This window comes from Malus sylvestris, chromosome 8 (assembly GCF_916048215.2).
Source record: "Malus sylvestris chromosome 8, drMalSylv7.2, whole genome shotgun sequence".
NCBI classification, from domain to species: Eukaryota; Viridiplantae; Streptophyta; class Magnoliopsida; order Rosales; family Rosaceae; genus Malus; species Malus sylvestris.
The window spans coordinates 10,274,126-10,335,073 of record NC_062267.1 but is presented as its reverse complement, the minus strand read 5'-3'; the positions used below and the strand labels follow the sequence as shown (position 1 = coordinate 10,335,073).

At 37.5% G+C, this 60,948-nt stretch overlaps 3 protein-coding genes and 3 pseudogenes across 3 annotated transcripts; all 6 read right to left on the bottom strand.

Annotated features, from left to right (window-relative positions):
• Positions 1-349: 349 nt before the first annotated feature.
• On the bottom strand, positions 350-12,852 carry LOC126631345 (BURP domain-containing protein 3-like; annotated as a pseudogene).
• Positions 12,853-14,686: 1,834 nt separating this feature from the next.
• On the bottom strand, positions 14,687-15,436 carry LOC126631344 (BURP domain protein RD22-like; annotated as a pseudogene).
• Positions 15,437-23,064: 7,628 nt separating this feature from the next.
• Positions 23,065-25,201, bottom strand: LOC126632822 (uncharacterized; annotated as a pseudogene).
• A 74-nt stretch (positions 25,202-25,275) lies between these two features.
• Positions 25,276-26,262, bottom strand: LOC126631343 (uncharacterized). Its single transcript, XM_050301504.1, has 4 exons — positions 26,216-26,262; positions 25,740-25,940; positions 25,499-25,589; positions 25,276-25,401 (listed from the first exon to the last, which is right to left on the bottom strand). The coding sequence occupies exons 1-4, from the start codon at positions 26,260-26,262 to the stop codon at positions 25,276-25,278; spliced, it is 465 nt and encodes a 154-aa protein (XP_050157461.1).
• Positions 26,263-26,642: 380 nt separating this feature from the next.
• On the bottom strand, positions 26,643-30,201 carry LOC126631342 (uncharacterized). Its single transcript, XM_050301503.1, has 3 exons — positions 27,977-30,201; positions 27,494-27,890; positions 26,643-27,389 (listed from the first exon to the last, which is right to left on the bottom strand). Exons 1-3 carry the CDS (start codon positions 30,199-30,201, stop codon positions 26,643-26,645), a joined length of 3,369 nt encoding a protein of 1,122 aa, XP_050157460.1.
• A 10,334-nt stretch (positions 30,202-40,535) lies between these two features.
• LOC126631598 (BURP domain protein RD22-like) lies at positions 40,536-42,875 on the bottom strand. The gene is made up of 3 exons (XM_050301720.1): positions 42,743-42,875; positions 42,501-42,609; positions 40,536-41,751 (listed from the first exon to the last, which is right to left on the bottom strand). Exons 2-3 carry the CDS (start codon positions 42,535-42,537, stop codon positions 40,679-40,681), a joined length of 1,110 nt encoding a protein of 369 aa, XP_050157677.1. The 5' UTR covers positions 42,538-42,609; positions 42,743-42,875; the 3' UTR covers positions 40,536-40,678.
• Between the last annotated feature and the right edge of the window lie 18,073 nt (positions 42,876-60,948).

Here is a 60,948-nt window from a genome sequence, read left to right as displayed (position 1 = left end):
ATTTACTAACTCCAATTTCCTCCCTTAAGTCCTAGTTGAAGGCCAGTATGGAGTATGGACTCAACTATGCAAGAATTTTGCAGTTGTCATAGAGATCATTTTATTTGTTTTTTACTCTATTGTTTTCTTCTGCGTACGTCTTAATTTGCTGCTAATGAGTACTTGGTTACTGAAGTTAATAGTCAAATTGCTAGTTGTTTTAATGAACATAACATCCCAATATTAACTATGGGATATTTTTTTTTTTTATATATTTTTTTATTTTTATTTTTTTATAAATAGCAGGAATCAACTAGAATGCTCTTATTGAATTCTTTTTACAGGGAAAGCTCTCTGGCAAGTAATCATGCTAGGTAGCTAACGTTTCTGTTTTAAAACCCTGGCAATATCGCCATCCGGAAGAAAATGGCAAACGGGAATGGTTAACTTTCAAATCTTGAAAGATCTTTGGGTTCCATTCAGATGTGTCTGTAGGGCAGATAGCTACTGCTTTCACGGTGATCCCGTCTGATCCTGGTAAATGCACCATATAAGCCCTAATACTTTGAAATGCATGGCAGTAGAAGACAGCATACGGGTAGTTTATGTTTGGGTTAATATTTGAATATTGGACTTAGATGAAGAAAAGTCCAAGTTTGTTGAATAAAAGGAGACTTAACCGAAGCCCAGCACCAAGCCTAAAGGCAAATTGAAGCCTTCTCAGCCAAATATAAGCCACTTGCTTTCCATTGAAGTGACAATTGATGGAGACTAATCTACTACCAGCCAAAGAACACTTTTCAGTGGCATTCTAAGTAAAAAGCTGATGACTCACTACCCTTCAGATGTTTTCGGGCAAGAGCAAAGCTACAACAGTCGGGCTAATTGGTTTATAAAAGGAAGAAGAGGCCTCAGAGACAATGACACTTAACCAATCAAACAAACAAACATACAAACTCTGCTCTCAAGCCAGATTTGTATAAAAAAACTATAATCAGCTCAGATCTCAGAATTTTTTAGCAACAAGCTATCTCTTGTTTAGATCTCCTTAGAAATGCTATAGTTCTCTAGTTTAAAAGCTCTGCTACCTCCCTCAGTGGAGTAGTATCGATCCCCTCATGTAAACCTGTTTACCATCCATCCCTTTTCCAGCATACAAACCTCTGTAAATTCAAAGAGAAGTGACTGCAAGAGGTTCAACCTTGATAGACAAGGTGAAATCTTGCCCAACTTAGTGGAGTAGTATCGATCCCCTCATGTAAACCTGTTTACCATCCATCCCTTTTGTAGCATACAAACCTCTGTAAACTTAAAGAGAAGTGACTGCAAGAGGTTCAACCTTGATAGACAAGGTGAAATCTTGCCCAACTTCCTTGTGTTTGTACTTACATTTGTAGATTTATTACTTAATGCATTCTCCAGTATGTATTCAAGTTATTTCCATCACTTTTCCTACTTCGAGAATGCCATTTGTAGTTAGATCTGGTTAATTTAATGGATATGTCGTCGTTAAAACCAATTAAGAACCAAGTAAATGGCTTAAAGCACTTTGGACTATCTTCATACGAATATACAAGACTATGAACTAAAAGTCCTTGGTCACAAGGCAAGAAAAAGAACTTAATGTGGACTTAACCCATTCACAACAATCCTTTGATAACAAGAAGTCCAAATAACTTGGGGCGCAAGTAATCAACTAAAACACACTTGTTCTACATCTGCTATACTAAGATAGCAGTGGCACACCTAACACTTAGTTTTGATTGCGAGTCTCAAGGCCTACACCTAAGGCCCTACAAAGGCACTTTTCAGAACTAACTCTGTCATTTTCTTGTAGCACATCGACAAGCAAGAACCTAACTATACATCCAAAGTGCCAATCCCTTGGAGAGCTGTGTTAAGGTGCCGATGACCCTTCTTCACCGGAAATCTTTGCAACCAACATAGTTTTGGCACGCTCGGTGAGACATTCAAAGTCTTGTATGCCAAGAAGAAGGAAGGAGAAAACCTTCAGGTGGAACACAAAATATGGGCCACCCTAGTGTTTACCAAAACCAAGCATGACAAATCACCCAGAGGATTTTTCTTCCTTCTAAGGACCATCTATTCTAGAAAGCTCGAGCTCATCCGAGAAGTCAGGAAGGAAGGTGACCAATGAAGACTTGCAAGCCACTATGATGCAAATACTGAAAACTATGGAGAGTATCACTCTAGAAACCAGAGGTGAAGTAAGCAGACTCTGTTATTTAACGGGGAGTTTGCAAAGAAGATTAGATCTGGAGTTCTCTAATCCAAAGAATGGTTATGCCAGGAAAGTGATGAGAGAGGTTAGTCATGAGAAAGAAGCAGTTATTTCCCTATTTCCTGTGCTTGAGGAAATGAGGGATAAAGGAAAAAACAAGGAAAGATCTGGAGCCAGTCAACTAGTGTTGGAGGAGATCCTAGAAGCGGAGTTGCCCGACCCCCTATTATTTTCACTAGATAGTAGGGGGCAGAGTGAGAAAGAAAGAACGAAGTATGAGATGCCCTAGTTAATCGGAGAATCCAGTAGAAAAGGCGAGCCCATCAAGGCAGACAAGCCTCATCTTTATAAGCCCTCACCATTGGCCAGTAAGGGAGGGGATGCCAAGTGGAGAAAGCATGAACCAATGAAGGAGACTTTCTCGGGCAATGATCGCATCCCAAAGTGGGAAGCCCCACATACCCCACATAACAATGCGGCTAACTAGCAGCTCAGAGATGAGCTAGCCGAGTTAAGAAGGATGGTGGCCTAGAATGCTCAACCCCAAACTCGTCTGCTGTTCAGGATCACCTACCAGAAGCCATACCCAGAGTATATTGATAAGCAGAATCATTTTCCACTCAACTTCAAGATGCCCGCGTTTCCCACTTTTAGTGGGGAATATAGCAGTGTATCCTCTAGAGATCATATCTTCAAGTTCTCAAACCATTGCGTGGCATTTGAGGACAATCCTAATTATAAATTAAGATTGTTTGGGAACTCATTGGTTGGCCTAGCATCTCAATGATATTCTTTATTGCCTCCCACTTTTATTGCTAACTGGGGGCAAATGGAGATGGCTTTCTATGAGCAATTTTATAGGATGAGGCCTAAGATGTTTATCAATGACCTGGTGAAGGTGAAGCAATATGAACACGAGTCTACAGAAGACTTCATGAAGAGGTTCAGCAGGACAAGAATGAGATGCCAATTCCCTATCAATCATGCCCAACTTATATCCATTGCTCAAAAGGTCTTGAAGCTGCATTTGAGAAGGAAGTTTTATGATGTACAATTCAATGAGTTACAAGAGTTTGTGATTGCTGCCACAAAGTATGAGAAGCTGTTGCTTGAGGAACTGCAAGTAAAACACTCATCTAAGGCTCATCTTTTTTACAAAAGTAAACCTGCAATTCATCAACTGGAGTTTGAAGGAGCTGAGCCAGAACCAAATGATAGCCATGGAAGAGAAGGGATGGACAAATGTGCGGTAGAGATGACTACCCCTTTCAAGCCTTTAATAGTGAATGGGTTAGTTCAACCAGTCAAGGATCAGAAGATGGTAATGAAGGACAATGTGTTTGTCCTTATGAAACCCCCTAAATACCAGAGTTATTCCTTTGATTTAACCAAAGCCTCAGAGATCTATGAAGAGTTGGTGCAGGCAAGAGTGATTGTGCCCGACAGCACTAAAAAATTGCCCAAGCCCGAGGAATTAAGAGGAAAGAAGTATTGCAAGCTGCACTACACTTTTAACCACTTTATAGCCAACTATGTCCAGTTCAGGGATTGGATACAAGACCTCATAGTCAAGGGAAAATTACTATTGGAGAAACCTCAGGCCAATATGATGATTGACACAGATCCTTTCCCAGAAGCCCCAATTAACATGATTAACTTGACTTGGGCAAAGAAAGGGAAAAGAAAAGCCATGTGGGAAGTAAATGCTGAAAGGTGACCAAATGACAGGCCTATTGAAGGAGTTATCAAGTTGCCCAAAAAGCCCAAAATAGCCATAGTTAAAGGATTGGTGTTGTGTAGCAAGTGCCAATGTGAATATGAGTTGGAAGTCCTAGCATCAGAAGCTATCATTGAGCAAGAGTTGATCATGAGAAAAGAGAAAGAAGAACAAGAAATCTGCAGAAGCATCATGTGGGTAGCTAAGAAAAAAACTTCCAGGAATGTTTTCCAACGGTTGGGGGGAGGCTCTCAACCAAAAGGTTTGTAAGAGGTATTCATAAATTATGAAGCTTCTGAAAAAGGGGAAGATAGAGAAGCCAAAATACCAAAATGGGTGGATGTGAAGCCACCTCAGCCAAGCTATGTAGGGGGAGATGTTAGAATAAAGGAGAGGATAACGAATCCAGTTATGAAGAAAAATCCTGCCCGACTTAGGCGGAAATGGTATGTGGTTGGAAATGATGAAAGACCTGTCAAAAAAATGGAAGCCTTTATGATCAGGAAAGTTCAGAGGCAGCACAAGGCCAACATGAACTCATTAAAAGTCCTTACTGCCTCAGAAACTTCTAAAAATGTAAAGTTTGAGAAAGTACCTCATGGGGAAAGAAATCAACTTTATTGGAGAACCAAAAAGGAGGTAGAAAAGGCTAATAGCAAAACAAAAGGGGAAAGAGATCATGTGCCATAAAACCCTCATCTTGGCAAGTACACAATCTTGAGGAGAGCTCAGAAGGACATGGTAATGATGCCAACACCAAAGTGGAGCCCAGAGCCAATTTTTTTTGGAACTATCTTGCCTAAGAAAATGTTGCCCACATCATTGTTGGTTGGTACTCTTTGTGAAGTCCCAGAACAAATGCCAAACTTTGGCATAACTCAAGAGGAAGCACTACCCGAACTAATGCTACCCAAAGAAACAGAGGCTTGATTAGATGAATTCATGGACCATATTGGGAGCAAGAAGAAGGACTTACCTGGATCTAGCAACTTTCACGTAAACAAGACATATGTTTTATCTGCCATATTTTGTCCCAAACATGATTAACCTGCCACAATGGAGGGTGATTACTTGGCAACAGAACCTATGCTGGCACATGTTAGTGTTGAAGAAGTGGGAAAAGAAGGGTTGGGCAGAACAAGTTTACACAAACTCACAAAGAAAGAGCCCGAGAGGGTATACACAGATATAATGGTCTTCAGCTACCCGAACTTGACCTTAACTAACCATCTCAAGCGTATTTATGTAACTGCTCATTTGGAGGGAGTACCCTTTAAAAGGGTTTTGATTGATAGAAGGGATGCGGTAAATGTGTTACCATATAAGCAGATGAAAATGATGTGTAAAAATGAGGATGATCTCATCTCCACGAATCTAACAGTTTCCAGTTTCTCTGAAGCCATCACTAGAACTCATGGGATACTGCCATCAGAGGTGGACTTGGGTTCCAAGCAAATCATGCTAGCCTTTTTCGTGGTGGACAACACTTCTATTTATGGAGCTTTACTAGGCCAAGATTGGATTAATCAGAGTTTCTCTGTGCCTTCCACCCTACATCAACAAGTAGTTTATCACGAGGAAGGAGCCATGTGACCAGGATTTTGGGAAGTGGTGGAGGCCAAATCATGGTCATTCCTCCCCACAGCTAATGTTGTAGAAGTCATCTTTTATAATCCTAGTATTGGGATTCTCTAGTGCTTAGGAGTTGATGAGAACGGCCACCCAACTAAGGTGACGGCCCAAAAGCTTTTGGAGTAAGGATTGTTCCTCATAAGGGAAGAATGGGATAAACCCCATATTGTCCTAACTCCTCAACACCAGTAATGTCAGAACAAAGAAGAAAGGACCAAGTAGTTGCAATCAGGTCCTTAATCAAAAGACTGTTGATGTATGGAAGAGAAAAGAAGCTGGAAATAGAGAACTGTTGCCTGAGCATACAACAAGAAGGTAAAGTCAGAGACCTTCAAGGAATGAGGGTTAGTATGGAAAGCAATTATGCCTTCAGGAAATGGAGGCCTACTTGGGAATAACCTTTTGTCATTTACCAAGCACTAGATAAGGGAGGATATTACTTGACATCCAGTTAATACTAAGTGTTTAAAGAAATATCATCCAACTCTTTATAAATTGTTATATTAAAAAGAGTTAGTGATTTCAAAGAGAAGTACAATGCAAAAAAGAACTTCAATATAATGCAAGAAGTGAAACAATAAAGGCTAAGAATAATTTTATTTCATAAAAAGAAAATTACAATGGCCCTAGCTTGTCAAATTTACATCTTCACCTAGAGTGATTATTCTGGAGTAGTAAGTCTGCATAATGGTAAAAATTCTGGTAGGTTTGGCCAAAACAATACTGCTATTAACAAGTTGAGACTCAGCATGTTCTGGTTCCAGATTTGTCTTTTTCACTTCTTCGATCTGTTGTTAGAGTGTGCTAAGGAGAGTCACCTGTTCAGCCTTTAGCACAGCAAGTTGCTCTTCTAATTTCTGAATTTCAAAAGTCACTACCTTAATCTTCTCATCTGTCACCGAACCTTCATCCACCAACTATTGAATATGAGTGGAAGTGCTGGATTGTTTCTCCTTAAAGTACCTCACTCGGTTAGCTTTCCTCTTAGCCCTATGATATTGATCCCTTAAAGCTCTCAAGTTCTCAAAATAAGAAAGAAAGGATTCATACTGAGCTTTGGATAGCTGATCAGCCTTGAATAGATCTATTATAGCCTTCTTTACATTAAGAAGATCCTTGAGGTTGAAAGATGCATAGAAGCCCTTCTTCACCCACTCTTGAAAGACTCAGTGTTGCTTTTGAAAGCCAGAAGATTTAGAATGATGCCTTGAGGATTTCAACTTTGTCTTGAGTTGCCCGAACTCTTTAAAAAGCTTGGGTAAAACTGCAGTTGTGGAAATAGGTGCAGGGGAATAAGGTCGTGCCTCGGTTATTTCAGAGGGTGCAGCAAGGGAGGAGGTCTCAACAAAGGGATGAGCCTAAGAGGAAAGAGCAATGATGGTCGTATGAGTAGTGGTGGTCTTGGTCTTTTTCTTAGGATTAGGGATAAGAGTCCTTATGACGCCAGAAGATGAAGAAGGTCGGAGAAGCAAGATAGATGAGGTGGAGATTTGCTTAAGCCTTCTCCAGAGCCTTGTGGGAAACCAAGAAAATAAATTAAGAAGAAAGATTACAAATCAGGGCATAGAACAAAGAGTGAAACAAGAAAGTGGTGTACCTGAGTCAAGCTTGAAACCTTGGAAAAAGAAGGAAGATGAGTGGTGACACTTGGGTATTGAGATGAATCATCTTTGCTAATTGGAGGATGGGAGATGGTGGTCGAGGCTTCACCAGAGGCCTATGAAATCGAAAAAGATAGTGTCAACAAACTAACTAGTGCAGAAAAAGAAAACAGAAGAAGAAAAGCCCCCATACCTTAGCAGGACCCTGAGAAGGGGCGGATGGGCTAGCCTGATCTGTAGCTTGAGAAGCTGGCGGGTTAGTGACCTCTGAAACCACAGGGATCTCAAGGACTACGGGCTCCCCAAATGCAGATGTTGCTGATCAATGAAAGGTTGGTGCATGGGAAGACTGAAAAGAGTGAAAATAAAATAAGTATAAAAGGAGGGAGGCTTTCAGCATAAAAATGCTAAAATAACAAATACCCACCAAGTTAGTATCCTCATCTACAAAATGTAGCATTTCCTTTGTCTTTGGATTAACTTGGGAGGTTGGAGTCATCGCCAATACAGGTTCCCCGACCTTAACCTATAAAAGTAAAAGACAAGTGTTAAAACTCTAAGATTGGTAGAAATACAAGTTAAAAGAATGAAAAAGAGATATACCTTTAAAGACTTAACTTGTGGAGGGGAAGTTTGTACCATTCGGGCTGAAGATGAAGAGGCCTCAGATGAAGATATCTTTTCTTTCCTTATGGCCTGTTTCAGAAATCGGGCAGATAGTAAAAAAGAGAATAGAAAAGAGAAAGGGAAGAACTCAAATAAGTAAAACTTAAGATGTGAGTTATACCTCTAGTACTTCCAGGGTGGAATCTTGCAGATTTTTGGCCTGTTGATACATCTGAGCTCGTAGTGGGTCTTCCCTTGAAGCAATAGTAGGCTTTTTGGTTGCTTGGGGCCATAGAGTCAAAGAAAATGGAGTTGTCAGCTCTCATAAAAAAGTTGTGAATAAGAATGAGGGAATAAGACGAGGATTACTTATTGGAGGCTTTATGTTTCTTCTAACCCACGCCTGCCTCAGTTACTGAAGTAGAAGACTTAAAGGCTTTGAAGGTTTGTGTCATTGTCATCATCTTTGATGGAACCGGCTGTTCTTCGGGCTCAGACTCTGAAGTCTCTACTATTGTTGCCCGAGTCTGACGTGCAGCCCGAGGCTCAACTACAGGTTCTGCCTCACCCTCAGAGTCTCTAAGCAACTAGGAGACATCTTTGTCTTCTCTAGCGCCTTGCCTTTTTTACTTCAGCTGCGGCTTCTTAGAGGATGAAGGCGTCAACAACATCTTCATCTTGCTTGACGACCACCTTTGCGGGGTTGCCTTGGGCTACAAGTACAAAGAAACCAAGGAAAGGATTAGAAATGACATATTCATGAAAATTTCAAGTTAAAAAAGTAAGAAATACCTATCAAAAGGAGTTGATTCTTCCGATGAATCATTTCCTTCCAATCTTCAAGCTTAATTGGCTTTGGATGAAACTTGATGGATAGTTGCTTAAAGAGGCAATCATGAACTTCGTGCAGGTCTCCTCCATAATTCTTAGTCCATTTTGCTTCCTACTAAGATGAGAAACTTGAAGTGTATTCGAAGTTCAGAGCCATGAACTTTCAGGCAACCTTGTTTATGACCTCTAGACTACGTCTAGCAGCTCGAAAAGTGACTTCGGGTGGAGAGTGAAGACGGTATGAGGTGCCATATTGGATAGAGTCAAAGAAGGGGATTGAAATGGCTTGCCTGAACCCCAACTGTCTAGCACAGAAGTTAGGGTGGTAAACCTCCAGCCAGCGCTCATAGTGGTCACTCCTTACTCCTCAAGCTAGGTCATTCGGTTGAATACAACTGATAAATCTCTTTCTACAAAAGGGGCTGGCATCTTCCCCAAAAGCATTTTGAAAAGCTTGATCGGAGAACCATGGGTATATCTTAAGGACAGAGGCTTCTATTCCAAATCTGCCCAATTCTTGTAGACTTTAAAGAAATAGAGATAAACAAATGTGGAGTGATTGGTGGGAGATACTTTAGCAAGGATTAGGGTAAGGGTTACTTCTTCTAGGAATTCTAGGTTAGGAGCTCGAATCTTGGGAAATACCATTGAAGCCAAAGCTGGATCATCCAAGTTGGACCATTAAGGTTGGTTTCAAATGGTTCACCCTTTGTAATCTCATACAGGAGATGATAGAGATGAGCAAAGAGGAAGGGGCATGTGGCTACATCATCAAAGTTGTGATGAACTTCTACTAAAGGAATCCATTCTACTTTCACTCATTTAGATTTATTGGGGAAGACGTGTTTGTTAAGCCAGTAGATGAGAAAAAACATGTGCTCTTAATCTCTATTGGCATTGGAGGAAGAAGAGCCAAATTCCTTCTTGACGAACAAGATAAAACCCGTGAAGGAAGTTCCATAACTATTGAAAGTTATAGAGTTATCTTTCAATTGAATCATGGGACCAGAACTGTCCGAGCTCTTAGTGGTCGGGTAAGAAGGAGGAGCCCAGTTGTGGGTAACGTCCACAATTATACCCGAAAGCCTTAGCCTAAAGACATGAGCCATGTCAAGGATGGTAAGAGACATGTGGCCTATCCTGAAGTCAAAGGTATTGGTGCCCGAGTTCCAAAAAAGAAGAGCCGTAGAGAGCAGCTCGAGCATAGCAATCACAGTCGACTTGGACAACATTATCATCTCATAAATTTCGTTGTTCATCCACTTCTGCTTGAAGATGGGCTCGAGCTCTTTGACCTATTGTCTCAATGCCTTATCCTTCATGAGTGGGAAACCACAATGGTGGTTTGACCATTTAAAGGAAGAAATGCCCGATTTAGCCTGAAATGGGTTTGAGGTAAACCATTTCTCCTTAGGCATGTTGTTTTCCATTACAATAGGGACTATAGAAGTCCATGCAGGTCCTAAAGAGTGTACTCTTGCTCGAAGATGATGAAGGTCATTGAGTAAGATGTGCATGATGGAAATCCTTTCACCAATCTTGCAGTGAGATGGAGTTTGAACAACTTTGGGTGCCATTGGGTGATTTTAAGGAGAAGATGGGAAGAAAATCAGAATAGGGTATGGTAAGAACTGAAGAGTGAAAGAAGTTTTTGAATGCTTGAAGAATTTTGGGAAGTTCTGGGAATTTGAAGATTAAAAATGGCTAAGGTACTTTGCCAAGGAGTTTGTGTGAGGGTTGTATAGTAAGTGATTGGTTAACGATGAAGTTCGTGGGTTAGTGCAAAGGTTTTGTTAACAACGGCTACTTTAAATGGTGCAAGTCTCGATTAAGTGCATGCGACGACTATTTAATCATTATTAACGTCCTGGGTTGCAGACTCAGCAATGATTAAAGGGGGCACTGTTTGGGTTAATATTTGAACATTGGACTTAGATAAAGAAAAACCCAAGGGTGCCAAATTAAAAGAGACTTGCTCGAAGCCTAGCACCAAAACCAAAGGCAAATTGAAGCCTTCTCAGCCAAATATAAGCTAATTTTTTTCCATTGAAGTGACAACTGATGGAGACTAACCTACTACCAGCCAAAGAACACTTTTCAGTGGCATTCTAAGTAAAAAGCCGATGACTCACTACCTTTCAAATGCTTTTGGGCAAGAGCAAAGCTACAACAGTCAGGCTAATTGGTATATGAAAGGAAGAAGAGGCCCCAGAGACAAGGACACTCAACCAATCAAACAAACAAACATATAAACTCTGCTCTCAAGTCAGATTTGCATCCAAAAGCTGTAATCAGCCCATATCTCAGATCTTTTTAGCAACAAGCTATCTCTTGTTTAGATCTCCTTAGAAAGCTTATCTTTCTCTAGTTTAAAAGCTCTACTACCTCCCTTCGTGGCGTAGTATTGATCCCCTCGTGTAAACCTGTTTACCATCCATCCCTTTCCAACATACAAACCTCTGTAAACTCAAAGAGAAGTGGCTGCAAGAGGTTTAACCTTGACAGAAAAGGTGAAATCTTGCCCGACTTCCTTATGTTTGTATTTACATTTGTAGATCTATTACTTAATGCATTCTTTAGTATGTATTCAAGTTATTTCTATCAGTTTTCCTACTTCGAGAATGCCATTTGTAGTTGGATCTGGTTAGTTTAATGGATATGTCATCGTTAAAACCAATCAAGAACCAAGTAAATGGCTTAAAGCGCTTTGAACTACCTTCATACAAACATAGAAGACTATGAACTAAAAGTCCTTGGTCACAAGGCAAGAAAAAGAACTTAATGTGGACTTAACATCCTTTGATAACAAGAAGTCCGAATAACTTGGGTCACAAGTAATCGACTAAAACACAATTGTTCTACATCTGCTATACTGAGATAGCAGTGGCACGCCTAGCACTTAGTTAGTTTTGATTGCGAGCCTCAAGGCCTACACCTAAGGCCTCACAAAGGCACCTTTCAGAACTAACTCTGTCATCTTCTTGTAGCACATCGACAAGCAAGAGCCCGACTATACATTCAAAGTGCCAATCCCTTGGGGAGCTGTGCTGAGGTGTTGATGACCCTTCCTCTCCAGAAATCTTCACAACCAATAGTTTAACTTGTGACACACAATGACTTTGTTCTTGTAGGCTGTAGAAAGGTTCTTCATTCCTAGGGATATTGTGTAATTTTGCACAATGGCAGCTGTTTTTTCTACCTCCGTGGAGACTGCTTCAATATTTCGTTCGAGCTTGAAAACGGCATAGTCAATCATCGACTCTAAAGATGTGGCACATTGTTTTTCTTCTTCTATAATGCCCTGACTTTCGCACACCTGAATGGTTTCATTAAATCTAATTGCTTCCATAAACCCTGGTTTCAATGAATATTGGTGGAGAAATGGACTCTGCAGTTTTTCGGGATAGGAAAGTTGCTCGAGTCGAATTTTTAGCAAAGCGATATTTCTTTCCATTTCCAGGATGCATGTCCTTCTCCAGGAAGAAAAATACTTGACTCGGGCTTCCACTTTTACCTTTGTAATTCACAAAAACACACCAGCAATTTTGAGCAAGATCTTGACTGAAAAAAGACAAGTCTCCCTTGCCAACTCTAGTGTGGTCTCTAGAATTAGCAACATAAATAGAGAATTAGCAACACTAGTATGATTGTCACAAGGGAATTGTAATAAGGACTCCAAACAGTCATATTTCCATTCTCACTCTTTTTCTATGAGTAATATTAGGGAGATTACCTATTTATATCACATTAGTTTATCATCTCATGTGGCAATTATAAAGTGATGTATAAAACCAATATCCAATGAAATAAATTCATTAATTAAAGTGACATGCACATATCACCTGACACATCAAATGATACATCAATATGGTACAAAAATGTAATCTCCCCAACAGATTAATTATTTGGAGTGCCAATAGTAACTCTCATAAATATTCCAATACAAATTAACTGTTCTATGTTCATGGAGACAACACCAATTTCATGGAATGATCCCAGTCCCTTTAGAATATATACCATTCACAAAGAATTAAATCACTCCATTCTATATATTCTTTGGTTTTTTTAACCACATATCGTATCAGTAAAGTGATGAGAGAAGCTTTTGAGTCAGAAATTGTAAATACAAACCAGGTTGGACAAGCTGTCTGAGAGCTTTTGGCATTGGTGTCTGGCAGGATGGAGTTCCAGTAGTGAAGTTGAGGTGGCAGTAAAGTAGTCTTATGGCTTGCCATCACCACCATTGTGAGCTGCAAACTAGTTAAAACTATCAATATTATGAGATAAAGAAAATCAGATATGTATAGTTATAAGATTCGTAAAACTTCATTGGGAAAATTCAAATTTGCACAGTTTACTCACAGTGAAAAATGCAAAGATTCTAAAAGGAAGGAACCTCATTGAATAGAAAGAAACAAGACAACTCAGGCTCATATGGTAAACAATAGCAAATTGGTTCAATTTTTATAGAGGAGTCCCTTCCATTGTCTAGTGTGATGTTCTGGTGTTTACTCCTAGATTTGAACCAATTGCAGAGCATGCATCTGTCGATAAAAAAACGTACCAGATGAAACCAAAAATGCAGTGCATGTAGTGGCCTAAATTTTTTCTTGCTTTTTTTTATTTGTTTCCTTGTGTAGAAAAAAAATTAGAGAATTTAATTTATATTAATGTAGTGACTTGTGAGAGAAGGAGCCTCCCGATACATTGAGATTCTTATTTTCACTCTAAACAAGTAATCGTACATACTCTAAAAAGTCGTCTTGCACATAATTATTAAGTTTAGTGCTTAAGATTTTGCTTATCAATTGAGGTCCATTAACTTCTAATCTAACTAAGCAACTTTTCTATTGAGTGATGATGAATCATTATATATTTTGCTAATGCCATTTATATACCTCTGCTGTTAGTGTAATTAAACTTTTTGGGTTTTATGATATGGAGATAGAGAGGATTGAAGAATACAAAAGGAATGAAAGTTCTCTTCTCTATTTCAGAAATTACAGAGAGGAATATATATTTCTCTTAATGTAAGTTACATAATTTTTATATATAAAAAAATAGTAATTGATTTAGAGTTTTAATACTCACACCCTTATTAAACTCCTAATTAATTTTCAATTCAAACATTTCCCAAATAAAAATAAATAAAACTAGAATAAGTTTGTACCCATTAAATTTTTTATAAAAAAATTTCAATTTTTTAAGCTTATATGTATCCATTCTTAAATATACCAATTTGTTATAAATGTACCTTTTTTTTAATTTAAAATGTACCCATTTTTTTTATATAAAATTTCATTCAAACTTTTCTCTAATCCATTTTTAAACTTATATGGATACATTTTATTTTCGTTGATTTGAGAATGTATCCATGTCAAGTTTAATAGAATAAATTTAATAATGTTATTAAGGCTTTTTTTTTTTTTTGTGCTTTTGAAAAATATACCCATGCTTTGGTACAATAATTTTTTGGTTAGTTTTGATGAACGTACCCATGTATACACACACACACACACACAATATATTGGAGAGTATAATTCATCTTTAATATTTTTAATCCCATAAAATATGGGTTTCATTTAAAATCTCATTAATATAAATAACTACAAATTTTATTTTTAATTTAAAAATATAATAACCTACATAAAAATACATTATTACATTAATGTGAGGGACTTCAATCAAAAGTTAAAAACCACCAAGGTTTCAATCAAAGAACATTGGTAATTAAGGACCGCATTCAAAGTGTCCCTTTTCTTTATCTCAATAGATAAAACTAAATCGGATTTTGTCAAAAAAAAAAAAAATAATAATAATAAAAATAAAAATAAAGTTTAGGGTTTGAATATGTTATTCATGTTCGAGCTTTGATTAAGCTCATGGAACTATGCTCAAACTGATTGGCTCCATTGTTTTGTTCTAAGTTTGGGCTTGGATCAAGCATTTTCCAGTTGTATTGCCTGAGAAAATGGCCAAAATACTAACCAAATTTCTACTCGACTTCCAATTTCTATCATGAACTTTTATTTCAGAAAATCCACATAAAAAACTAATCAATCTCATTGATTCCATTTATTAATGAGATTTCAACACATGTCGTTTTTCTTTTGAAACCCAAGCAACATTCTCGTCTTTAAGAAAATGGCAGATGGGAACAGTTCCCGGCTTAACATTGAGCTCTCTGAAGGCCAAATGTCTAGGGCTCTATCCAGCTGTGTATACATGGCAGGCTGCTACGGCTTTAGCTTTTGTACCGTCAGCGCCTTCCAGAGGCACAATATAAGTCCTTGTTTGTTCTATTGAATGGCAGTAGAAGACAGCATACGCATAGATCGGCTTATGGCACGCAATGAGTTTGTTGGCTGCAAGGTTTTTCACTCCAGGGGTTTTGTGTAATTCTGCAGCGGAGCAGCGCTCCTTTTTCCAACTCTGTCGCGATTGGTTTACTGTTATTTCTACCAAGCTTGGAGGTGGCGAAGTCGATCATGTACTCTAAAGAGGTGGCGCAATATCTTTCTTCGCCTCTCGTGGCTGTCCTTTCACAATATTGAAGGGTATCCTTCATTGTATTGGCTTTCAAAGACCCCGGTTTCACTGATAATTCATTGTTTTGCCTGGATGAATGTCCGTCTCCAAGAAGAAAAGTACACGCGTTGGGTCCTCAATTGTTAGATTTTCAGAGGCATCTTTATAAGTGTTTGCTATTTCACCTACATCTTCCTTGTAACCAAACATTGAGCTTTCATCCGAATTGTAACCGAACATTGAGCTTTCATCCGAATTGTAACCGAACATTGAGCTCTCATCTGAATTGTAACCAAACATTGAGCTTTCATCTGAATCATCCCCCCAATTGAATAGACGATTACTTGCAGGATCTACAACTTGGTTGTGAATGACAACTTTGTTGGGGCTTACCAAGACTTCACTACTTTAGAGTTGTTTATCTCACAAAGGAGAATGTAACGCAACGGAATTAATAGGCAAGAAAAAGAAAGAATACTCAAAGTATTACACGAGATTCTTATTTACTCACAAACTTAGTACAAGAGGAAATACTCAAACACTCTTAGAAGTTTTGTTGCTTCTTCTTACTTCTCACTTGGCATTCTCACTTCTCACTACTTGCTCTCTTGGTTGTTACAAATGGTATGGATGCCTTCTCCTTTTATAGGCATGGAAGAAACCTTGGAGAAGCATGAAAGCATCATGCTAGAGATATCTAGATAATTCCACTACCTTCCTAAGCTAGAATTATCTACACTAATCTTGTATGTCGGTGGAATCCTCACCATTCTTCTAGACTCTTCCACCAACTTGACATTTACTAGAATTCTCTTGCATGTGCATGGATCTTTCTTTGTGCATGGGTTGGATCCATTATCTTTCTTTGTGCATGGGCTAGATCCATTAGCTTTGGGCCAAGATAAGATTACAATTCAACAAACTCCTCCTTTATCAACAGTAATCAAGTCTGTGGATTTACCAACATATGGATAATAAGTAAGATATGTTAGTTAAAACTTTCCAGATGATGATTCTTGTATTTTTGTGGCTTTAATAGACAAAAATTAATGTACATAGTTATACTAATTCGTGATAAATGTTCTATAATCGGGCCAAAACTCATATTTTTGTTTTTAGCCAAAGCCTAATGTATCCCACATCCTGAAAAAGTAATTATTTTAAGCCCGATTACTCGATCATATGAGAATGAAAAATTAAAATTGAAAATAGATTTAGAAACCCCGAAGAATGCTTCTCAAAAACCGCAACTTCATTTTTAAGTATAGGCAAATGAATCAAAATTGAATTCTTCAAAGTGCAGAAAATGAAAAGGCAAGACTAAGCTAAATCGAAACAAGAGCTACTTATCGACGCTACAAGAAAAAAAAAGAAGAGAAATGGCGACGGAGATAGCGTGACTGTTACTGGGGTCACAATTCTTTAAAGCGTGACAACAATATGTCATACTTTTGACACGCTTTTTTGAGTTTTTGGCACTCAAGCAATCCATGACTAGCAACAGACACACTTGCTTCGTGGTTGTCTCCCCATTTTCTTCTCGTGTGAACGTGAAAACATGTGTAAATCACAAGGAAGATTAGTGCCGTTTGACCATTGGTTGTGAAATATGAGTTCTTGGAGCCAATCTGTGGTTGTATATACTAACCAGGCTGGATTAGTTCACTGATAGTTTTCGGCATTGGTCTGTTTGGCAGGACGGAGTTCCAGTAAGGCTCAGGTGGTAAAGGTAAAGCAGCATGGACTCCCACGAGTGTAAGCGGCAAAATTTGAAATCACAGAGTTAGTAAGATAGAAAGAAAATGAAAATAGTAAAAATATAAGATCAAATTACAGCGCTTACAGTAAAAAAAGCAAAGATTCTGGATAGAATGAACCCCATTAAGACTCAACTTCTGCAACACAAATGAAAATTTTACTGGATGAAACAAGAAAACTCAGAAAGCTGTGGTAAACAGGAGCAGATGGGTTCATTCTTTATAGGGAAGTAAGAAGGTAAACTACCAATTTGTTGGGATTAGGGGTAAAACATGAACCTCCTTCCATTGCTAGGTGTGAAGCTCCCCATTTTTTACTCGGCATACCTGTCAACAGAAAACTTTGTGAAGGAAACCCGGAAAGCAAGAGCATGCAGCGGCCTGAATTTTTTATTTTTTTTTTAGTTTGTATTTTTGTGGATTTTATTTGTGCAAATGAATTTTCTCTGTCTATGTAAACTACATATTAATATAACTCTGGTTGTCAAACAAAACTTTATGAAATTATCATTCTAACTCTCTAATTGCAATTGAATAAAAATAAAAATTATGGATAATTTAGTAATTACAAAAACACAAATTTTTGTTGTTGTTTTTATTAAAACGTCACCCACAAGTAACTTTAACGTCTTTAATATTAAAAAACAAACATTTCTCCTCTCTCTCCATTCCCACGTTCTCTCTCACTCTGTTCCTCTCCTTCCATTTAAAAAAAAAAAATTGTTAAAAGTGTGTGGGCATGTGCTAGTATATACTAGCGAAGGTCACACACTCCATGTGTGAGAAATATAATTTTATGCAGGCATCAGAAAAAAAAAAAGTGTTGCCAGTTATGGAGAGAGAGAGAGAGAGAGAGAGAGAGAGAGAGAGTTTAGAGGATAGCAATACGGTGACATGGCTGTGAGATTTAGAATAAAAAAAAAGGAGAAATTAAGTTCTCATCCTTTGCTACTCCATTGATTAAAAGCCTATTCCTTTTCAATTTTTGATCAAGGTCCTTGAGTATTAATAACATTTTAAATTATTTCAATAATAATTTTTTTTTATTTCTAAATATATTCATTTAATGTTAAAAATGTTACAATTAGTATATTTATATTTATGACTAAATTTTTTATCATATATTTTTAGTTTTAGTTTGTACCCATTTTTAATATGTAATTCTTTTTTAACTTGCACCAATTTTCTTTTCAGTTTTAATTTGTACCCATATATTAATTTCTTTTTATGCCCATATTTTTAAAATTTTATTTGTATTTGTACCCATAGATTTTTTTTTTATTTGTACTTTTTATTTTGCTAAATGTACCCATGTACCCTTTTTTATATATAATATCTATTCAATTTTTCTCTAATCCATTTTTAAACTTATATGGGTACGTTCTTTTTTCTTTGATTTTAAAATGTATTCATGTCAAGTTTAATCGAAGAAATTTACTAATATTATTAAGCTTAATATCTTTTCTTTTTTTGTGATTTTGAAGAAAGTACCCATGTTTTTTATACAATAATTTTTTTGGTTAATTTTGATGAATGTACCCATGTGTGTACACACACACACACACACACACACACAATAGTATATTTATATTTTAATATTTTTAATCCGACAAATTATGTTTTTTTAATTTAAAATCTCATTTATATAAACAACTAAAATTTCTAATTTTTAATTAAAAAAATATAGTAACGTACATAGAAATAAATTATCAAATTAATTTCAGGGACCTCGATCAAAAATTAAAAACCAACAAGGTTTCAATCAAAGAATATTCATAACTAAGGACTGAATCCAAAGTCTCCCTAAAAAAAGCAAAAAGTTGTTTGTTTGAAATTACTTTAATGCCCCCATTTTTTTCAGTTATATATTGAAGGTTACATTGTAATTTCATTGGGTTTTGGTTGACAAAGTGAGTTCTATTAATAAGTAGTCTAGATAAAGAGAGCATACCAAAATGGTGAAGCTCTCAATATTCCAAAAATATCTCTCCCCAATTAGAATTCTAAAAGAAAACAATTCAATTAAAATTTCATTTCAATTTCATATATCCGTTAGTTTGGCTATTAAGTAATGATGTGGCAATTGTGGGTTATGTTGCAGTCCTATTAGATTAAGAATATGATTGTGTAAATTCTAGTGTATCTAGGGATATCTTTGAATATTCCTTTTAGTAGTTAATATCCTATTAGAGTTGTAATCCTATTAGGGTAAGGAATTAACCTTCCATACTACTATAAATAAAGGTACAAAGGGTGAATAGAACACACCTCACAATTCCACAACTCTCTCTTTCTCTCTACTATTGTCGCACCCCCTCTCTCTCTATCCTTTATATAATACAGTAAATTAGGCCTACAACACGTTATCAACATGCTCTTGTTGCTACGATAAAGAGAGTTTATTCTTCAATTAGGAGCGTATTACGTTTTAATTATTCTCTTTATGATTAATTTATTATTTTATTAAATTGATCTACATGTTATTGATTCAATTTAATTTTTTCTTTGTTGAACGTGATACAACGCATAAGAGATTCAATTCCGGCTTTTCGATAATGATCTTCTACAAATTCAAAGGCACAATTGTTTTTTGCCAATCAGGTTCCTTTAAAATAAATTAAGATATTTGAAACGACCATGAAGCATGAAAACATTCTTCATGATGCATGAACCCCCTATATTTATATTTTCCTTTCAATTTTATATATTGCATATGTGTTCATATATTTTGTCAATATATATATATATATGTGTGTGTGTGTGTGTGTGTGTGTGTATTTGTTCATGCAATACGCAATTATGCTATGTGGAATTTTGTGAGTCAAAGAATCTAAATAAAATAGAAGCATGATTTTTTTTTTTTGGGTTTTAAAAACCCAAATACTAAAAGTCTGAAAAGAAACAAGAAAAAAAAAGAAAGAAAAGGGAAAACTCGGCTGAGTCACGGCTTGCAGCCGTGCTGCCACGCCGAGCCAGTCATAGAGTTACATTCAAGCCACGCGCTCGCTCCAAGCTTAAGCCAAACATCGCTGTTTTAGCCGTTGCCCAGAAAATTCCAGAATTGCAAAAACATCACCGTTTTGCACGTTGTCTGCCTCGTTGGACCTGCGTTTGCTTGAAGCCGAGCTTCTCCGACCCCCTTCCACCAATTCTGGTGAAAATCGATGACCTGCAGTTGTCTAGTTTCATAGCTTTTTGTCCTCGACGATCAATTTGATTGAGATTCCAGACTGAATCTCATCAGGATTTGGACAACCGATGCCATCCTTTTCGATTCCAATGTTGAGCGAGTATCCGTCATGAATTTAAGGGTCATTGTTGAACCCCCAGTCATCCTCGTCTGAGAACACCACCAATTGTGGTGGCGTCGTTCAGTTTTTCTGACGATTGCACGCACCCAACGAAGCTGGGGTGCCCGAAGTAAACCCAAACCTTTTTTTTTTTGTCTTTGTCCAGGCTTAGCCCACTTGGACTTCAGTTGTTTTGGGCCTGTTACCCCTCAGCCCATCTTTGCTGCAAGCCTGCAGCTTGCATGCCCTATTGGGTTGCTATTTGTAACCTGTTTAAAGTAGCAACCAGCAGTTTCAGTGCTGGACTGCCTTTGTTTCTTAGCCCAAAGCCATTTTTGGCTTTTTTTTCTTTAGCCTGCACTCATATTTTTGGTGCCCAATTTCACGGCCTTCACAAATTTTTTGGGCTTTTCTTTTGTATGGCTTGTAGCCATCTAGCCCACAATATGGCCTGAAACTTTGTATAATTTTTGCTTTTATGATCGACCTCGAATAGTCTCAATCTATTGAATTAATTAAGTGACGAGCAGTCTATTAATCTAACAAGACATCCAAAATTATTGGCTTGAAGCCCACTTTTAGACATTAACGATTTAATATTTTATGTATTCTTACACTTAAGTTCCTGAAGCACTCACACTTAAGTTCCTGAAGCAACCTAAATCCACTACTGCTTAGTTGTATATTGCATTATGTATTCTTACAAGTACCTCATTTTATAAACTGGAAGTTCATAACTAAAATCGATCATGTAGTTTTGAATTTAGTGCCTTCGAAACCCAAAGTTTTCATAAAACAATACACCCATGAAAACCCGAAGTTTTTCATGCAAACCATGTCTTAGATCCCAAATGTTCTAACTTTGATGCTTATGGATATCTTATTTCCATAAGACCAATCACAATCTTGTTCCCTCCATTAAGTGGATTGTCAAACCGTAACAAGTTCGATTTCACTGGTTTGGACGTTTCTTTACCGAAACCATTTTATGTGGGTACAAGACGTGAATCTGCACTTGACTGTTAAGAAGCTGAGAAACCATTGAAGCCAACAATGACATTGAAGAGTTAAATAAGCCTCTGCCATGATCTTTATTTGAAGACTTATGCCCGAAGTATTAAAAACAGAAATACCTCCCGAATGAGGATTCCATGGCTCTTTGGCTTGCTTTTATGGACTGTCTAATCATGAACGATATTGCTTGAAGCACACCATGATTACGTCCATGAATGAGTACGATTATGAAGTTTATAAATCTGATCAAATTTTGACTGGAGAATACTTTTCTCGTCCTTGCAAGTTTCTAACTCGTTCTTGAAGCAGGAGTGTAGAAAATGGAAGTTTACCAAATTATTAGATCTGATTACTACCACAAATGTGAGAAAAAAGATATAGACCTAGCTTCGGCAGGAGTTTACCAAACGGTATAGACCCAATTTGATTGGAGTCTACCAAATGGCTCAACCCAATTCAGTCACAGCCTACATAATGGTGGTGCCTTGCTTCAATAGGGATGCACCAAATGGCATGCTTTACTTTGGCAGAGATGCATCGAATGGTATTACTCTGCTTCAGTAGAGGCTTATCAAACAAACCCCTCTAGCTTCTGCTGAAGCTTATCGAATCCAATTCTGGGTCTGTCTATCTTATAATCCAATTTTGAGTTTGTTTTTACAATATATGGTAGAATCAAGGCTTGCAAGATCTAGCATCGTGCTCAAAGCGTGATCCTTGGCACTAAGACCTAAACCTTCAAGAATTAGGGATAATATTTCCAAACCTTAACCCGGCAGAATCTACTTCCGTCTTGATGGAATAGATCATTGGTTATGCATCTATTCATGCCCTACCAATGTCATTGAGGAGTACCATTCTCGTAGTCAATATGTGAGACTAATTTTGCTTCACAAAACATTGTTGAAAGGGTAGAGTTTTGACATGGATGGCCTTGTTGGCCAAATCCCTATAGTAAACCATTTACTTTGCGAACATTTCTTTATATTCTTGGATTCACATTTGGTGTTTGTTTTAGTTATGGATAATCTTATTGATATTGTCCTTGAAGATGAGTTAATTGAATCATATTTCGTAAAACATGTGGCCAAATTCAATTAAACATGTGATTAGGTACGAATGTGGGAAAGTTAATTGTTTGGATAAATGTGATACTACACACATTGACTTTATACCTAAATCACATCTCTAGCAATGACTTCAGATCTATCCAACTTGATTAAGAGCATTAGCTTGCTCCTCGTTGTATGAAGGGTACTAACTTACCGTTTAAGAGACCTTATATTCTCTTTGTTATGGAAGAACGTTGTTGAGTCTTAAGGATATTTGAGAGAACAATGATCACAAATGAAACCACTAAAAAAAATAGGGTGGAATATCTTTGAACCACTTTAAAAAATGAGCCTGAAGCTTTGCTTTGGGGCAAATAGGTTGCCTCCCACACTAGTAGAAAAAACACTTTGCGCGACGTACATAAATGCGTCTCGCAAAGCCAAAAGTCGTTGCCTAATAGTTTGCGCGACAAATGGGTCGTCGCGCGCTGACCGTCGCGCCAAGGCAGTGACGGTAGGGTTTACGCGACGAACAATAACATGCGTCGCGCAAAGTACTTTGAGCGACGTGCGTATACGTCGCGCAAAATACTTTGCATGACGCATACGTGAGTCGCGCAAAGTACTTTGCACGACGCATACCATAGGATGCACGTCGCGCAAAATACTTTGCACGACGTACGTGCACGTCGTGCAAAGTACTTTGAGCGACGTGCATCCTATGGTATGCGTCGCGCAAAACCCTTTTTTTGGTTTGAGTTATTTTTTTTTAAATTCTTGATCAATATTATAATTAAATTCTAAAGAATAATTAATTAACCAAACAAAAGTATTTAATTATAAAATATATAAAAATGTGCATACAAGATGTCCAAACAAAAAAAAAACTACAAGTGAACTGGTTTAATACATCAAGCTACTGGGTATCGGCAGGGCGAGATGGGTCTGAGGTCGAAGGTGGAGCAAGATGAGGTGCTGGTAGCGAGATTTGGAGGCCAGCCATCTGTATGGCTTGTACAAGTTCTTGCACCCTCCCGACACAGGTCCTCACCTCCTCGTCCTGGGCTTTCATCCGCTCATCCTGGGCCCTCAGCTGCACCTTCATCTGCTCACCCTCGGCCCTCAGCTGCGTCACTTCCTCCTTCAATGCATTGACTTCTTCTGTTTTCGATCTGGAAGAAGAGGCACCCGTCTCACGAACTCGCGCTTTCCCCATACCTCGAACAACCTTGCCACGACGACGACCGAAGTTCTGATCCAGGACATCAGTCATGATCTGAAAACCTACATCCTCAGGTAGCGTGACGTCCTCGATCGGAGTCTCTGAGGGAAGCTGCGATGTTGCTTCGTGGAGAACAGCATCTCTTTTTTCCATCATAGTAGCCTGTAATAATAGAGAAAAAACATATAATGTTTAATAACAAAATATAGATAATATTTGAACGATTCTTACATATAAGAATAATAATAATTACATATACTTACATGAAGTTGCTTAGTGGTCTCATTATTAGGTCGAACGTAAACTTCCTCGAACATGTCGATCTCTAGGAACATAGAACCCTCCTGAAGAAAAAAACATGAAGAAAATTTTATTAATCAATAATAATAAATGAATTGTATAACATTTCAAAGTTAATTTACTTTTACCTCACGTCGTGCCTCAAGCCTATACGAAAAGGGCTTTGAACCAGAATGGTGGAGAAGTGTCTTTGACTCCCGAGCTTTCTGGCCAGCAATAGATTTCTTCTGTTAAACACACAATATACATGTTAGTGCGACTATTTGAAATAAATTAATAAAAAAGCTTAAAAAAATAACATGTACAATAATAAATTATTATTAAAATATTATGTATATACCACAAATTTTGGGTCCGTAAAATGTTTGCAGAGCCACTCCCAATCCTCTGGCCGGTCCTTCAACTCGATTGGAACATGTAGACGAGCAATCTCCGGATCATTCCATTGCTTAAAAAGCGTGTGAAAATTGTTCTTCCATTGTTTGTATCAGGTTGCTAAGGTCCCCTCTAAGTAGGCCATAGCCTCAGGGGATATGTCCTCAAGATCATAAACGCACTACGAATATGAAAAATAATAAAATAATTGTAACAAATTTAATAATATTAAGATAATATATTTTGGTTTTGAATATTTGTAAACAAAATTAAAAAAATAATAACAGCTAAAAATTAATATACTAACCGACAACTTGTCTCGCACCAATGTCTTCGTCTCCTTGGGAATTTTTGCCCAAGACCCCCGCTGAAAGGGACAATTATCTCGAATAACAACACCACAGCTAGTAGCGATGCCGCTATGCTGCTGTGAGGTAGCCGCTCCACAATGTCGCGGGTCATACACAATCTTGATCTTGGAGCCGTTCTGCCGTGCGCCCTCTAACTGCTTCAACATTCGATTAGGTCCCCTGGTGGTTTTTTTAGCTGGCCAAAAATACTTAAATGGTGAAAATCGTAAGCTTAAATTTGTAAAAAAAAAATTTGACACAACCTCCCCTAATGGTATAGCATTTCCGAAAACCTTATAACAGTAAAATAACAGTAATTCACAACCTGCAACACATTTTCACAATCCAACAAATTTTGACCATCATAAAAATAATAGGTTTAAAATGAGAAAAAAAAATACAACTTAGTGAGAATTAGAAAAAACTACCTGGCTGGGAGGCCTTACCCTCTACTCTGGATGCCGAGGAAGTGTGATCAGAAGGCTCCGACTCGCGACGGCGCTGGTGAGGCCGCCGTGCACTGACCTGCTCAACCGACACTGATGACGTTGATGAGACAGGCACCTGGGACGCCGTAGCAGCAGGCTCAGCAAGGGGTGTAGGCTCCCCAATCAATGGAGCACTCACAGCTGGAGCAGTAGATGCTGATAATGCTGAAGGTGCATTGGTCACACTCCGACGACGAGTGATCAAATGCGACATCTATACACTTTTTTAACCATAAAAATATAACATTAGAAACTAATCCTTTCTTGCATTTGAAACTAGAAGACCAGGTATTATCTCCTTGCAGTGGGAGGCATATCTCCTTGCAGACCAGGTATTATCTCAGTCATTGCTTGAACAATCTTATGGTCTTCACTATAGCTTTCGTAGCACCTACCCCATCTCGGATCTCTGCAGACCTGCAAGAACAGTAGTAATACATAGTTTTAGTGGAATGCTTGGTCAAGTTTTGGAGTTTCTAACTATGGCTTTCGTATAATAAGACTGCTCAATTACCGCAATACATGGGGCAAAGACATAAGGAATTCCGGTTGCCCTGACTTCGAGGGTAGTTGCTTCCCCAATTCTCTTAACAAGATTAGGATCTCTGAAACGGAAAACACACGAAATGACGCATGAGTACAGTGATTAGAAACTTCAAACTACATAATTTGACCGAAAGATCATAAACGTTCTGTAATGCTTGAATGAAGCCTGTTGACTTGGACTTATTTGGGTGAGAATGATTGTGACTTGCCTGGTGACTCCCAGTCCAACATTATGAGGGAAAATAGTAGCATTGTAGACGTTGTTGTGGCCGTGAACCGCATCAATCCCATAGATCATAGGAATCCCAAGACGGGTAGATAGAGATCCCTTTTGGAGGCCATTCACCAGATTGACCCATGCCTCAGCTGAAGCTTTTGGGGCTGGTACATTCCCACCACCACTAAGCACACTTCATGTAGAAAAAACCATTATCCCACTAAGACATATACAAATTACAATACAATCATTTCATTTGCTACTAAAACCAACATTGACATTACTGTAATTCCACCATTTTCCTTCTCTGCATGCAAGTTCAAATCTCCCCCTCCGTAGTTTAGTTAGATTAGATCAAAATATCGATCGAATAAAAAATCCAGCACTGACAAACAGAACAATACGCATATGGGGTGAGATGAAGAATTGAAAATGAGGGTGAAGATTGTTTGGTTACCAATAAAATACTTGTTCATGACATCAGGGGTTGCAACAGTTTGCTCGATCTGCGTCATTTGACCAATCTTTTAGGCGATCAGCACCACCTCATTTCTAAATTCCTGTAACCCTTGTCCTGAAACCTTTAATAGCCTTTTCACCGCAATTTCTTGGCCTCCAAGAAACATTCCCTGGCAACAAAATCCCTTACATATAAATCTATAACCACAACAGAGAAACAGTAATGACAAACAAGTGTTGCTATATAAGGTGATTCAAGTGCTAAGGAATGGTAAACAATTGTTCAATTACCTTGTAAACAGGCCCGTATCCCCCTTGTCCAATTCGAGCATTCATGAGGCTGCTTTGGATCTTTATATTTCAAGTAGTCGGCTTCTGTCAGTCTCAGAGCTGACAGTAAGCTTCAGCCTCCTGCTTTTTCCTTTACAAGTTTATATTAATCCTCATCCGAACTACAATAATAACTCTCGCTATCCTCACTACTATCATTTCCGGATTCCCATTCATCTTCATCTTCGTTTGCATGTTCCGGTGCATTGTATTGAGGCAGGTCACCAAGGTCAATTGATATTTCGAATTCGGGAACTCCAGGTACGTCAAACGGTTCTTGGACAATATTAGTATCCCAAAGTGTTTCTTCATCAAGTTCTATCGAAGATGATAACTGTTGGTCAGCGACGTTGTCATCATGATCTAATTCTGGAATATCATATAACCCTCTTCGATCAATCTTCTGAACAACTTTCCAACCATTGGCAGCTTTGGGGTCGTCTAGATAGAATATTTGTTTCGCCATAGTTGCCAAAATGTATGGATCTTCATCGTACCAATGTCTCGTAGTGTTTACTGACAGTAAACCATGGTCTCGCTTAACACTCGTTCGGTTATGTGGGTTTGTATCAAACCAAAGACACTTAAACAGTATCACTTGATACCTGTCTTTGTAAAGCAATTGTACTACACTAGTTAGTTTGCCATAAAAATCAATGTCTTCACTGTCGCCCGCACCTGGGACATGGACACCACTATTTTGAGTAGACAACTTGTCATCACGTGTTGCCCCTAAGAACTTGACCCCGTTGACATGCCAACCTGAGAACAATTCAACATAAAGCGGTCCTCTCGCCAAGTTATATAATTCTTCATCGTAAGAGGGTGAATTCAATTCCTTCAATTTCTTCATCTAATATAACATATACAAAAAGTTAACCTGTTAGTGTAACCAAATTTAAAGACGGGCAGGAACAAGTTGGAAAATATGCTCAATTCAAACCACATACAACTTACATGTGCGTGAAACCACGAAGGAAACAAGTCACGGTGCTTCTTGGCATATAAATGTGAAGGATGTTCTCGCTTCATCAATTGTTCATGCTCTTCAAGGTATGACAAAGCCTCGTCACAATTGTTGAGTACGAACCAATGCGCTACCTCCATGTCTTTTTTGGTAAACGATTCGCCTTTTACAGGATCGCCGAATGGTCGCGCAATTTGGGCAAAAACAGACAGTTTCTCTTTTCTGACACCACCGTCATTATTGCGTTGAGGACGATTGAAAGCTGTCTCAACATCTTGAAGATACATTGCACAAAAAGTAAGTGACTCATATGCGACCCATGCCTCCACAAGTGATCCTTCGGGCTTTGCCCTGTTTCGGACACACTTTTTCAACTCACCAAGATATCTGTACAAATAAAAAGTATGCTACAAATTATTCAAAGCGTTTGTTGATCATGAATCTGTTAAATATATAAACGCTTAATTACGTACCTTTCTATTGGATACATCCATCGACAGTTCACTGGTCCGGCAAGCAATGCCTCATCTGGCAAGTGAATCATCACGTGAATCATACTTGTAAAGAAAGCTGGGGGAAATATCTGTTCGAACTTGCATAAGACGTTCACAATGTCGTCCTGCAATTGTTTAACATCCGACTTCCGCAAACACCTTGCAGTCAACTGTGAAAAAAATCTCGACAATAACACGATTGGTTTCACCACATCAAGAGGCAATAAGTGTCGAATACCAACCGGAAGAAGGCGTTGGAGTATCACATGACAGTCATGACTCTTCATGTTTGAAAATTTACACCCCCTAACGTTCACGCAACACGAGATATTGGAAGCATACCCATCTGGAAACTTTACAGAAGAAATAAAGTTGAAAAACTCTTTCTTCCCATTCGGCTTAACTGTAAAAAAAGGATGGTCTTTCTTCACTGTACCATCGACTCTCTTCATCCACAAGGATGACCTAATGCCCATTCGTTCCAAATCGAGGCGAGCTTCGATCGTGTCCTTCGTTTTTCCTTCAATGTCTAGAATTGTCCCAACCAAAGTATCAAACACATTTTTCTCAATATGCATAACATCAAGGTTATGTCTCAATTTTAACTTTGACCAGTACGGGAGCTCAAATAACATACTCTTGTGTGTCCAGTTCAGATGTGTACTTCGTCTAGGCTTACTGACATTTGTGCCCAAATGACCAAATTCCAAAAGGTTTAACTGATCCAAAATCTCATCTCCGGACCATTCTCTTGGTCTTGGCCGAGTCTCTTTTGTGCCGTGGAAGGCTTTATCGTTCTGGCGCCACTCGTTATCCCAAGGGAGCCATCTATGATGACCAAGATAACAAACTTTTCTCTCATGCCAAGACGATGTTACGTTTTCCTTGCATATTGGACATGCCATATAACCCTTAGTCATCCACCCAGAAACCATTGCATACGTGGGAAAATCGTTTACTGTCCACATCACTGCCGCTCGCATGGTGAACATCTGCCCAGTATACTTATTGTACGTACGAACACCGTTTTCCCATAAATCTTTTAGCTCATCAACCAACGGCCGCAAATAAACATCAATGGACTTTCCTAGATCTTCGCCAATTAATAGAGTCAACATCATGTATTCTTTTTTCATGCACTTCCAAGGTGGCAGATTATAAGGAAAAACGACGACTGGCCAAGTGCTGTGGGTTTGGTCTAAAACCCCGAACGGATTAAATCCGTCGGTGGCAAGTCCTAATCTAACGTTGCGTGGATCAGCTGCAAAATTAGGGTACATCCGATCAAAATCTTTCCATGCCTCTCCATCTGCAGGATGCCTCATAACATTGTCATTTACCCGTCCTTCTTTATGCCATCTCATGTCGGTTGAGGTATGCATCGACATGTACAATCGCTGCAACCTAGGCTTCAATGGAAGATAACGCATTACTTTTTGTGGAATCTTGTTCTTTCTATTCTGTGATGTCATTTTAAACCTTGGCTCATTGCAGATAGGGCATTTATCAAACTGTTTGTTCTCCTTATAGAACAATATACAATTATTTACACATGCATGAATTTTTTCATACCCCAATCCGAGACCCTTCAACACTTTTTGGGCACTTTTATGATCTTCAGGTAAACAATTCTCCTTTGGAAGCATCCTCTTGATAACTCCAAAAAAGTAATCAAAACACTTGTTTGACAAACCAAACTTGATCTTGCCATGCATTAACTCCACAATTGCTGTGAGCACTGAAAAGTTCTCGCAACCCGGATATAATTCTTGCTTGGCATTTTTCAATAGTTTTTCATAGTTTTTGAATGCCTCACTGTCCATGGTTGGACGACCATCATCTCCCCCTTCATGATTGCTGTTGCTTGAGGCGTATGGATAAACATCATTTATAATATTCATAACTTGTTCACTATGATCCACATTAGATTCAACAGTCTCCACTTGTGTCACATATGAAGATGAAGCTTGGTCTAATCGTTCTCCATGATGATACCAAGTAGTATAGGTCTCGACCATCCCATTTCTTACTAAATGAAATCGAACATTTTCGAATGTCTCCCACATTGAGTTGTTACACCTTCTACACGGACATCGGATAGTTGAACCTAGGTTGTGTCTAGTTGCGAATTCAATGAACTCATCTATTCCATCCAAGTACTCAACAGCACATCTATTATGATTATGTATCCACTGTTTGTCCATTTTTTCTGCAATCCCAATAAAAGTACAAGAATTACAACAACTTCAACTATTGTCTTGTCACCTTATTCCTCCGGTCAGGGCCCTATCCCATTCAGGAATGCACATTTATGTCTCGTAATTTACGATTCCAATGGATTAAATTTCGACATGAGCAAATTTCGGCAGCATCTCCTTACAGTTCTTGAAGTGCACGCCATAGATACATAATATCCACCGTGTACTCGAAGAACATTAGGAATATGTTACCAAAATTTCCACTATTGAAACCTAATCTGTGAACCGCAAACTACAACACATAACTATGCATTCCCAAACTGTCCAAAAAAGGGGACAATTTAAGAATTAATTGGACAGTAGTCATGCTTTCGCATCCATGCACGAAATCCAACTAATTCTCAAACGGGAAACTAAGCTTTTCTTGAAAAAAAAGTGTACGAAGTTAAGTAGTATTAACTTCGTACAACACAAAACAATTTTGTAGGTGATGTACAAAAATATGTGCGTACAAATAAACTAAATCACAATAATTACATCTCAAATGTAGTTAAATTTCAAATGTAGTTAAATTTCTCTGCGACTTTATTTTCATTGTAATATAAAGTGATTTATGCACCCTTTATTTCACTTTACGCATCTATAAGCAATTGGATCTTGCAGCCAAATAGTCCAAATAGTTCATTCATTTTATAATCCTTCTAAAGTTACAAACTGATAATGCTTATTCATCATTATAATCCACCAGATAAACATTCAGCTAATTAAAAAAAAAAAACGCATTGTAGTTGGTTTGATAAGTTGTGTCCTAAAATTAGAAAAGTTCCCTAAGTGGTTTGACTGAGAGAGTGTGAGTCAGTTACCTGTATAATGCAATTGGTTGGCCTAAAACGGGAAGATATTGCTTTGGCATGCTGGCCTAGTAGCACAAACATAACAAGAAAACATCTTAGACTTCATTTTCATTGTAATGTAAAGCTGCAACAAATAACAAGCATTCATGGGTCCCTGTGATGAACATTACCAGAGCAGTGTAAGAGTGTGCTGATTAACATGGACAATAAAAGTAAAAAATGAAAACCCAATTTACTGTAAAAATTAAAATGTATGTTACCATGGTAAATCTGGTTATTATAAACAAGTTGGTCTACAGAAAAGAATATCCTTAAACTGACTGTCTAATAATGTGAATGAAACATGGAAACCAATGATCTCAGTACAACCAAAAGAAAAATGAAAGATATACCGTAATGTTATAGCATTCTTTTCTCTGTATATCTTTTCGTTGCATATACCAGAAGGCAAACACATATTTATTATTTAAGAGTAATATGACTAGGGTAGTGTATTTTGCATATATAAGCTTAAATAAGTTGACTAGGGTAGTGTGTTCGCTCGTTTGCACTCAAATTTTAATCTATCTCTCCGCATTTTAATGTAGTTTAGTGTATAACATCGCTTATATATATAGAAACTCTGGAGTCTTTCGTCTCTACACAATGTGATTAATAAGTAAAGATGATTCCAAATAGGTTGCCAAGTTTGACATAAAAAGAAATGATTAATCAAATTAAATTAAAACCACAAGGCACATAGATTTTTATTTCATTACAACGTGTCTACCAAATTAAATCTGATGTGTTTCATCTCTACAAAATGTGATTAACTAGTAAAGATGATTCCAAAGAGGTTGAATGATGAAGTATCCACTAGGTCTGACCATATGCTCGTTTGAAAAAGCAAAATAATGAAAGTAGAATACTCATCAATTCAATCTCAACAATTAACACATTATTGAAGGGAAAACGTACAATCCAAATTGGATGATTCCAAAGGGAAGGCTCTAGGAAATAACTAAAAAAAAGAAGAATACAAAGATGAAGTAGAAGTAGACACACGGGGGTTGTATAATGGAAGTTGTCAGATGATTGATTTTGCCAGTTCTTGTCTGTGGAGAAGAGAACTAATTATTGCTTAAACGTCAGTTTTGTATCACATGGGATGTCTTACTAGTGTGATATTATAGCTGAAACAGATTATGGTTTGGGTAGGTTAGAACTTAAAATAACAGTTTAAATTATCGTTGTAAGATGAGAATATATCCACTACCATTGTCTTCTGAAAACAAAAAAACTAACGGGGAAGACATCTTGTTCTCTTTTGTTACTACGACGACCCCAAGACTAACATATTTCCTAGTGATTGAAGGCAAGTCAACAGCTTTGAGGCAGTTTGCATACAGATGCATATCCTAATGAGACTCATAGGGTCCAACTCATATTGAATTAAATTGTTCAATAAACCACTAAACACAATCCAAATAACAAGCATTCTCTCATGAAATTCAATTGATTCTATACCATTGCACAATAAACATTCAAAACAAATGATTGAAACCTTCATATATATAACCCATCAAAAGTATTCAGTTCATGTTTCTAAAAAAAAAAAATTCAATTCTCAACAGCTAAATTAGATTTACTTACTCCAAATCAAAGACCATCAAATAGCAAGGGAAGGATTGCATGATGAAATGAGATGAAATATTTGTATGTTGAATTTATGAGCATGGGAGGGATTAGAGAAGGTTTTGAAGAGAGATTGGGGGGGGGGGGGGGGGGAGGGGGGGAGGAGGAGGTAACTGCTGCAACTGGGTTTGCAATTTCTGTTTCCCAAACTGAAAATGTCGTTGACTTTGCGCGACGTACTTGAATATGCGTCGCGCGAAGTCACTTTTGCGCAACGTACATGCACGTACGTCACGCAAAATTGACAAAAAAGCGGTAAGCATTCTTTGTTTGGCGCCAAGATCTTGCGCGACGTACGAAAACGTCGTGCAAAAAAACTTTGCGCGACGTCAGTGTGCGTCGCGCAAAGTTATTTTGCGCGACGTCTTTACTAATGCGTCTTGCAAAATTGCTTTGCGCGACGCACACTGACGTCGCGCAAAGTGCCGTCGCGCAAAAGGACTTTGCATGACGTTTTGTGTTGTGCGTCGCTCAAAGTTATTTTGCGCGACGAAATTTACGACGTCGCGCAAACATGTTTTTCTACTAGTGCCAACTGGGAACACACCATATATGGCCGGCCTAAAACTTGGTGATTGAGCAGTTTGCTTGCTTTGGCACGACCATTTGGGACACTTAGTTCGAACAATGATGCCACGACACATCTCCTTACCCAAAGTAAAGATCTTGTGCCTACAAGCACACTTGGCCAAGCTTGTTCATTGAGGGGAAATTGATATTCTAAATCGTCTCTCGCAAAGGTACGAAATGACTCTCTTTTCACAATGGATTCAAGGGAATATATGTGGACTGATCCAACCAAAATGCAGACCATATAAATAGTTATGGTTTTGGTTGATGAATCGACGAACTGGTCACATGTTCGTTTATACACATTGCTGCTAAACCTCTTGGTCAATTATAAGGGTTCACCACCCTACTTATCCCATAAAGTTTGGAAGACTGGATAATGCCAGAGTGTTTATATTGACAATTTTCGATAAAGTATTGCATGTCTTTCGGGTTTATAATTGAACATCGAATTCCCATGTTCACCCCAAATAGCCTCGCGTAGTGATCATAAAGTGCAATTTAAATGATCTCCCGAACCTTGGTAAACATACCAAGTTTTCAGTTTTTGCCTAGGGCTATGCAATCATGTACACAACTATGTTGGTTTGCCTTAAGGCCCATTGCCACCCAACCTATTCAATGTTATAGTTGGTTACTGGGTATGAACCTGACGCTTCATATTTACGTGTTTTAAGTGTGCATTCCATGCCCCAAGTTGAGCTGTTGCAACGTACCAATATGGGTCCTTAAAAAAGGATGTGAATCTTTGTCGATTGTGATTCTCTTTCACACTAGCTCTCTTAGAACCCTTTGCATGCGATCTCTTTACTGCTCATTTACGGATTGTCACTTCAATGAGACAGTTTTCCTGCCGTTAGGAGGAGATAAGAATGTCAACGTTCCTGTAAAACGACTCGAATTTGCATGGACGTTGCTTACTACATCTCATCTCGATCCCCGTACCGCACAAGTGTGATAAGCGAGTGCGATGAATTCTAGCTTTCAGAATGTTGCTCCAAACGCATTCCTCTGATCTAGCTAAAGTGATGAGATCATATACCAGCTGCAAACATGCCTGCAAGGATAAACGTACTTAACAGACATCGAGTCAACATCTCTGGAGGGTGTGCCGCCCTTGTTGGACGATCCGGTACATTGGAAGATAGCCAATCAATCTGTCTTGGCCTATAACACGACAGATCACTCGGTTCATAGGATTCACTTCCCTAGAAGAGAAGGGTCATAACACAAAATGAATCAACACTCGATCGTTGTCTCAAATCATTTCCATCTCATGAGATTAACCCGAATTACTCCAGAAACTTGAAGTTTTTAGTCCAGTATAGTAGTTTGGATGAGTTAATGGAGTTGAAATGAGATTGATGTTACTTATATGGTAGCTATCGACTTAAATGAAAGCAACGATATTGAACCATGTTCCATTGATTAGTGACAACGTAGAACTAAATGGACAACTGAAATTACAATCCAGGTTAAATTCCTTACCAAAGTATGTTTTGGATCTATCGTTTCTACACTGCCCAAGGTAATCCTGTTGTTTTACAAGTGGGAAAGGAAGCGTAATGAGATGAATGAAATAGTGCGATATGATGCATGCCTTACAGCGCAAGGTTTCTTTCAAACGCCTTGTGATTGATTGCATCATTATGAAATGTGGTTAGTGTTTTCTCCATGGGGTTATAAATACAGAAATTTACATGTAAGATCCCCAAAGAATTTACATGGATTGGTTTAAATAGTTCCAAACCATGGAACTTCCTCTCAACTTGTTTAATCAATCCGGCAGATGTGGTATACCCGTCTAAGTGATTATTTGATCAATTATAGATATGAATTATGTCTTTGCGTGTTAAACTATGAAGTCTTATTCTGAATTGCTAGAGTTACAGTTTATGTCGTTGATATGATCTCACTAAGACTTTAGAAGAGCTTGAGAAAACTGTCTCGCACCTGAAGATGGAATTTGAGATAAAAGATCTAGGGAAAACTCGTTAATGCCTTGACACGAAGTTGAAGCATTGTTCTGACGGTATTTTGGTCTACCAGTCAAACTACACCCTGAAGGTGTTACCTTTGAGTATACTATGATCTTTCATACGCTATTTGTAAATGAGATCCTTGAAGAGGTTATGGAATCTGAAAATTCTATATCTAAGTTTAACATTGCGCTTCGTTGTACTTAGCTTATTGCGATAAATAGGACATCTCATTTGGTGTTGATCTATTGGTAAAGATATAGCACTGCGTTTACACGCAACCACTGAATTGGTATTAAAGACGTTTTTCCACTACCCTGAAAGGTACTATGAATTTGGGCTAATCCTAACGTATCCCAAATGGATCCAACCCCCTGATCCTTGGAATGATGCTTGCCTTGTTTATTATGCTAACGCATGTTACTTATTAAATCCGCATAAGGAATATCCCCAAATGGTTATGTCTTTACCGTTAGGGGATATCGCTGTCTGTGCTTGGCTTCCTGCCTGCTTTTGTTGTTGTACTGCTTCATGTCCTCATTCTTTTAAGCTACTGCCAATTCTTTTTTAGGCTGCTTGGGTGCCTTGTCTACTTACCGAGCATTGTCCCAAAGTGCATGCTTCTCTACCAGAGCGAAAGAGTTTGCCAGAGTTAGATCTTTTTTCATGATTATTTTCTAAATAATGGGAGATCTACTGTGAATCCTTTTTGGAAGGCTGCACTAGCTATCGAGTCATTGCATCCGACCATCTTTACGCTTTGAACCTCTTTACATAGTCGTAAAGCGACTCCTTTAGGTTCTTCTTCACGTTGAACAAGTGGTCGGGCTTCTTCTTGATTGAGCGATATAATGAGTACTCATTGGTGAAAACCAAAGAAAGCTAATCGATACTTCGGATGGATTGTGGTGACAAGGTGGTGGCGAATATCTTGTACATGAGTGCGTCGTTGTTCCGATAGAGGATCATTGCACTTTGGTAGTGCTTTAAGTGTCTTTCCGAGTCCTCATCCATTTTAAAGGATGTGAAATGCGGCATGCTGAACTTGTGTAGAGGCTTTGCCTGCTCGATCTCATCCGTGAAGGATGGCCTGCTTATGCTGGTCATGTCCCATTGTAATGCCTCGTTGAGTTAGAAATCGCATAATCGCTATGCCAGAAGCATCTATACTTCTTCATAAATTTGCGTTTGTTGGGGTAGCAGATCTCTCGGCTGCCCCTAGTCGTGACCTATTGGTCTAGGCTACTCTTCCATATGTTCAGCTTGTTTATGTCGTGGATGTGGTGCATTGGTATGTTCTTAGTAGACGAGCGAATTTCTCGCACGTTGCCGGTTCAACTTTAGTTGAATTGAGTGACTGCTTTTCTCAGTTCGTTGTGCTGCCTACTCTGATGTGAGGTGGAGGATGCTCCTTACGGGCCTAGTCACAAATGAACACTTTGCCTGGAATGTTGCTCATGTTAATTATTGAAGTGTGGCTCCAACCGTGAATGTATGCTCATCCGTGGGCCTAACCTAGAGTGCACGTTCTTGCATGTGCTAAGACGAGAGTATACACTATCTCGGGGGCCCAGTCGGGAGTGTACATTGCTAGAATGCTCGGTTCATGACTGGTCGAGCAGCTACTTGCCAAAACGGTACTGAAGAGGTTTGTCGTCTTCCCTTGTCCTACTTCAGGATATCTCGTCTGGGGCACGCTGCAAGAGTTGATTCACTAAGGTTGTCTATTACGTGAGGGCGCTTGTCAACTCTATAACTTGTCGAGATAAGTGTTGTTCGTTATTTGGGTTGGAAGAGCTTGGACAATATGCATCTCCTTGAGTAGTGGAAGTGTAATGGACTCTAGGCTCAAGATTTGAGTTGGGATATATCAAATCTACAGAGAAATAGGGTGAAAATACCTTCGGTTCAATCGTTGGTCCAGAAATTTGAAGACATGACGGTTGAACCGATCTTGGACCGGTTTGAATTACTAGGTGGGCCACGAAAGTAGGCTGGGCCATGTGCGGTGCACGTGGGCGTTGGGCTTGGGCTTGGCTAGGGAACACGCTAGGCTCGCGATGGCCTTAGGGCTGCAAGCTTTGGGCTTGGACATCTTGGACCGTGCTCTGAGTGGAGGTGTGCATGGCTTGGGTCTGTGCTGCTAGGGCAACAGTTTGGGTTACCTCTGGCGCCTGGGCCTGCTGCTGAATAGTAGCTACATTACTGTTCCTTGCTCACCGTGGATTTACTGCCATAGAACTGGCCCACTCCCTACTGCCACGATGGTCCCCGTGGCTGCCATGGTGGTGGTGCTTCATGGTGGCAAAGTTGATCCTTTTACCATTGCGTTAAGCCTCGTGGATTATCGTGGTGGGGCTACGCCTCGTCCTCCATCATTTGATCTGGATCTGAATGTAGGAAGTTTCGTTCGTTGTGGTTTTTGAATTTCCCGCCATTGTATTTTTCTCCTACGCCTATTCCAAGAATTAAAATATTCTAGGAATAAGAACTTAAGAAAAATTTATGAATGAACAAGAAATGAGAAACTTTGAATGCGAGTCTTCTTTGAGCGTGTGAATCAAACTCTCAATGAAAGCACCAATTTGTGGATGCAAATTTCCGCCGTCTTCTCCTTTGACGAAAATGCACCTGCAAAATAATACCACCTAATATTAAGGCCAAAAGCCTTACGTGCCCACGATGAATGAGGGGGCTTTGGCCGAAGAATCTCTGATGCCAAAGTTAGAACTCTGAAAATAATGTGTTTTGGAGTTTGTAGGTAGCAAATGGCTTAACTTTTTAGTGGGAGAATAGAGCTATTTATAAGGGAGTGGCTGGCTATATATGGTGTAATTGGAGAATAATTGCAAGATATTATGTGAAATAATATCTCAATTAACATGGCAATTAAACCTAAACTAAAAGGGAAAATTGGGAATTACCTTTTGAATAAGGTTTTGATGAGGAATGATGAGAGAGATTTGAATAAATACCATTTTCATGACTCTTCCTTGATTGAGCCATTATTGTCCGTTGCATGCGCGTGAGAATCCTAGTGTGCATCAAGAGTAATTTTGTTCTTTTCACCAAAAAGTCCACGTGTCACCTCCATAGTTTTCTTGATTATTTTTGGCTCCACAATGTTCATATTCTTACCGTCAGTGAAAATATTGCTCGAAGTTTATAAAGTCTATAGAAACAATATAACCTCAACTTATATTTCAGTTAACCTTAAACATTGGAACATGATGTCAACGATTTGAACCGTTCATTTTTTTGCATCCTCTAAAAGATTATGTTTTCAAAAAAGAAAATCTAAAAATGGAAATCGGGTGAGAAGAATAAAGCGTAAATGACAATTGACAATTAAAGATAAATCTAAGGTTTATGGATTATGGTGTCAAATTTCAGAGTAATCCCTTTTATGAAATTTGTAAAGCTTATCATTACGAGTGATTGTATATTCTTTCACATTTTCACACTTTTACATTATTATTATGAATTTTTATTTATTTTGAACTCCTATAAACAAACTATTCACGAGGGTTTTAAAAATTCAAACGACGATGTACTTATCATTAAAGTGTAGAGGATTAGGGGTGAGAAATTTTGCCATAAACCGATTTACCGACCAAACCATACCGGTCGGCTCATAATGGTATGGTATAGTTTTGGCATTTTTTCATAATCGGTTGGCATTTTAATGAACCGACAATTAATGGCATGACTTTGGTAATAGATTTTGTATGCCGGCGGTATGCCATACCAACATATATATATATATTATTTTTTTTTGGTATTTAGATATTTTAGGTATTTTTTACATGCTTGACTCCTCAGTTTTATGGTTTAGAAAATAAATGGCTCTTTAGTTTTAGGGTTTAAAAAAAATATAAGTATATGTATATGATTCATGCCATAATAAATATAGAAAATATTGTTAACAAAATTGATATCATGATGATTATTGATACTTTATATACGCGTACATATATATGATTTTGAATGTATATGCGTTGCTTATGTTTAGGATGATGGAGTCTAGCCAATCAACCACTAGTGCACAACATGGATTAACCCAAAATGAACCACACAATGCAACCAAACAAGCACCCTAATCTAAAAATCAAATTGAGCCCTTGGAACTGGAAGATAGCGAGGAAGAAGTGGAAGCCACTGGTTGTGCCATTTACCAACCGAACCAGCCAATAAATTTGGCTGAACCAATTTTTGGCAACCGCAAGAAGACGGTTGGCTAGCGATAACTGATTTTCAGTAATTATGTATATGTGGCTGGCAAGTGGCACAAGGAATTTAACATGGTTTGCCAATCGAACCCAGTTCTATAGAGGATGATCATGAGCGTTTGTGTATTTTTTTTTTCAAACTAGTAAATTAATTATTATATATTTTTAATGTGTTTTGATGTTTTTAATGTGCTTTAGAATGTTTTATTCTCACTTAAGATTAAGAGGATAAGTCACTTAGTACTATAGTCTAGTAGTATTCCTCTTTACTTGTAAGTGAGAAGACCTAGGTTCGATTCTTGGCAAAAGTGAATTTGAACTACATTATTACTAGCTCGTTGTGAGGTTAAGCTCACCCTTCCTCCTTAGTTTATATAAAATAGTTTGTCAAAAAAAAAAATTAAGAGGATAAAACATTTATGAGTACGAGAGAGAGAGAGTAAAAACTATTTTAGATGAACTCTAACACTGGCAAGCTGCGACTCTGCCTAATAACCCTGTATACTACACTTACTAGTTGATTTGGAGTCACAACAGGCCAAGTAAAAGTAATAGCACTAATGGTAGTAAGAAACTCTTATAATAAAAATAAATAAATGAAATTTTAACTTTATTTTTTTAACTTATTAAAGAATAATAATACAGTTTTGTTAAAAAAAAAAAGAATAATAATATAGTAATACATATTTAATATACTATATAAATACTATGGTATTGTAGTTTGTAGTAAGTTTTTTTTTGTATAAAGGGTAAAGTGAATAGTACCATGATTGATTTTTTAGTGTAAAATTGTAGTTTTTCGTTAAAGTGAACTGTACCAGGAGTTTTTCGTTAAAGTTCCCTTAAAATTATCAAGATAACTTTTTTCTTAATGGGTGAAAATGGATTATCCGCATGTAAACTTGGTCATGACTGGTTATTAACGGTTTTTAATATGTGACTCAGTAACAACCTGATTAGTTAATGTGTTAACCCGAAACTATTATTTTCGTATCGTTTCGAGTGGGGTTAACATGTAGTGTGAAAAATTGCCAAGCCCACAAGATAGCATGCTTTCATTTATGAGTATATATAGGCTGAAATACATAGTGACAAGAAGAAGTAATCGACAGTCCAAACTATGCTAATTCAGCTGATCACATCATCATATGTAGAACTGATGGGTTGATCAATCAAATCATGTAGATATCTGGTTGGGAACCCAGACAACATGATCACTGGGAAGGAAATGGCTGACCGGAACCGTTCCTGGCTTAACTTTAAGCACTTGGAAGGCCAAATGCTTAGGGTTCCACTCTGATGTGTCTGTATGGCAGACTGCTACTGCTTTAACATTCACCCCAATGGCACCTTTCAGGGGCACCACATATGCTGTTGTTGTTTTTGTTGCATGGCAGTAAAAAACAGCGTAGGTATAGTTCTGCTTGTAACACACGACGGATTTATCCGCCGCCAACTTCTTCACTCCAGAAGCTATTGTGTACTTCTGTAATGTAGCTCCTTTTCCGGCTTCTGTCGAAATTGCTCGAATATTTCCTCCTCCAAGCTTGGAAGTGCTGAAGTCAATCATGGACTCTAAAGAGGTAGGACAATATTTATCCTCTCCTCTAATGCCTGGATTTTCACATTCTTGAATTGTTCCCTTGATTATATCTGATTCTACGGACCCCGGTTTCACTGAAAATTGGTTTAAGATTTCTGGCAGCTTGTTGGACGAAAATGGGATGGATTCGGCGGTTTCGCGCGACACGAAAGTTGCTGTGTTTGAATTTGTAGTGAAGTGCAAGTTCATTGTTGTTCCACGTTGCATATCTTTCTCCAAGAAAAAAATAGCGACGTTTGGGTCTTGATGGAGTTGGGTTTCGGTGGCTGCATACCTGTAGTCAAAAGGGTTTGGTCCTGGTTTTACTCCAACATACACGAGCTTGCCCTTGTGACCTGACACTCCTCCTTTGCCAGCACCAACATTGGTTCTCTTACCGGGCTTGCCAGCGTTCAACCCAACACCGCCTTTGCCTCCTACGTTTACGTTAGTGCCGCCGCTTGGCTTTCCTTTTCCGGCTTCCACGTGCACACCGCCCTTCCCGACGTTTACATTGGTGCCTCCAGGATTTCCCTTTCCAGCGTCCACATGCACTCCAGTACCCTTCCCAATATCGACATGGGTGCCTCCGGGCTTTCCTTTGCCTGCGTCAACATTGACACCACCCTTTCCTACTACAACAGAGGTGCTTTTATCTTCTGTGAAATCTGCAAAATTTAGCAACATAAATGGTGAACAACTGAGAAGAGTTAGTTTATTATGCTAAAATTTGTGAAAATTTTCAGACCTACATAGAAAATACCAAAATGCACCGTTAAAATCGTATCTCTAAAGTGTAGTCAAGTGTATCGACACATCGCCATAATTGTAAAGTCAAACAATTTTTTCTATCAACAACGTAAGAATACCTTAAAATGTAGTCAAACTTATATCAGCAAACTGATTCTTCGTCCTCGACAGATAATTGAAGGACACATTCAATTGTAAAGTCAAATTATTGATAGTATCAACATCAACCACATATCCTCCATTTTAAATATTTCAGTTACCCACGCTATAGAAAAGTTTCTAAAAAGCAGACCGGTTGTTTTGAAATTGACTGTTCTTATTGTGGCTTTATTGACATATATGTAAGAAAATAAGTACATACATACCAAGACCACAACCAAATTTGAGCAATGATAACATTTAAGCTATTCCATCCCTTCATCTTTTATAATACAAAATTATTGCCTTTTCAGTGGATTAATATATCACTTTTAGAAGGTCTAGACACATTTGTTGACATATATATAATCTCTAATACATGCATGTAGATCTTACATATATATATACGATGGTTAGGCTTACTTGTATTAGAAAGTGTTTCGGTAATATTATTAGTTTGTATGTCTAAATAGAATTATTGTTTAGGAATACATAATGTTTGAGCTTCTTTGAGACTTTAAATACTAACCTGCAGGCGGGAGAAGTTCACTGATAGCTCTTGGCATTTTTGAGTTTGGCAAGACAGAGTTCCAGTAAAGTTGAGGTGGTAAAGCAGCATGGCTTGCCACCAGTGTGAGCTGCGAACGGCATTTGAACTCTCATCAGTATTAAATCAGACAATGAATTAGCAAATAATATTTAACTAAAACATCAAATTAACATGGATGCATAATTAAGAAAACACATAATATATCGATATTAGAAGCTTACTGTGAGAAAAGCAAGGATGTGAGGGAGAGAAAACCCTATTGTGACTGAAATAAATTGGAACAGAAAGCTAATGGATGAAGAAGAAAGAAGCTAAGAGCTAGCGAATGTGGTAATGAGAGCCTGCAGATTTAACATTTATCGAGGAAAATGTACCATGTACTGAAAGTTGATGGGTCCGTAAGTAACACTCACACTCCACCAGCATTGTCGACTACCTTATTGCTTCAACTGCCCTAGGCTCACTCACTTTACTTTGTTGATGTCGATTGGGACACGTGTAGGCCATGCAGGGGCTCAAGACAATGCGAGTGCATGAGAGTGAACAAGAAACAATATGAGTTGGGTATTATAAGATCGGTGGGATATAAGATTGTGACCCTGAGTGAGTGCAAAATCTGAAAACAAAGAGGTGTATAGACTGGTGATAGGTTTGTATTTAATTCAGTGAGTATTGTCCTTGTACCACAGCATAAGTTCTAACTCTGTCTGCTTTCTAATATAACATTTAATTAATCTAACAAATCTATCATTTGATGAAAAATAAAAATAAAATTCAATGAGCGGCAATTGATAAAATTTTAAGGTGGTCGTAACTCTACTACATGTTACCATATGGCCAGTTTGAAAATACTTCTTTAAAATATACATTTACGTATAAGCGCTAAGCTTTCCAATTAGAAGCACATTAAGAATTTTAATAGAATTTAAGTTTTTTTTTTTTTGAAAAAATATTTTGTGTACTTTTTTGAACTCAAAAATATTTTTCACCTTTTCTATCAATTAGCAGTGTTTTTTAAGAGCTGAAATAAGCGTTTTAAATTGTTTTAAAAAGACTTTCAAACAATTCTAATCTACTTATATTGTATTACATTTTAGTTGTTAACACTTACCTTAAAATTAAGGAATTGTTATTAGCACTCCAAAAATCTCATTCTACACTCCAAACTTTCTTTACTTGTGAGAAGTGTACAATGAGATTTTTAGAGTGTCAATAACACTTTCCTAAAATTAATGTAAATTTATCAACTAATATTAGAAAATATGTTGTATATATTGTTTACCATCGCACACAAAAAAAATAGAGCATTTCTTAGAGGAATGGGGACAATCTCTTCCTCGTATCAAACTAAACGACTAACTGCCCTATTTATTAGGGTTTAGTAGGAGTTGCATGTCATCTTCTTCTCATATTTTTTTTTGGTGGCTTCCACGGTTCCACCAATTTTTTCTCTTTCTGTTTGTTTTCATGTCCCTTTCCATATTCGGAAAAATAATTTGATTTAGTCTCCACGTTAGTTGAAAATAAGTAATGTGATTTTTTTATGGAAATAGACAAAAATGACCGAAGTAGGATTTTTTGAATATGCATACGGAATGCACATGGCATGCATAACAATATGACATAAACAAGATTTTTCTTACACATTAAAATAATCTAATTGCCCTCGTATATAAATATGTTAGTTCCTCCCATTTTCTGATTTCTCTCTCTACTCTCTCTCTCGTCTTTCTCTGTTCATTCTCTCTCTCGATCTATTATCTCCTCGGAGCCAAAATCCAAAGACCCAATAGCAGGCAGGCAATAATCTCACCAAAGGTTGGTGTTTTTTTCTTTTGTTTTTTGTTTTTGAAGTATTTTATTTTCAAGCTGGATATATTTTCAGCCCCACCTCCCTCTCCTCTATGAACAAGTGGATATTTCCTCACTCCACTCCACAAACCAATTCGTCCAATTTATTCAAATCATCCTATCAGGTAGAGGCAACCCTGCCCCCGCACACCTCCTCCAGTTTATGTTCATGTCGAGTGGAAAGAAGAAGAGAGAAGGAAGAAATTTGAGGGAAAAGAGAAAAATCAGAGTGGAAAGAAGAAGAGAGAAGGATATGGACGAAATTGGTTCGCGAACTCGTTCGCTTTCTTCGTATTAAGCTTACTCATACATTGTATGTGCACGACATGCACATGGTATGCTCACATATTTGAGCTCAACCTAGAAACTCAGAGCTCACACTATCTCTCGACTTCCTCGATTCCAAATCAGAAAAATGATGTAAAGTGATGCAATGAGCTAAGAATTTTTCGTATTTATACGTGGGCATTTTAGTTATTTCAATTTTGTGCATGATGTGCATGACTTTTGTATGATTGATTTTGTCCTATTTCTGTCCCAAAATTAAAAAAATAGGTCATTTTTGTCTATTTCTTTTTCTTTTCTTTTTTCCAAAATAAGTAATGTGAATTTGATGCACACGTTAGTTTTGGGAAGAAATTATTTGGTCTTAATTTCATTTACCAAGTTGAGAATGTTAATTGTGATGGTTCGAGAAAATATGTTATTTATGTGCGTAATATCTTTAGTTTTGCAAAAGTTTATGAAGATTTTCTTTTGGGCCAAATCCCACCAACTGCCCCCATTAATTGTGGGACAAACACAAAGAAAGATGAAAGCTTTTATAATATCAAGGAATTTGAATTTCTATGTGTTTGTGGTACTTTCTCAAATGTGAGATCTTTATAGACTTTTTGTCACCTCACAATTTAACATCAATTCTATGTCAATATTATAAAATATTGTGCCAAAAACATGAAGTGACATAGTGTCCTCTACTTGTCACAAAGTACATTATTACTTCAGAAAACCCTTGTAAATTTTTTTTTTTTGTATTCGAATGGAGTTAATTACTTTGGATATATACTCACACCCCAAAAAACATTATGGGATCATTAGACACAAAGGTTTAATTTTTGTAATATCCCATTGTTGACCCTAAAAACTACCAAGTCTATGTGGCGCGCAGGCCGAGTAATTAATGAGCTAACTACATCCTTTGGTTATGTGTGGGGCGTGCCAACTCAACAGTCGAGCTCGGCTGGAGAGTAAAATATGCTGATGTCACGTTGAGCGCGCTGCTGACTTCTCGATCTTGCGACTACGGCCGAGGAAGGAACACGTCTCGGCATTCAGGTTCTAAAGCCTAAAGACAAGGCTGCTAGTTGTACAAAGTTCACAAATCGTTGGCATTGGGTTCAGTCAAGATGATTATATTCGTGAAAGTATAAGCACACCAAACTAGCACCAGACTATATGAACACAAATACTCGAAAGAGATGTATGTCTTGATGGTAAATGTGATTCAGCCGTCAGAATGCCGAACTCTAAAGTGTACTTGTGAATATCCAATCATAAAACAACTTGGCGTTCAACGTGCCGAGCCTAGTAACCTATAACACCTCACTTCGTCGAGAAAGCTGATGAGATGACCTCTACCAACAAGGACTCAGAAATCGTTGTTGACTGAGACTTGGATGCCTTCATAGTGCTATTTATGGCTCCAATGCTATTTATCCAAACTGAAGATGTCGCTAGTTGCCTTCATAGTGCTGTTTATCCAAACTGAAGATGTGTTCGCAGGAAAAAAAGGGAAGAGGATAAAGTCTCAAAGCGTGTTGAGAAGCTTTGTGCAGGAGAATTTGTGTATTGAATTGGAGGGCCTTGAATGATGCACTTTCTTCTCTATTTATAGCAGTAAAACCCCATCATTGCCGAACTAGAAATGTACTCGGATTAGAACTCCTTAACTCAATCTGATTATGTTTCGGCCAGTTCTAGCTCCAATAGGACTTTGAAACAAACTCCATAACAAACCAGTTTCATCTCCTGATCCTAAGCATCTTCAGCTTTAAGACTCCTTGCTGCACTAGGAGTTGACTACTTCACCCTTATCTAAACCAAACCTCTTCGTAATAGGATTTGGCCTACCTTAACTGGACGACCCATAACAAGATTCTAGATGAATGCCACTGGGACGAGAATGACTCTAAGCTTGGCTCAAAATAATATTTTGGGCCCAAACACCCATGTAACTCAACTTTGATCTCACTTTGTCTTCTGAAACTCAAATTTCGTCACTTTGCACTCTAAAACTCAATATTCAACTCTTTTTGCCATAATCCGTCAAATCTGTTAAATATCTAATGTGACATGAGTTAGGCCGACTCCCTTGCTAACATGTTTGCCACAACATTGCCACATCAGCTTCCCATCCACACAACATTGCCATAATGTTAATGCATTTAATATTTGAGAATTTAAAAACCTCCCTAATCTCACCCACCTACTTCGTCGAAGTCTAATCGAATAGTCAAGCTATTCGCCATCGCCCGTTAATGGCCGCAAGCATGAGGTGTTGGGCCCATCGACCACTCTCCTTAATACTTGGCCCAAGGCGGTTGATCGACTCGGTCCCCTACTGGCTCAAGGATATTGACGCTTAGCTTGTCGAGTGCAAAGCCAACATCGCTCAGGAATCCTGATAAGATCTCGCCAGAAAATGAAAAAGACATTTTAGAGTTTTGTGAGAGAATCCCTACAACATTAAAAGAATAAAAGGAAAAAAGATTACTTTATCTCATCTTCTTCCCTTTTCTCTCTCTCTTTCCAACGCCGCAACCATCGGACCACCAAAACCACTTCACTAAGGCTGAAAAAATCCAAAAAAATATAAAACCAATCGATCCATATCGAAACAGAATAAAAAAAATATTGAACTGTTAATACCTAAAACTTTGGTAACTGAAACGAAATTTGGTATGAGTATCGGTATCACACATATGTTAGTTCAGTAATACCGAACCAAAACCGAATTAAAAAATATATCATATGTATAATAATTTTAATTAAAATATAAAATATATAAGATTATAAATATTATAGCCATAGGATTGGTTGAGATTTAATCTCCACCATTCAATTAAACTCATATCTCTCTCTCTCTCGACCTCACCTTAGTTCTCATATGTTTAGTCTCTCTCTTCGTCCTTGATGACTCCACCCCCTCTTTCTCGACTCCTCTTTGACGTTCTTTTGAGTTTCAGATTTGACGTGATGCCTACTCTATATCTCCTTCTTTGACCACACAACACACCCAGCCACATCATCGACGCGACGCCTTCTTTTTCTATCTATTTCGACGGCTAGCTACAGTGCTGAAGGTAAGAAATTTTACCCTAAATAGTAAAATTTAATTAGAGTTTTGATTTGGGATTCTGAAATTGGGATTAGGGTTTTTAAGTTTCACAAAATTAGGTTTTCGATTTGGGGATTCTGAAATAGAATTAGGGTTTCAATTTGGGCATTTGAAATTGTAATTAGGTTTAATTTGGGAATTTTGAATCAAAATTAAGGTTTCGTTTTGAATCGTATCAACGCTCCCCATATTCTTTGTCTTCTCTTAGGGTTTTCAATGTAGGTTTGATGTGAAATTGAATTAAGGTCTAAACATACTATTACTAATTGGATTTTAATCAATTGCCTGGATTCTAGAGTCTAATTATTTGGACATGTGAAACGTTTCTGGAGTAAGGAGAAAAAAAAATAATTTGGTCAAACTTTTGCAATTGGGTTGAAACGCAACTTAAAATCAGAAGTCTAACAAAATTTGGTTGATGTATCGATACTGACCCAAAAAATCGATACCATTTCGGTAAACCAAAAAATCGATACCTTAAGTGGATAGACCCATGATTTCTTCATGGCTTGATTGGTTCCAATCCATTGCGACTTGGAGGTTGGGTTCGAAGAAGGAGCACTGTTTTTAACTTTCTCATATTGCCTTTATTTGTTGGCATATTTGGAAAGCTAGGTGCCAATTTTTGTTTAATCGATGTCCTATTAACCTAACACAGGTTCTTCTTGCCATATCAAATTCGGCTTCTATATTCCTTAGAGTTACTGATGCTTCTTCTTCTTCCTTCCCTCCATTTTCCTTCTTTAAGGTCAATGTGGATGCTAGCTGGTCTTCCTCTTTCCGGAATGGTTTTGTGGGCATTGTGATTCGGAGACCGACAAGTCAATTTGTCATTGCCGCGAGGTATGCGACTGAAGCCTTGGCTTTGTTGCGAGGGTGTCAACTTGCTGATACTTTGGGCCATCGTCAGGTAATCTTTGAATTTGACTCAAGGGACATGATTTTATCTTTGTCAAGTTCGTTGGATGCTGGCAGTTAGGAAGCCTTCCCTACTTTAACGATTGTTAAACAGTATGGGGAGTCTTGCCAGGACTGTCGCTGGTCTTGGGTTCCAAGATCAGCCAATATGGCGGTGGATTTCTTGGAGTCGCGCATCACCACAGAGATGTGCAACTTCACTTGGGTTAGTAGACCTCCATCTTTTTTAGTTCATATACTTAATAAAGATGGTTTACCTTGTCCACCTTGTCCCCCTTGATGTTTGGTAGCAGTTGATGGGGTGACGCTCGAACTTAGTTCTAGTGTATTTCTCCTACCTCTTCGCTATTTGTTTGTGTTGTTTTCTGTTTGTTGGCCTTTGAGTAGGCTTTCCCTGTAGTTGTACGGCTTCTTGCCCTGGTAATATATTTCCAGTTTCCAAAAATAATAATAATAATAATAATCAGTTTGGTTTTCGTTTTTTTTTCCTTTCTGAATGGGTCGGTTTTCGGACTACCCACTTCGGTTCAACTTCCAAACCAAAACCCCTACATGCCACCATTTTCCATTTTTTATTTTCTCAGTTGAATTTTATTTTATTTTATTTTTAACATTTTTTAAAGAGTAATGCTAGATAGACCAACTTTTTAAACCATATTTATAAATCATGTGACATGTCATCAGTAGAAAATAAGCAAGTTAATCAATACTTAGTAATAATCAAATCATTTACAACCAATTCATATGGTTTACAAAATATAATTCGAATAGATGGTCTTCCTCGCATTACTCTTTTTTAAATATTGATACATTTTCTAAGCTAACGTGGCAAACATGCCAGCAAGTAAATGGGTCCAACTCATGCTACATTATGTACTTAACAGAAATTTTAACAGATATGACTAAAATGATAAATGAGTCGGATATTGAATTTTAAAGTGTAAGGTCGTGAAATTGAAGTTCTAGAAAGTAAAGTAGTATCAAAATTATGTTACAAGGCTATTGCAAAAAATAATAAATGACATGACTTTTATTTCATTATTTACTATTGGAACTATGGCACGACTTTTATAAGGATGCATGTTAGGAGATATTCTTCAATGTGCCCGGAATCTGGGGTGATACATCACATGTTTTTATACAAGTGGTGAGATTCTTGTGCTAAAAAATCAATAACGTAAAAAATAGAATTTTTCTCCACTTATAAAATAACACGTGGTGTATTAATTTTGTTACGGGCGCAAGGAAAAATTTCTCACATGTTTGGACAACGTAGAGATAAAAAGTCAACCAATTCTTGGCCATAATTTATAACCACTGTTTTCTATTCATAGTGTTTTGCATTTACTCAATTAATGTAGAGTGGTGCTATTTCTTTTTTATCTTCCACACAAGTCTTGTTAATTATTATGTTATTTGATCATAGTTGTGAGAATGCGAAGGTAAAAGAGTTCCACATTAGTGAAAGGAGATACCTTGCAAAGGCTTATAAGAGGTTGAGCTACTCCTCGTATAGGCAATTGGTTTTATGGGGGAACTCCAACTTCTTCATGGTATTAGAATGGCCCACATGTGAAAGCCCAACAGCCACACATGTTTCACGTCACCAAATTTGTGTTGTCCACGTGCTTGGCTTGAAATTCGTCACACGTGAGGGGATGTGTGAGAATGTGAAGGTAAAAGATTCTCACATTGGTAAAAGGAGAAATCTTGCAATGGCTTATAAGAGGTTGAACTACTTCCCATATAGCCAATTGATTTATGGTGGAACCTTAACTTTCTTTACTATTTAGTTCATTTGTTCTGAAAGTGACAAATTAAAAAAGGCATGTGAAAGGTAAAAAAAGATGTGTGAATAACACCACTTTTAATATATAGGTCTAAAAACGGCACTAATATATATATATATATATATATATATATATATATATATATATATATATATATATATATATATATATTGTGGTAGCCATAATTTACTGAACAATTATGAAGGCCATATAGATTGAAGGTGCGGCATAAAGAGAAGAAGAGAGAGATGTGTAATTGTGAGGTGTGTGTTATTCCATCCCATTGTGCCATTATTCATAGTAGTAGGGAAGGTTAATTCCTTACCCTTAAGGATTACAACATTTAATAAGTAATCTACTCCTAACAGGAATATAAGATACATTACCATATCACTAGGATTTACACAATCACATTTCTAATCCCATAAGACTGCAACACTCCTCATTGAGTGTGTAAATACTCAAGTAAATGACGCATCAGGTCTTCAGTGATGAAGTACAGTTGATGAAGTCTTTGGCACAATGAGCAAATGTGGGTCTCAAATCAACGGAAGAATGCATAAAAAGTAAAACTCACAAAACCTCGCTATGGTAAAACCCAAGGTGGGAGAAAAACCCATAAAGTAAGGAAAAAAGTGAGAAGTTGCATTAAGTTAAAACTATACGTCTTTTGGACACAAGTAGAAGAGCTCACAAGGGTATGATCAGCCCAGGATCGGTGCCTCATTAAAACCTAGTTAGGTAGCAAAAATCTAGTGGGAAAAATGCTCCTAATCGTAGGGAAAAAGAGTACATTAAGATCAAGTGAGTATACTTCTAGATCTTCCCCCTGAGTTTGACATAACTTCCAAATGAGAACTATAAGCATTGCATATGATAGTTAGGCATACCAATTCCTCGAATAAGCTTCTGGAAGATTAACATCGGTAGTGAAGTCATGTAGAGGTTGGTAAGGTTGTCTGGGATCGGCTTGCATGACTTCAATCTCCTGATGCTTTGCTGATGTAGACGCAATATGTCTTGGCGTTGACTTTGTTGATGTATCATGTCTTGGTCGGGTGCATACATGTGACATAATCTTCATAGATCGTTGTTGGGACTCAACGATGGATGAAAACACAACAAGTATTTCGAATATGCTCAATAAGGAACTCCTAACCATGTCTCACTTGTGGCGTAGTAAGTAAGGTGAATCTTGGAACGGTTCGAAGATTTCGCAATTAAGGTCAGATCGGACCTCCAAGATATTACGATATCCCTTAACGGTAAAGACATAACCATTTGGGGATTTTGCCTTGTGAGGGTTTGATAAGCAACCAACGTCAGCATAACAAACAAGGCAAACATCATTTGGAGGATCAGAAGGGGTTAGTTCCGCTGAGATGTGTTGGGATTTACCCTCGTAGTACCTTCAGGATACGTCTTTAATACCAATTCAGTGGTTGCATGTAGGCGCAGTGCTGCATCTTTACTAACACATCAATAGCAATGGAGATGTCCTGTCTAAATACAATGAGCTAAGTACAATGAAGCGCAAAGTTGAACTTTAGATTTGGAATTTCGGATTCCATAACCTCTTTAGGGTTTCATTTGCATATAACGTATGGACAGTCAAAGGTAACACCTTTGGGGTGTAATTCGACTGGTAGACCAAAATATCGTCAGAACAATGCTTGAACTTTAGGTTAAAGCATAAACGAGTTTTCCTAAGATCCTTCATCTCAAATTCCATCTTCAGGTGCGAGGCAGTTTTCTCAAGCTCTTCCGAAGTTTTAGTGAGATTCGTGTCAACGATATAAATTGTAACTCTAGCAATTCGGAATAAGACTTCATAGTTTTAATACGTAAGGGCATAATTCATCCCTGACTAATCAAATAATCACTTAGACAGGTATACCACATCGGTCAGATTGTAAGTGAACGCCTCAAACAAGTTAAGAAGGTGTTCTATGCTTTGGAACTATTTGAACCAATCTATGTAATTCTTCCAGAACTTACAGGTAAATCTCCATATCTATATCCCCATGGAGAAAACACTAACCACATTTCATAATGCTGTTATCAATCACATGACGTTTGAGAGAAACTTTATGTCATAAGGCGTGCATCATATCACACTATTTTATTGATCTTATAACGCTTCCTTTCCCATTTGTAACATAAAAAGGTTACCTTAGGCAATGTAGGAACGACAGGTCCAAACACGCTTTGGTAAGGAATTTGACTTTGATTGTAATTTCGGTTGTCCAATCAATTCTATGTTGTCACTTAATCAACGGAACACTGTTCGATATCATTGCTTTTCATTTATGTTAGTAGCTACCATATAAGTGAAAACATCATCGATGGTAATCTCATTTCAATTCCATTTAGCTAATCCAAACTAGTATACTGGACCAAGAACTTCAAGTCTCGGGAGTAATCCGAATTAATCTCATGAGATGGAAAATGATTTGAGACAGCGATCGAGTATAGATTCATTGTTGTGTTGTGTCTTCCTCTTCTAGGGAAGTAAATCCTATGAACTGAATAATATGTCGTGCTCCAAGCCAAGACAGATTGATTGGCTATCTGCCTGTATACAAGACCATCCAACAGGGGCGGCACACCCTCCAGGGATGTTGACCCAACGTCCGTTGAGTACGTATATCCTCACAGGCATGTTTGCAGTTGGTATATGATCTTGTCACTTCAGCTAGATCAGAGGAATACGTTTGGAGCAACATTCTGAAAGTTAGAATTCATCGCATTGGCTTATCACACTTATGCGGTATGGGGATCGAGATGAGACATAGTGGGCAATGTCCATGCAAATTCACGTTATTCTACAGGAATGTTGACATTCTTATCTCCCCCTAACGGCTTGAAGACTGTCTCATTAAAGTAACAACCCGTAAATGAGCTGTAAAAGATCGCATGCAAGGGCTCGAAGAGAACTAGTGTGAAGGAGAATCATGATCTACAAAATATACACATCCTTCTTTAAGGACCCATGTTGGTACGTTGCAGCGGCGCAACTTGGCACATGGAATGCACACCCAAATGCGTAAATACGATAATCGTTAGGTTTGTACCCAGTAACTAACTGTAACATCATATAGGTTGGGTGGCAATGGGCCTCAAGGCGAACCAACATAACTGCATACAAGATTGCATAGCCCTAGGCATAAATCGAAAACTTGGAATAGTTACCAAAATCTAGGCAATCATTTAAATTGCGCTTTATGATCGCTAAGCGAGACTATTTAGGGTGAACATAGGAATTTGATGTTAAATTATAAACCCAAAAAACATGCAATACTTTATCGAAAATCGTCGATATAAACTCTCTTGCATTATCTAGTCTCCCAAACCTTAAAGGATAAGTAGGGTGGTGAACCCTTAATCGGCCATGAGGTTTAACAGCAATGTGTGTGGAAAAACATGTGACCATTTTGCCGATTTATCAACCAAAACCATAAGTATTTATATGGTCCGCATTTTGGTTGGATTAGTCCACATATATTCCCTTGAATCCACTATGAAAAAGGTTGATTTTGTATCTTTGCGAGAAATGATATAGAAAATCAATTTCCCTAATGAGCAGGCTTGCCAAAGTGTGCTTGTAGGCACAATATCCTTACTTCGAGTAAAGAGATCCGTCGTAGCATCATTGTTCGACCTAAGTGTCCCAAAAGGTCATGTCAAAGCAAGTAAACTACTCAATCACCAGACTCTAGGCCGGCTGCATGTGGTATATTCCTAGTTGGGAGACAACTTATTGGCCCCAAATCAAAGCTTTAGGCTCATTTTTTGAGGTGGTGCAAAGATATTCCACTCTATTTTCTTTGGTGGTTTCATTTATGATCATTGTCATCTCGAATATCCTTAAAAAACTCAACAACAAGGAGAATATAAGGTCCCTTAAATGGTAATGTAGTACCATTCATACAACGAAGAGCGTGCCAATGCTCTTAATCAGGTTGGATGGACCTGAAGTCGTTGTTAGAGATGTGATTTAGGTGTAAAGTTAATGTGCTTAGTACGCATTCATCCAAACAACTAATTTTCCCACATTTCTACCTAATCACGTGTTTAATTGAATCAGTCATATGTATTAAGAAACATGATTCAATTAACTCATATTCGAGGACAATATCAATAAGATTATCCATAAGTAAAACAAACACCAAACATAAATCCAAGAACATGGAAAAATGTTCACAAAGTAAATGATTTACTAAAGGGATTCGGCCAACAAGGCCATCCATGTCAAAATTTTGCTCTTCCAATGGTGTTTGGTGGAGCAAAATTAGTCTCACATATCGACTACTAGAATGGTACTTCACAACAACATTGGTAGAGGCACGAACAGGTGCATAACCAATGATCTATTCAATCGAGACAAAAATAGATTATGCAGGGTTGAGGTTCGGGAATACTATTCCTTATTCTTGAAGTTTTAGGTCTGAGGTGCCAAGGATAATGATGCCACACCTTGGCAGGCCCTAATTCTACCATATGTTTGTGGTAGTAATCAAATTCGAGAATTTGGTAAACTTTCGCTTTCTACACTCGTTGCTTCAGTAGCAAGTTAGAAACAAGGAAGGACGAGAAAAGTATTCTCTAGTCAAAATTTAATATGATTTATAAACTTTAGAATTGTACTCATTCATGAACATAATCATGTTGTGCTTCGGGCAATATCCTTCATGATTAGACAGTCCATAGGAGCGAGGCAAAGAGCCATTGAATCTTCGTTCATGAGGTACTTCCGTTGGTAATGCTTTAGGCATAAGTCTTTGAATGAAGATCATGGTTGAGGCTTATTCAGCTCTTCCATGCCATTGTTAGCTACAATGGTTTCTCAGCTTCTTAATAGTTAAGTGGAGATTCACGTCTTGTACCCACATATAAAATGGTTTCTATTAGAACATCCAAATAAGGGAAATCGAACTTGTGACAGTTCGACAATCCATTGAATTGGAGGGAACAAGATTGTGATTGGTGCTTATTAGAATGAAACATCCATATGCATCAAAGTTAGAACATTCGAGTTCTAAGACATGGTTTTCAAGAAAAACGTCGGGTTTTCATGGGTGTATTGTTTTATGAAAACTTCGGGTTTCAAAGGCACTAACTTTGAAACTACAGGTTCAATTTAGTTTATGAACGTTTAGTTCATAAAAAAGAGGTTCCTGCAAGAACACAGAATGCAATATGATGATGATTTAATTGTAATGCATTTGAGGTTCTTCGGGAACTCAAGTGTGAGAGCTTCGTTACTACGAAAATATGTCACAGTTCAAAGAAGAGAAATAAATTATTGAATCGTTAATGTCCAAAAGTGATCTTCAGGTCAATAATTTTGGATTAATTATTAGATTAATAGATTGCAGGTCACTTTTAATTAATTTAATAGATCGGAACCAAACAGAGTCGATCGTACAAGCAAAATAAAATTTGTCAAGGCCCATTAATTATTTAATGTTGGCTGCAGGCCACACAAATAAATTAGGCACAAATTTGGGTTTGAGTAGGCTGTAATTGGCAGCCGAATAACATTCAAAGCAAGCTGCATGCTTGTAGAAGTGTTACGGGCCGAGGAAAAAAGAGAAGTTTTTTTTTACAAGCAGCAGGCTTGCCTAGTTTTCCAAAACACAGGATAATGGTGGCATCATTGGTCTGTTTGTGCAACTTAGTCTAATAAAAATTGTTGAGTCTATGACTAGACTTTTAAGGTATTTGTATTTTGATCCGTCATACTCCAACCTTGAAAAAATCATGGTCCCACAAATCACAAACCTACAACAAGCAAAATTAATTACACAATTAAACAAAAAAAAATAACAAATAACAAAAAACCTTAAATTAGCTGGGAGTAGGAGAGTGAGATATTGGCATGAGATGGGTGTGAGTGAGAGAGAGTAGAAAGCACAAAGAGCGGGGAAAGAATGAAGAAAATAGAAGGAGAAGGAAAAGGAAGGCCGCATGGCCTATTTTAATGAACTGGAGTTTGCCTGACAGAATACTTCGTAGGCAAAGCCACTAAAGTCGTTGAGCTAAAATTTGTTAATATGGTTTGTGACAGGTCGTTGTGGGTCTTTGCCCTACAATTCATATACTTAGCCAGACAAATATTTCGTCGAGTGTACTTGTTTCCGCCAACAAACTTATTTCTGTTGGGCAAAATGTGCATATCCGTGTGCCATTGTTTTCCTTGGCGCATAAATTTTGCCCGACGATGCATAGTATGTCGAACATCTTTCGTCAGGCGCGTCTTTGAAATAAACCAAAATGTTGACTACTTTTGCCCGACGACCATAAGTTTTATTTTGTTAGGTAAAGTTATTTTGCCTGATGAAAATTGGTTCGTCAGTAACAAAATTTGCCCGACGAAGCATAGTTTGTCTGTTAAACGTCTTTCGTTGAGTGCAAGTCTTTGAAATAAATCAAAACGTTGACTACTTTCGCCCAACGAAATGTTTTATTCCATCGGGTAAAGTTACTTTGCATGATGAAAATTAGTTTGTCAGTAAACATTCATCTAGGAATGATAATTTCTGGTAGTGTGAAAAATGAGGTCAAAATTCCAAGATAACCATTTTTTGAATGTAAAACTTAATGGAATTAAAACGAGATGACAAATTAATGATTTCATAAAATTTATATGACAAATGGAAAAATAAGTATGAATTCATATGACATTTCAAAAAAACAAATCTCTTTTTTCTTTTCTCGTCGGTTACTTTTCTTCAACAAAAACAACTGCTCACCCAAATATTATACAAAATTTATGTTTAAACAGTATACAAGAATTGTATTTTGAGTTACCTCACTCTCTCTCACTGCTTAAAGTGACTCTAAGAGCTTGCTCCTCCCACAACTTCAAAAATTGTATTTTGAATTTCCAAACCAATTGGTAAAAGTATTATATTTTATGTCCCTTTACTCCAAGGTAACGAACCTAGCTATTTAACTCGCCTCACGGGAGGCTAAATTAAGAAATAAAATTAAAATTATTAAGAAATAAAATTAAAATTAAAATGAAGACTCTCTCGAGTGTTATATTTGCATGGTATCATATTATTTACTATCTTCTTCATTTTTTTTTAGAATTGTCATTTTTGAATTCAATCAAAACTATAAGGTCGGTTAAGTTGTTACACACTAAAAAATGACAAATCTAAAATTACACACTTAAAAATGACAATTATTAAAAAAAATCGAAATGGAGGACAAAAGTGTTTTTTATACCCTAAAAAATAAAATTTTCAAAATTTCCCAAGCAACATTGGTTCTTTTTTTATTTTTTTATTTTTTTATTTTTTTATACAAACAATAGCACTAGTGAATTAAATTATTAATTGCTAGGTGAGAAAGGATCGGCGTAGTAAAGTATAGTTGGTTGTCGAATGAAAATTGTTGGGTTTCTAATATTTTCCAATATGAACAAAATAATTCTCTCAATATGGGCTTTGGATGAATATAAACATACGTGATCCCCTACCTTAATTTTTGCCAAAGATTCATGGTTTGAGCCTTAAGCATAATGTAGGAACTTTGTATAGTGGCCCAATAAAGATTAAGAAATTTACCCTGGAATTGGCAATTATTGAATTTAGGGTAGTGCTATTCACACATTTCATTTTTATCTCCTCACAATCTTGTTAAGTTTTGTTCATTAATTTTCTTCAATTCATTCGATTCAACGACCAAAAATTAAGAAGGATGTGTGAGAAATAAAAATGATTGTGGATAGCACCATCCTAAATTTATGGGCTTGTTGGCTTTATGGGTAATGAAAACGAAATATTTACTTTGAACTTCACAAAACCTTAATCCCAAAAACCAAAACATCTGATATAATCATTCGCAAAATATAAATAGGATAGTAGTATTTACACATTCATTTTTACTTACATATCTTTGTTAATTTTTTGGATCTGACAATTGAAAATTGAGATAATGTGTGAAAAATAAAAATAAATGTATAGATAGCACTACCCTAACAATATAACAATTTGACCAGAATGATGTTCCTATATGAATCAAACATGAAATATGGGATGTAATTACAAGGCGTGGTTTCGTTTTTGTAAAACTTATGTCGGCTTCCTTTTTTAATTTGAATAACCAAAGTTCAAGTCCTACAGCCCATATGGTGGGCTGGTGCACTAATTCTTCTTTTTACTTTCCCACATGTAGGCAAACAAGCAATATTAAGGCCTTCTTGTTGAATAATTAGCAAGTAAAATTTTGGTGGGGTGTATCAGCCACTAATTAGAAGGCTGTTTAGGCCTAAAAATGTCACAAGCAAGCCCAATAAAGTCAAGGTCCAACCATCATACAAACCCTGAGTTAAGACTAAATACATGCAAAGGTGCAGAATAGAGAAAGGAAAATTTTTACAAGCATGCCACAGTAGGGGTGGATTTTTTTGCCAAATTGCCATGCCAACCGAATTGCCAACCGTGCCATACCGATTTTGTGCAAATTTTTTTGTACCAATCGGTAATGGTACGGTATTGTACCGTACCGAAATTTCATGGTACGGTATTGGTAATGGATACCATTACCACGGTATTACCGTACCATACCGAAAATACAATATAATTTATAATTTATAATTTATATAATACATAATTATATAACACATATTTATAATATTCCAATAATTTGAAAATAAAACCCTACTTATATTAGCATTGTTGTTGGTGACTTTGATCTCTTAGAATTGTGGAAATCAAACACAAAAGAGTTCCTAATTCTTTCACAAATAGCCAAAATATCTTTGTAACCCCCACTTCTACTGTTGCTAGTGAAAATGCATTTAGTCTAGGGAGGAGGGTTGTGAACCCTTTTAGGGTATCCTTGACTCCTAAAATAATGGAGGCACTAGTCTGTACTAGTGGTTGGCTTAGGGCAGGTGAAGTAAACTTCTACAAGGACCAACGGAAGATATGCTTCAATTTTACAAGGAAATAGAAGAAGAGAAAACAAGAAAGATATGCTTTAATTTTTTTAGTAAATTTGTTATTAAATGGTTTTCAACTTTAATTCTTCTTGCTACTAATTAATATGTTTTCTTTGTTTGTAATGTAGGCTTGACACAAACTCAATCTTCTATAAGTTCAATGCCTCCTCCAAAAGCTTCAACATCTCAAGCTTGAATAACTTATCAATGAATTCTCTTTTTTGAAGTTTACTTCCAATTTTCATTTGGTTTGAAACTTTAATTTCTATTTGGATTGTTAACTTCTATTTGTTTTGGTTCGTAACTTCTATTTGGATTGTAAGCTTAATTTTCATGATGAATCTTGATGCTTCATTTGAATTATTATGTGTGTGAATTGTGAATGATGAATAATAGATGAATTTAATCTATAATGTATGAGATAAAGGTACCAAAAAAAAAGTTTTGCCCTTGAATTGGGTTAAAAAAACAAAAACATATTTTGTCCCAAAACAAAATGGCAATTACCATTGCCATACCATGCCAACCAAACTTTTGGCAATGCCAAACTTCGGTATACCGAAAGTTTGGTACGGTAATGGTAAAATATTTTACCAAATCGAAAGTTTGGTACGGTAATTGGTACAAGGGTTTTGGTACGGTAACCGTATCGAACCCACCCCTATGCCACAATATGATAAATAAGTTGGACGTTAGTATAAATCACACCATGCCTATGCTATTCCATGCATATTCGTCACTCCAAGCTCTATCATACTGAATACTATTTATGCTAAAATAAGCCCAAGTCACTTGTCAGGACTTGCCAAGTGAATTGTGGTGTGAGTGGTTAAAGAAGTTTATTAGGCTTACACGAAGTCAAAATTATAGAAGACTTTGGGTTGCTTGGGAGCCCAAAGATCCAAGCTCACAATCTTTGAAGTCCACCTAGGTGAGTTTGAGAGAGAACAAACCTATTTTTTCCTTTTCCTAGCAAGCGAACTAAGCAATAGAAAAGAATCAGACTCAAGGTTTCAAGTTCAAGTGAGAGCCTAACAGAGCCTGTACTTAATGAAGAAATAAGCAGACACTAATACTGAAAAATGGGCAACATCACCATTCCCTGTATTAGTTAGAGTGGGGTAAACATATTTAAACTCTTTCTTTATTCTTTCCCTCACCGATGTGGGATAGCCAACAACTAGCTCAACAAAAGAACAATGAACGAAAGCCAAGAGACTTGTTACTAGAATTAACATTTGTGGAACACTAGTAGGAAAAACAGCTTGCACGACGAAGCAAATTTCGTCACACAAGAGGTCCTTGTGCAACAAAAAAAAAAGTGTCATTGCGCAAAAAAGACAGGAAAGAAAAAGAAAAAAAAATTTCGTGACGAATAAGCATTGTCATCACCCAAAGTCACAAGAAAAACACGTAGTAATTTTTTTGGCGTGAACACCTTGCACGACGAAAACTGGACCTTTGTTCGACAAAGGGTTCATCGTGCAAGTTGCTGTCAGTTTTCACTCAGATCAT

Excerpts from the sequence above, each read along its gene's own strand:
- LOC126631343 (XM_050301504.1), bottom strand. The coding sequence starts at position 26,262 with ATGACGCAGATCGAGCAAACTGTTGCAACCCCTGATGTCATGAACAA. Across the intron at positions 25,941-26,215 it reads ACCCCTGATGTCATGAACAA|TGTGCTTAGTGGTGGTGGGA; the intron begins GTATTTTATTGG and ends TTCTACATGAAG. Across the intron at positions 25,590-25,739 it reads GTTGGACTGGGAGTCACCAG|AGATCCTAATCTTGTTAAGA; the intron begins GCAAGTCACAAT and ends TTTCCGTTTCAG.
- LOC126631342 (XM_050301503.1), bottom strand. The coding sequence starts at position 30,201 with ATGGACAAACAGTGGATACATAATCATAATAGATGTGCTGTTGAGTAC. Across the intron at positions 27,891-27,976 it reads TGGATGTATCCAATAGAAAG|ATATCTTGGTGAGTTGAAAA; the intron begins GTACGTAATTAA and ends TTATTTGTACAG. Across the intron at positions 27,390-27,493 it reads CTTCGTGGTTTCACGCACAT|ATGAAGAAATTGAAGGAATT; the intron begins GTAAGTTGTATG and ends ATGTTATATTAG.
- LOC126631598 (XM_050301720.1), bottom strand. The coding sequence starts at position 42,537 with ATGCCAAGAGCTATCAGTGAACTTCTCCCGCCTGCAG. Across the intron at positions 41,752-42,500 it reads TGAACTTCTCCCGCCTGCAG|ATTTCACAGAAGATAAAAGC; the intron begins GTTAGTATTTAA and ends TAAATTTTGCAG.